The sequence below is a fragment of the Bufo bufo genome, chromosome 8 (assembly GCF_905171765.1).
Source record: "Bufo bufo chromosome 8, aBufBuf1.1, whole genome shotgun sequence".
Taxonomy (NCBI): domain Eukaryota; kingdom Metazoa; phylum Chordata; class Amphibia; order Anura; family Bufonidae; genus Bufo; species Bufo bufo.
In genome coordinates this window covers 49,921,624-49,993,712 of record NC_053396.1, presented here as the reverse complement: position 1 = coordinate 49,993,712, position 72,089 = coordinate 49,921,624, and the positions used below count along the sequence as shown (strand labels likewise).

General features: G+C 45.9%; 1 protein-coding gene across 5 annotated transcripts; it reads right to left on the bottom strand.

Moving 5' to 3' along the window:
* Positions 1–17,070: 17,070 nt before the first annotated feature.
* On the bottom strand, positions 17,071–65,561 carry XKRX (XK related X-linked). 5 transcript variants are annotated; one of them, XM_040442251.1, is made up of 4 exons: positions 65,240–65,561; positions 64,473–64,926; positions 36,915–37,177; positions 17,071–18,644 (listed from the first exon to the last, which is right to left on the bottom strand). In XM_040442251.1, the coding sequence occupies exons 2-4, from the start codon at positions 64,784–64,786 to the stop codon at positions 17,920–17,922; spliced, it is 1,302 nt and encodes a 433-aa protein (XP_040298185.1). In that variant the 5' UTR covers positions 64,787–64,926; positions 65,240–65,561; the 3' UTR covers positions 17,071–17,919. The 5 variants fall into 5 exon arrangements, with proteins under 5 accessions (XP_040298185.1, XP_040298187.1, XP_040298186.1 ...); XM_040442253.1 differs by having other exon boundaries at positions 65,263–65,561; XM_040442252.1 differs by lacking the exon at positions 65,240–65,561 and adding an exon at positions 65,009–65,207.
* Positions 65,562–72,089: the final 6,528 nt, after the last annotated feature.

Sequence of the window (72,089 nt, the reverse complement as noted above, 5' to 3'; positions counted from 1 at the left end):
ACCAGAAGCAGCAGCAGTCTTAGAAGCATGTGAACACAGGAGGACCAAGCAAGGAACTGAAGCCACAGAACTCCTATATATATGAGCTAGGCATCCAGCTCCTCCCAGTGGGAAGGAGGAGCCGCAGGGTGGAAGGCTACAAGAAACCCAGAAACCAAGATGGCCGCCAGCACATGTCAAACGAAGGAGAACAGCAAGAAGGTAAGACCATGACAGTACCTCCCCCTCAAGGGCCCCTCCTCCGCGGAGCAAAAAACGGTTTCTGAGGGAAGCGTGCGTGGAAGGCTCGGAGCAAGGCAGGAGCATGGACATCTGTGGAGGGAACCCAGGAACGCTCCTCTGGACCATAACCACGCCAATGGACCAAAAACTGCACCCGACCGCGGACCAGGCGTGAGTCCAGGACATTGCTCACCTCATACTCCTCATGATTGCCCACTCGGACCGGACGAGGCCGAGGAACCTAGGAAGTGAAACGATTACACACCAGTGGCTTCAACAGGGAGACATGAAACACGTTAGAGATCCGCATGCCAGGAGGAAGCGCAAGGGCATAGGCTACCGGGTTTACCCTGCAAAGCACTCGGAAGGGACCAACAAAGCGAGGCGCCAGCTTGGGAGTGGGCACTCGAAGGTTGAGGTTGCGGGTGGACAACCATACACGGTCTGCGACCTGGTAGGAAGGAGCAGGCGCTCGTCTGCGATCAGCCTGGAGTCTCTGGCGCTGCGCAGAGACCTCAAGGGACTTCTGGATCTGTACCCAAGAAGCACGTAGGACGGAAAGGTGATCCTCCACAGCCGGAATATCCTGGGGAGAGAATACCTCCGGTAACACGGCAGGTTGGAACCCATAATTGGCCATGAAGAGAGACGTCCCAGAGGAAGAGTTCACCGCCGTGTTCCTGGCAAACTCAGCCCAAGGCAGAAGGTCAACCCAATTGTCTTGGTGATCGGAGACATAGCAACGAAGGAATTGCTCCAAGGCCTGATTGGATCGTTCTGCGGCCCCATTGGACTGAGGGTGGTAGGCCGAGGAGAAGGAGAGATGAATCCCCAACTGGGAGCAAAAGGCGGGCCAGAACCTGGACACAAACTGACTCCCCCGATCCGACACAATCTCCTTGGGCAAACCGTGCAACCGGAAGACCTCCCTGGCAAAAATCGTGGCCAACTCTTGTGCAGAGGGTAACTTCTTGAGAGGAACACAGTGGCACATTTTGGAAAACCGATCCACAATCATGAGAATGACCGTATGGCCTCGGGATGCAGGGAGGTCCACAATGAAATCCATCCCCAGGTGTGACCATGGGCGCTCCCCAGTGGCTATGGGTTGCAGAAGGCCCAACGGAAGGTGCCGAGGGGACTTACTCTGGGCACAAACGGAGCATGCCGCTACATATGCGGCGATGTCGGAACGTAGGGAAGGCCACCAGAACAGACGTGAAACAGCCCAGGACAGCTGATTCTTTCCAGGATGCCCCGCGGTCTTGGAGTTATGGTAGGTTTGCAACAACCGAGTGCGCAACTCCTCAGGCACAAAACATCTGCCGTTGGGTCTCCCAGGGGGAGCACCAGATTGAGCCGCCAAAATCTGCTCACCCAGGGGAGAGGTCAGGCTGGTGCGAATGGCGGCCAGGATCTGATTCGGAGGTATGACCGAAGTCGGAATCGACTCCTCCCTGGACAGCTCGGAGTACTGCCGTGATAGGGCACCCGCCCTGATGTTCTTGGAACCGGGTAGGTAGGAGACCACGTAATTAAAACGTGACAAGAACAGAGCCCATCTGGCCTGACGTGGTGTCAATCTCTTGGCCTCAGAAAGGTAGGTCAGATTCTTATGGTCCGTCAGGATGAGAACCGGAACCACCGAACCCTCGAGCAAGTGCCTCCATTCTTTAAGGGCCTGCACGATGGCCAATAACTCCCTGTCACCAATCTGATAGTTGCACTCCGCGGAAGACAGTTTCCGGGAGTAAAACCCACAAGGAAGCAGAGGACCCTCTGGTGTTCTACGCTGAGACAGAAGGGCGCCTACTCCCGTCTCAGACGCGTCCACCTCGAGGACAAAGGGCAACCCAGGGTTGGGATGCGACAGAATCGGAGCCGACACAAAAGCGGACTTTAGGGCCTCAAAAGCTCGGATGGCCTCGAGCGGCCAGACCTGGGAATTACTGCCCTTCCTGGTCAGATCCGTGAGAGGCTTGGCCAGCATGGAAAAGTCCCTGATGAACTTCCGATAATAATTGGCGAAGCCCAAAAAGCGCTGCAGGGAACGAAGACCACTGGGCTGGGGCCACTGTAAGACAGCCGAAACCTTCTCAGGATCCATGGAGAATCCCTCAGCGGAAATGATGTAACCTAAGAAGGTTACCTGGGATCGGTGAAATTCGCATTTCTCAAGCTTACCGAACAGCTTGTTCTCTCGTAACCGTTGCAACACTCGTCTGACATCCAGAATGTGGGCCTCCATGGATTCAGAATATACCAAGATGTCATCCAAATAGACCACCACACACTGCTGCAACAGGTCACGGAAAACATCGTTGATGAATTCCTGAAAGACTGCGGGCGCATTGCACAACCCAAAGGGCATAACCAAGGATTCATAATGACCGGTCCTGGTGTTAAACGCGGTCTTCCACTCATCGCCCGCCTTGATCCTTACCAGGTTATATGCCGCCCTCAGGTCGAGTTTGGTAAAGACCGTGGCCCCTTTAAGGCGATCGAACAGCTCGGAAATCAAGGGTATCGGGTAAGCGTTCTTGATCGTGATGCGATTGAGACCCCTGTAATCGATGCAAGGCCTCAACTCACCGCCCTTCTTTTTCACAAAGAAAAATACAGCCCCTGCCGGGGACGAGGATTTGCGAATGTGTCCGCGTGAAAGCGCCTCCCTCACGTACTCCTCCATGGCCTCATTCTCCGCTACTGACAGTGGATAGACTTTGCCACGAGGAGGAACGGCACCAGGTTGTAACTCTATGGCACAATCGTATGGGCGGTGCGGAGGTAGGGCAACCGCGCGCACCTTATCGAATACATCCCGGTACTCCTCGTATTCAGGAGGCAACAGAGAGTCCGAGGAAGTACACAGCAACTTGACAGACCCATGGATGCAACTAGCCCCACACTGCGGTGACCACGAGAGGATCTCGGCCGATCTCCAATCGAAAGTCGGATTATGCTTCTGGAGCCAGGGGTACCCCAAGACCACCGAGTAGTGTGGAGACGAAATAACCTGGAGACAGACCGACTCTCTGTGAACGGCACCAATGGCTATCCCCACTGGAAGGGTCTCATGAGTCACGTGTGACGACAGAAGGGGTCTGCCGTCTATCGCCTCAAGAGCCAGTGGGGAACCTCGAGCCTGCAGAGGAATGGAATTGGCGGCAGCGAACACACTATCAATGAACAAACCACCAGCACCAGAGTCCACCAACGCCTGGGTCGTCACCGAGCCCCCGACCCAGGAGAGGACAACAGTGATCAGTGGTTTGTCAACACGGGAAACCGGGGACGAGGAGACTCCACCCAAGATCTGCCCCCGACAGGATCTCAGGTACGAGCGTTTCCCGGACGGTTCGGACATGCCAACCGAAAATGCCCACCGAGACCACAGTACATGCATCGACCCTCGCGTCTCCGGAGTACCCTCTCCCCCTCGGACAGGCGAGCAAACCCCAGCTGCATGGGTTCACCCCCAGACAAGTCATCCCCAGGAGGCGTGGGAGGAGAGGGAGGCACGGGTGGGACAGCAAACGTAGGCGCCAATCTGTTAGAAGACCTCCGCAGGCTCTCCTTAAAGGAAGGTCTCTCCCTGAGTCTGGTGTCAATCAAAATCAGGAAAGAAATAAGAGACTCGAGCTCCACTGGTAGGTCCTTAGCTGCAACCTCATCCTTCAAGGCATCCGAGAGACCATGAGAGAAAGCAGCGACCAGAGCCTCATTATTCCAGCCCACCTCTGCTGCCAGGGTACGAAACTCAATGGCGTATTCAGCTACGGATCGTGAACCCTGTCTGATGGACATAAGGAGCTTCGCAGCAGAGGCAGCACGAGCCGGCACATCGAATACCTTCCGAAGAGAAGCAACAAAACCGGAAAACTCGGCAACCACCGGATTGTTGTTCTCCCATAAAGGGCTGGCCCAGGCCAAGGCCTTGTCCGAGAGCAGCGAGATCAAGAAGCCCACCTTTGATCTCTCAGTAGGAAAGGCATGTGGCAGCAACTCGAAATAAATGCCCACCTGGTTAAGGAAACCTCGGCACTGAGTTGGCTCTCCCCCAAAGCGCTGTGGAAGAGGGGCAGAACCGGTCATACCCCGAAACACCGCAGGCGCAACAACAGGTGTCGGGGTAGACTCTGGCGCAACAACCGGAGCGGCAGTAGGAGCGACAACCGACCCATCGGCAACGGGAGCGAAATGAGCCGTGCGTTCAAGCAGGGTTTGCAACGCCACAGCGAACCGACCCAACAGGTGATCCTGCTGATCAAGTCTGGCAACCAGCATGGGTAGCGAGGATGGCCCTGTACCGTCAGAACTCATGGCTTGGTCCTAATGTCATGGAACCATGAACCAGACGTACAACAAGAGATAAGTGAAAATAAGAAGGCTTTATTGAACATAAAGCTGTAAAGCAAAAGTCCAAACGAATGGTGAAACCGAAGCAGAGTCTTTGAGAGGCCAGAGATCAGGAACCAGAAGGGTAGTCAGACGAAGCCAGGATCAGGAACCAGCAGGGTAGTCAGACGAAGCCAGGATCAGGAACCAGAAGGGTAGTCAGACGAAGCCAGGATCAGGAACCAGCAGGGTAGTCAGACGAAGCCAGGATCAGGAACCAGCAGGGTAGTCAGACGAAGCCAGGATCAGGAACCAGAAGGAGCAGCAGTCTTAGAAGCATGTGAACACAGGAGGACCAAGCAAGGAACTGAAGCCACAGAACTCCTATATATATGAGCTAGGCATCCAGCTCCTCCCAGTGGGAAGGAGGAGCCGCAGGGTGGAAGGCTACAAGAAACCCAGAAACCAAGATGGCCGCCAGCACATGTCAAACGAAGGAGAACAGTAAGAAGGTAAGACCATGACAGATGGATTATGGATGGGGCAGTTCAGGGGTTAGTGGCAGGGGCAGTGGGATAGGTTATGGATGGCAATGCAGGGGTTATGGGGATGTAAAGAGTTATTGTAGGGGAATATGGTGGCAGTTCAGGGGTTAATGCAGGGGTACTGGGCAAAGCAATAACACTGAAGGGGTTAATGATATTCAGACAGCCAGATGAGGGTTTAATGCTCGTTTCCAGGGGTTGATTCTTGCTTGGGCTGCACGGCTCAACTGCCGAGTTCTCCGCTGACGGATTGCAGGCAGTGCACGTGGGCTGGGGCGGTGATATGACGTCACCGCACCAGCCCGCCACTTCCAGGCGGAGGATCGCTTTGATACCTTTAAAGCCTTTGAAGTGGCCACATACCTCAGATGCTGTAATTGTTATGCCAAACATCACCGGCCCTGCCAGAGGTGTTTAGCAAAAGGCAGAGGATCTGCTTGATCCTTTATCTTTTGATGTGCCTACAGCTAGACACATTTGTCCAGTTATTCGGGCGGCATCTTCCTGGGGGGCACCCGTGATTAGGGGACATTACTGGCGGCTAGCAGTTCCTTTTACAGACAGAGAGCTCTTGTTATAATAATGCTGACTAGAAACTTTTCCTTATAGAGACAGGAGGTACATGTATATATATTCACCCTTCAATATGATGTCACCCAACCTCCTGTCCTTCATACAGATTATACAGCTAATTCTTGTATACCCTTCATATATCTTATATATATAAATGAGTTTCTGTCTGTCTGGACGTTCTTTATGCGCGACCAAACGACTGGACCGATCTTTACCAAATTTGGCACACAGGTACATCAGGTGACCCACATTATCCAATACAAGCCTGCAATTCTTTCTCTTCAAAGCCCAACTGCCATAAACACAGTTTTACTCCAGGTTTCCATAACAACCCAGCCATATTTATTTACTGCTTAAAGGGGCGGTCACAGTGAAAGTCACAGTTAAAGGGGCGGTCACAGTGAAAGTCACAGTTAAAGGGGCGGTCACTGTGAAAGTCACAGTTAAAGGGGCGGTCACTGTGAAAGTCACAGTTAAAGGGGCGGTCACTGTGAAAGTCACAGTTAAAGGGGCGGTCACTTTGAAAGTCACAGTTAAAGGGGCGGTCACTGTGAAAGTCACTGTTAAGGGGGCGGTCACTGTGAAAGTCACAGTTAAAGGGGTGGGCACTGTAGAGGTCACTGTTATGGGGGAAACTGTTGATGTTTTTTTACGACACACGGAAACATAAAATGAAATAGATTAAATATACCCGTGCGAAGCCGGGTCCTTCTGCTAGTATATATATAAAAATGAGTTTCTGTCTGTCTGGACGTTCTTTATGCGCGACCAAACGACTGGACCGATCTTCACCAAATTTGGCACACATGTACATCAGGTGTCCGGAAAGGTTTTAGACCGGGTCTCAGCTCTCTAGAACGTACCGTTCCGGAGATATTCCCCAAAAATGACCCATATTAGCCAATACAAGCCTGCAAGTCTTTCTCTTCAAATCCCAACTGCCGTTAAAGAAGCGGACACTGTGGAGGTCACTGTTAAAGAAGCGGACACTGTGGAGGTCACTGTTAAAGGGGCAGGCACTGTGGAGGTCACTGTTAAAGAGGCGGGCATTGTGGATATCACTGTTAAAGGGGTGGCCATTATGAAAGTCACTGTTAAACGGGCGGGCACTGTGGAGGTAATTGTTAATGGGGCGGGCACTGTGGAAGTCACTGCTAAAGGGGCAGACACTGTGGAGGTCACTGTTAAAGGGGCGTGCACTGTGGATATCAATGTTAAAAGGGCCGCCATTATGAGGGTCACTGTTAAAAGGTGGTCAATGTTAAAGGGGCAGACACTGTGGAGGTCACTGTTAAAGGGGGGGGACTGTGAACGTCATTGTTAATGGGGTGGGCACTGTGGAGGTCACTGTTAAAGGGGCAGGTATTGTGGAGGTCACTGTTAAAAAGGTGGTCAATGGTAAAGGGGCGGGCACTGTGGAGGTAATTGTTAAAGGGGCAGGTACTGTGGAGGTCACTGTTAAAGGGCAGTCACTATTAAAGGGACAGGCAATGTGGAGGTCACTGTTAAAGGGGTGGAAACTGTGGAGGTCACGGTTAAAAAGGCAGGTATTGTAGAGGTCTCTTTTATGAGGGATACTGTTGATATCTTTTTACGACATATGGAAACATAAAATGAAATAGATTCAATATACCCATGGGAAGCCAGGTCCTTCTGCTAGTATATATATAAAAATAAATTTCTGTCTGTATGTATGTTCTTTATGCGCAAACAAACAATTGGACTGATCTTCACCAAATTTGGCACAGAGGTACATCAGGTGAACGGGAAGGTTTTAGACCGGGTCTCAGCTCTCTGGGGCGTACCATTCCTGAAATATTCCCAAAAAAATGACCGGCATTAGCCAATACAAGCCTTGTGAAGTGTTTCTCTTCATATGCCAACTGCCATACACACGGTCACATGTCCATTATCAGCCAATAGAAGCTCGCAGGTTCTACTTCAGGTTTCCAAAACTGATCACAGGTTTTAGCAGTTTACAGGTCCTTAAATATTCAGTCATATGATGAGTCAGGATTAGATACACAGTTTAGCAGGCAGTATCACACAGGATAGGATATTGGATAGATACATAGCTCAGCAGACAGTATCACACAGGATAGGATTAGATACACAGCTCAGCAGACAGTGGGGCGGGGTGCTGTAGAGGTCACTGTTATGGGGGATACTGTCAATATCTTTTAACGACACACAGAAACATTAAATGAAATACAGTCAGGTCCATAAATATTGGGACATGGACACAATTCTAACATTTTTGGCTCTATACACCACCACAATGGATTTAAAATGAAACGAACAAGATGTGCTTTAACTGCAGACTGTCAGCTTAAATTTGAGGGTATTTACATCCAAATCAGGTGAACGGTGTAGGAATTACAACAGTTTGCATATGTGCCTCCCACTTGTTAAGGGACCAAAAGTAATGGGACAGAATAATAATAATCATAAATCAAACTTTCACTTTTTAATACTTGGTTGCAAATCCTTTGCAGTCAATTACAGCCTGAAGTCTGGAACGCATAGACATCACCAGACGCTGGGTTTCATCCCTGGTGATGCTCTGCCAGGCCTCTACTGCAACTGTCTTCAGTTCCTGCTTGTTCTTGGGGCATTTTCCCTTCAGTTTTGTCTTCAGCAAGTGAAATGCATGCTCAATCGGATTCAGGTCAGGTGATTGACTTGGCCATTGCATAACATTCCACTTCTTTCCCTTAAAAAACTCTTTGGTTGCTTTTGCAGTATGCTTTGGGTCATTGTCCATCTGCACTGTGAAGCGCCGTCCAATGAGTTCTGAAGCATTTGGCTGAATATGAGCAGATAATATTGCCCGAAACACTTCAGAATTCATCCTGCTGCTTTTGTCAGCAGTCACAACATCAATAAATACAAGAGAACCAGTTCCATTGGCAGCCATACATGCCCACGCCATGACACTACCATGCTTCACTGATGAGGTGGCATGCTTAGGATCATGAGCAGGTCCTTTCCTTCTCCATACTCTTCTCATCACTCTGGTACAAGTTGATCTTGGTCTCATCTGTCCATAGGATGTTATTCCAGAACTGTGAAGGCTTTTTTAGATGTCGTTTGGCAAACTCTAATCTGGCCTTCCTGTTTTTGAGGCTCACCAATGGTTTACATCTTGTGGTGAACCCTCTGTATTTACCCTGATGAAGTCTTCTCTTGATTGTTGACTTTGACACACATACACCTACCTCCTGGAGAGTGTTCTTGATCTGGCCAACTGTTGTGAAGGGTGTTTTCTTCACCAGGAAAATAATTATTTGGTCATCCACCACAGTTGTTTTCCGTGGTCTTCCGGGTCTTTTGGTGTTGCTGAGCTCACTGGTGCGTTCCTTCTTTTTAATAATGTTCCAAACAGTTGTTTTGGCCACGACTAATGTTTTTGCTATCTCTCTGATGGGTTTGTTTTGTTTTTTCAGCCTAATGATGGCTTGCTTCACTGATAGTGACAGCTCTTTGGATCTCATCTTGAGAGTTGACAGCAACAGATTCCAAATGCAAATAGCACACTTGAAATTAACTCTGGACCTTTTATCTGCTCTTTGTATTCGGGATAATGAGGGAATAACACTCACCTGGCCATGGAACAGCTAGGAAGCCAATTGTCCCATTACTTTTGGTCCCTTAACAAGTGGGAGGCACATATGCAAACTGTTGTAATTCCTACACCATTCCACTGATTTGGATGTAAATACCCTCAAATTAAAGCTGACAGTCTGCAGTTAAAGCACATTTTGTTTGTTTCATTTCAAATCCATTGTGGTGGTGTATAGAGCCAAAAATGTTAGAATGCTAGTGTGCGTGTATATATATATATATATATATATATATATATATATATAAAAAAGAAAAAAGATGGAAGCACCGTCACAGATAACAAAGGGATGAAGGGTGCAAAAAGCCCAATATGGATACAAGTCAATCCAATGATGCAGACGATGAAAAAGGGCAGCACTCCAATAGATTAAAAATCAAAAAACTTTATTTACCCATAGCTACAGCCTTATGGGTAAATAAAGTTTTTTGATTTTTAATCTATTGGAGTGCTGCCCTTTTTCATCGTATATATATATATATATATATATATATATATATATATATATATATATATATATATACACTGCTCAAAAAAATAAAGGGAACACTTAAACAACACAATGTAACTCCAAGTCAATCACACTTCTGTGAAATCAAACTGTCCACTTAGGAAGCAACACTGAGTGACAATCAATTTCACATGCGGTTGTGCAAATGGGATAGACAACAGGTGGAAATTATAGGCAATTAGCAAGACACCCCCAATAAAGGAGTGGTTCTGCAGGTGGTAACCACAGACCACTTCTCAGTTCCTATGCTTCCTGGCTGATGCTTTGGTCACTTTTGAATTCTGGCGGTGCTTTCACTCTAGAGGTAGCATGAGACGGAGTCTACAACCCACACAAGTGGCTCAGGTAGTGCAGCTTATCCAGCATGGCACATCAATGCGAGCTGTGGCAAGAAAGTTTGCTGTGTCTGTCAGCGTAGTGTCCAGAGCGTGGAGGCGCTACCAGGAGACAGGCCAGTACATCAGGAGACGTGGAGGAGGCCGTAGGAGGGCAACAACCCCAGCAGCAGGCCCGATACCTCCGCCTTTGTGCATGGAGGAACAGGAGGAGCACTGCCAGAGCCCTGCAAAATGACCTCCAGCAGGCCACAAATGTGCATGTGTCTGCTCAAACGGTCAGAAACAGACTCCATGAGGGTGATATGAGGGCCCGACGTCCACAGGTGGGGGTTGTGCTTACAGCCCAACACCGTGCAGGACGTTTGGCATTTGCCAGAGAACACCAAGATTGGCAAATTCGCCACTGGCGCCCTGTGCTCTTCACAGATGAAAGCAGGTTCACACTGAGCACATGTGACAGACGTGACAGAGTCTTGAGACGCCGTGGAGAACGTTCTGCTGCCTGCAACATCCTCCAGCATGACCGGTTTGGCATTGGGTCAATAATGGTTTGGGGTGGCATTTCTTTGGAGGGCCGCACAGCCCTCCATGTGCTCGCCAGAGGTAGCCTGACTGCCATTAGGTACCGAGATGAGATCCTCAGGCCCCTTGTGAGACCATATGCTGGTGCGGTTGGCTCTGGGTTCCTCCTAATGCAAGACAATGCTAGACCTCATGTGGCTGGAGTGTGTCAGCAGTTCCTGCAAGACGAAGGCATTGATGCTATGGACTGGCCCGCCCGTTCCCCAGACCTGAATCCAATTGAGCACATCTGGGACATCATGTCTCGCTCTATCCACCAACGTCACGTTGCACCACAGACTGTCCAGGAGTTGGCAGATGCTTTAGTCCAGGTCTGGGAGGAGATCCCTCAGGAGACCGTCCGCCACCTCATCAGGAGCATGCACAGGCGTTGTAGGAAGGTCATACAGGCACGTGGAGGCCACACACACTACTGAGCCTCATTTTGACTTGTTTTAAGGACATTACATCGAAGTTGGATCAGCCTGTAGTGTGTTTTTCCACTTTAATTTTGAGTGTGACTCCAAATCCAGACCTCCATGGGTTGAAAAATTTGATTTCCATTTTTTTTTTTGTGTGATTTTGTTGTCAGCACATTCAACTATGTAAAGAACAAAGTATTTCAGAAGAATATTTAATTAATTCAGATCTAGGATGTGTTATTTTGTGTTCCCTTTATTTTTTTGAGCAGTGTATATATATATATATATATATATATATATATATATATACATATACATATATACACACACACACACACACACACACACACACATACATACATACATACTATTGGAGCATACATATATATATATATTTCAGGGACTGGGGGCATATATATATATATATATATATATATATATATATATATTATATACACATGTCTGGCACTTCCCTCTAAAACAGCCAGTGCCCCCTATATAGTATTTATACAGTCAGGTGCCCCCTATAAAGTATGTATGCAGCATGGTGCCCCTATATAGTATTTATACAGCCAGTGCCCCCTATATAGTAGTTATGCAGTACTGCGGCCTCTATATAGTAGCTATGCAGCCAGTGTCCCTATATAGTATGATATGATGTCCTGTGCCCCCCTATAAAATAGTTCTAATGCAGGTGCCCCCCTATAAAATAGTTCTGATGCCATGTGTCCCATTATAGTATTTATGATGTCCTGTGCCCCCCCCCCCCTCCCCCCTATAAAATAGTTCTGATGCCAGGTGCCCTTTCAAAGGAAGTTAAAAAAATAACTATAAATACTCACCTAGTTACTCAGGATCCTAGCTCCAGCACAGCCCTCCCAGCAGCAGCCCAGTGTACAGTTATGCCTCTTTCACACAGGCGAGATTTCCGCGCGGGTGCAATGCGTGACGTGAACGCATTGCACCCGCACTGAATCCGGACCCATTAATTTCTATAGGGCTGTGCACACGAGCAGTGTTTTTCACGCATCACTTGTGCGTTGTGTGAAAATCACAGCATGTTCTATATTCTGCGTTTTTCACGCAACGCAGGCCCCATAGAAGTGAATGGGGCTGCGTGAAAATCGCAAGCATCCGCAAGCAAGTGCGGATGCGGTGCGATTTTCACGCACGGTTGCTAGGAGATGATCGGGATGAGGACCCGATCATTATTATTTTCCCTTATAACCTGGTTATAAGGGAAAATAATAGCATTCTGAATACAGAATGCTAATTAAATAGGGCTGGAGGGGTTAAAAAAAAAAATAATTTAACTATGGTTTTTTTTGACGGAGAAAATACCACAGCATGCTTCCGGAACACTTGCCGGAATGCTGGCATTATTTTCCATTGAAATGCATTAATGCCGGATCCGGCCCTAAATGTTCCAGAAAAACTGAATGTGAAAAAAATATATATATATCGGATCCGTTTTTTCCAGATGACAACCGGAGAAATGGATCCGGTATTGCAATGCATTTGTGAGACGGATGCGCCTACAAATGGTATCCGTTTGCATACAGATTGATGGACCTGGCAGGCAGTTCCCGCGCTGGAATACAACAACGCAAGTGTGAAAGTAGCCTTACACATCGGGCTGCTGTGTAGGAGGATGAGCGCTCAGCTCCACCAATCCTCCTCCTACACAGACCAGCAGGGCCATGTCTGACACTACATCGAGCTGCTAATAGGGATTGTTGGTTGTGTGAATGGTGGAAAGGGAAGCAGACTGCTTCACCATTAATATCAGCTGTCTCTGCGTCCATAGGACGCAGAGACAGCAGAGCGCTGGACATAAGAACATGGGGGATTAGTTGATGGGGTTAAAGGGAGCTGTATAATGAAATTACAATTATGTTATCTGAGTGCAGTGCCTGTGTAAATTAAACTGAAAATGATTAACACAGGGCAGGCAATAAACAGTGGGAAACTGCAGATGTGAAGGCTGACAACATCGGTGACCAACACGTACCTCCTACTACACTGTGACTGCGCGCTCAGGGCTGTGCGCCTCCTCACAGTGCTCTCCCCATCTCTTGGTTATAATACAGACGCTGTGAGAAGAGGGCTGCAGAATAGGAAAGTAGCACACATTTGTGGTAGTTATCAGGTAAAACTAAAAATCACAAAATTACGTTAGTAATGAGTCTACGCAGGTTAAATGTATAGACTGGGAAAAACCACGGCATATACAGTAAGCTTCTCATTCACCAGACAGAAGCCAAAAGTGTGTCCTATTTATACTTTCATATGTGTCACTACTGATTTTACTTTCATGTTTAATTTTTCTGAATGCAGTTGCTCAGAAATAAACACAAATGCAGATTCAGAGGTAAAAGCATTTTCTCAATTTATCTGAGGCCATAAGGCAATGAGATGGAACCTATGGTAGGTCAGATGTCTACAGCATGAAATATGTGCTGGTTCAGCCACAATACTGATGTCTTTATATATACCACTGCAAGCAAAACCGACGCTGTGACTGCCTGAGGGACACAGAAGGTCTCTGTCACTGCTTAATTAGTCAATGATCATCAAGGAAATTCCCCCCATTTTAGTAATTTTATGCAGCCTTGGACACCTGGTGAGGTAAATTCTGCCATATTTCTAGATAAAAGACCAGATGCACGTGTTTCATATTTTACAGAATTTATTTCATCTTTAAGTCAGATAACAGAAGTACCTTAAGATGCTGTTAGCACCACGTAATAGGTGTAAAGTGTGCAAAGATAGCATTCATTTACTTACAAATAAAACATACAGTAGTAACAAAAACATCTTCAATGATGGAGGAACATTTATGTTTCTAATGTGGCTCATGTGTAGATAAAAAGCACTAGGTACACTGCAGGAGTTTCATTATTGTGTACTTACACAGCATTGGCAGAGGGGTTGTCTGGGAGCTGGGAAAAGAAAAGTAGCTACAAATGTCCTCCTAATATAAGAAAGAAACTGTACTCACCTCTTCAATACCTCAACCATGTCCTATGGTCTGATGAGATCAAGAAAAAACTTATTTGGTTCAGATGGTGTCAAACGTGTGGGGACAACCAGGTGAGGAGTACAAAGACAAGTGCGTCTTGCCTACAGTCAAGCATGGTGGTGGGAGTGTCATGGTTTGGGGCTCCATGAGTGCTGCAGTTCATTGATGGAACCATGAATGCCAACATGCACTGTGACATACTGAAGCAGAGCAAGATCCCCTCCCTTTGGAAACTGGGCTGAAGAGCAGTATTCCAACATGATAATGACCCCAAACACACCTCCAAGACGACCACAGCCTTGCTAAAGAGACTGAGGGTAAAGTGCTGGACTGACCAAGCAGGTCTCCAGACCTAAACCCTGGTGAGCATCTGTGGGGCATCCTCAAACGGAATGTGGAGGAGCGCAAGGTCTCTAACACCAGCTCAGTGATGTCGTCATGGAGGAGTGGAAGAGGATTCCAGTGGCAACCTGTGAAGCTCTAGTGAATTCCATACCCAAGAGCGTTAAAGCAGTGCTGGAAAACAATGGTGTCACAAAAAATACTGCCACTTTTACTTCGGGGTGTATTCACTTTTGTTGCCAGTGGTTTAGACATTAATGGCTGTGTGTTGAGTTATTTTGAGGGCACACCCAATTTTCACTACTTTACATTGTATCAAAGTTATTAACACCTATGAAAAATGAGGGCCAACAAATAGCTCCGGTCAATACCCCACCAAGAAAACCAAAAATAGCAACAGCCGGAAAGTTTATAAATTACCAATCTTTATTATCACATGGTTAAATAAAATCATTGAATATATAAAAATCTAGACAGATGTACAGGTGGTTACAGAGAACATGGGACAGAAAGACGCCCAGGCAGGCACATGGAGCTGGCAGTTTCTTAACTGGGAAACCCTGTCATAATTCATCAATAGCATGCTCCAAGGAACAAAACACACATTATATAATAGTTAGAAAGCCATATTGGTAGCCATACATTCCACAAATTATCAGTCCTGTAGCAGCCATATACACATTAGTAAGACCAATTCATCATGCCATGCCCTCCACGTGGGGCGCAGGAAGCTTCCTGGGCGTCTTTCTGTACCATGTTCTCTGTAACCACCTGTACATCTATCTAGATTTCTAGATGCCAATGTTTTTATCTAATCATGTGATAATAAAGATTGGTCTTTTATAAACTTTCCGGTTGTTGCTATTTTTGGTTTTAAAGTGTCATATCTTCAGTGTTGTCCCGTGAAAAGACAGAATAAAATAGTTACAAAAATGTCAGGGGTGTAGTGACTTTTGTGAGATGGTGTATATGTCATGTCTTCAGAAAGTCCAAGATGGTTAAATAAACTAGAGCAGTGTTATTTGCATTCCAACCAATGATGCAGCAAAGTGACATTAATGAGAAGGAATGGGACAGGCTTAGCTAGTACTATAATTAGAAGATACATGACGTGTGGTGGAACTTCCATCAAGCAACTAATTTCTATTGTCTCATCTGCAGTGAGATCCGATGGCCGCAACCGATTGACAAATATTAGCTTTTCTACAGAAATCTCAGAAATCTGCCAATAACAGCTGAGACTTACAATGAACAGGAGGGGAGGGAATACTCTTTAAATACCAAATGAACAGCACCCCAACCAACTACAGGTTCTGTATTTTATGATAGCCACAACATTATGGGCCAGATTTATCATTAGCTCAGGTCAGAATAATGGAGTGAAAAAGTCCCAAACGCTAAAACTGCGCACAAATTTGCGACTTTTTTCTGCTCTGCACTATGCTCGCCAGTTTTCTGAAAGTGGGCGTGTTTTCTTATGTAAATGAATCTCTAGACAGATTTACTATTGGGACTATTAAAAAAGTCGCAATTTCACTCCAGTGAGGACCATGCTTATCTTATGAGACTTTTTAATAGAACATGCGACTTTTTCATAAAAACGTGCGACTTTTTCGTAAAGATGTGCGACTTTTGTAAAGCTGCTTACTGACGGATAAACTGCTACCGTCAAACCACATTTATTACAGTCTTAAAGGGCCGATCATAAATCTGACTTGGCTAAAACTGACTTTAGCCATATGTTAAAGTGGAGTGAGCTGTCAGAGTCATGATAAATCTGGCCCATTGTGTTTTCTTTCTCACTCTAACCACCATCAGTGTGTCTAACATGTTATCATAGATCTGGATCATTTTATTCACCAACCAACATGTATAATGGTAAGACCAGATGTCTACAGCCGACCACAACGTGGCTTAAAACCAGCACTTGTTTTCTATTAGTCATCAAAAATTGATTGCTGCTAAGAACTTATCACTTACCTATAACATAGCTGATAAGTATTTGATTGGTGGGAGTTCCAACCCGCAGATCAGGAGAAACAGGGCGTCCCTGGAGTATTTGGCGGTCACATACAGATGAATGAAGTGGAGTGCACATGAGTGCCCATACTCTATTTGCTCTGGGACTCCAGAACCTGTTCTTGGGATTGATGGGGGTCCTTCTTATGGCAAGTCAAAGCCTGGCTGTAAAACCAATCTGCCATTCACAACTCATTTTCAAAGAATAATAGAAAACTCTGTCTGCCTGTCGCACTGCAACAGTATCCTCACCGCCCCCTTGCTGCCACGTTTGGTGCTACACTAAAACAGCTAAAATAAGGAAAGTGGTGATGGTGGCCTCTTACTGATCAAAGGATGAAGGCTGAGCTTGGCCCATGAAAGCAATCAATTAGAACTATGGGATAGGAAACATTGAAATTGTAGGGGACAGATGGACACTTGCTTCCCAGAAAAACGATCAGTGGATAAAAGTAAAAATACCCCATACACCCCCAATATCTCATTCACATTATACAAAATACAGTAATAAAATTGTCAAATAAGGCTTCAAGAGTAATGAATACTTCCAGAGAAGGCGATTACAGATCCTTGTGGCTTTACTTTCCAATCTGAATGCTGCAATGATACAATATTTTGGATGCTGTGTAATCAAATTTAAAAGGTAACATAGTGTACCTCATTTATCAAAAAACTGTCCATCAGAAAAACTGGTGTTGTTGCTTAAAACCACCAGTCTGTGCTGTTTAAAGGGTCCTCTGATAAGCTGATCACTCGGTGTCTCGTAAGGAAGACGGTAGAAGTGCTGCAGAGATGCTGAACATTACACTGTACATGTAAAGCTGCCAAAGGCGCTCATGGTATCAGTTTTCTGCTTTGGCTAATAGATGGGGGTCTATCGTCTCAAGAATTCACATGCTCAGGACACCTGCGGATCCGCAACACATCAAACTGCACATCTGCAGCAGAATCCAACAAGTGTGAACATAACCTTAGAGCATTTGAAAATGTGTTTTTGAAATGACAACTTTAGGGTACCTTCACAGTCACTTTTTCTAAGATTCCCTTCATTTGAACAGAACTAGCAGAAATCCATGCAATAATAACCTCATATAGATGTACACAACGGATTTTCAATTGCAGATATTTGCAGGATATGTGGGTCATTCCTTAAACTGCACAGTGCTTTGATGCTCTAGGCAGCAATGCGAATAAATAATGTACTGAAGATGTGACTTATTACAGTAGGTGCTCCAGCCAACATCGCCTGCAAGGAACAACTCTGGTTAAAACGTACAGGTAGGTGCCTGCAGGATTGCACGGAGAACTGTGAATACAGTAAGGTGGTTCTCTTTCACAGTTATAATCAGAATTCAACATAAGAGTGCAAGAGAACACAGTAGGTCGCTCATTTATGTGTCTCCATCACACATCGGTCTCTACTGCTTCAACACGTATGTGTTTTGGGGTTCCTCTTCTTAGGCAAACGCACAAAATAAAGTCTGAAACATTGTGGCTGAAAAGAGATCGGCAAGGATGAAAGTACTGGTAGAAAAGGAGCATGAATGAAACTGAAGCACAGTAGCCGACCAACAGCTGGACCACAAGTAACGGGGAACAAAAATACTCAAACCCGTCCTCTTTGAAAAAATACCATAATAAAATAAGGGCTGCATTCTCAAGCAGTCTGAGGGTATAATGTATGCTCAGTCTTCCCCAGTTCTGAGACTGATCTATTAAGTCCCTCTCACTTAAGTTGAGCTGGACTGCGGACCAGCAAAACATGTTGATTGCAGAGTATAGCAAAGTGACGGTGCCCAAAACAGTCACTGTGCCAAGCCAGCTAAAATTCTTTTCCACATTCTCTGGAAGGCTGGACCCACTCCTCCAAAAGTAGACCCATGGTAACAGGAAGAGGGCAATCAAGTTCACCAATGCCACAGCTGCCACCCAGGCCTTGAGTGCTGAACAGAACAACACCAGCACAGTAACGCGAGTAGCAATCTCCAGACACCTCCACACAATGATGCAGATGAAGGCAGGTACACTCAGAAGCACCTTATAGTCATCATATTTGATCTGGATGGCTAAAACGTTCAGAACCAAGGCACCATAGGTGGTTGACATCAGAGACATGGCCATGAGGACTGCTAAAACAAAACAAGAAAAAAAAAAGTTTAAGTCTATATGTAATTCATAAGCATAATTACCACAATACCATTTAGTTCAGTGTAATGTACTACCAAACAACCACACGTTTAACAACCTCACACTTCCCCAGCAGTGAAGACTGTTAGTGACCTGGCCATGTTAGGCCGCATGCACACGACCGTGGTGTTTTGCGGTCCGCAAATCGCGGATCCGCAAAACACAGATGGCGTCCGTGCGCATTCCGCAATTTGCGGAACGGCACAGACAGCTTTCAATATAAATGCCTATTCTTGTTCGCAAAGCGCGGACAAAAATAGGACATATTATATTTTTTTTGCGGGGCAACGGAACGGAGCAACGGATGCGGACAGCATTGAAGTGAATGGGTCCGCATCCGAGCCGCCAAAACGGCGGCTCGGATGCGGAGCAAAACAACGGCCGTGTCACCAGCCAACTCCCTATTAAACTGTATATAGACAGACAGCTGTAGTTCACCTGATTAAAACGTTTTTTCTTTTGTCGATCCACAGCTCAAATGCAGAGTTGTGATACTTTTTCTTTATATGCAAATTACGCCTTTGGCGCAATGAGGGTGTCACGATTGCTCTTGTTCCACACAAGCTCCACTCATTTCTGTGACCAGCCCCTCCCTTGCTGCTTTGTCACTGCCTGGCACGGTCAATAAAAGCACAGAGAGAGAGAGAGGGCCTGGCCACAGAAAGGAGTGGAGCTGGAGTGCAACAAGAGCAATGGAGACACCCTGATTGCACCAAAGACCTAACTTGCATATTAAGAAAAAGGAAGGGAACCTCAGAAAAGAAAAACAGCACTTTAATGAGGTCTATGCAAACAGTTGGATAGGGGGGGTCGCAACAGGATATAAGCTTATAAAGTAAGAACTTATTAGTGATGTAAATTACTACACATACGTACAGTACAAACAAGAAGGCAATTTAACCCCTTTACACACATTGACGTACATATAAATCACAGAAGCCATTTACCATACAAAAATGTAATAAAAAGCTTAATTAGTTTTGGCCATCATAAAATTTTTTATGTCACACTGTTTATTCCAGAACTTCTGTGTTTTTGGTTACTTTGCCTCTCCAAAAATTTTTTATAGAAAGGGATCAAAAACAATAACAACTACAGTTCATCCTGCAAAACACAAGAACCCACAAGGCTCCATTAATAGAATAAATATAGAATAATAAAAATAAAGTCATAGGTGTTAAAGTCAAAGCAAACTTTTTTTAAGGCTTTGTTCACATCACTGTTCAGCCTTTCCGTTCTCCTGCTCCGTTTAGCAATTTTGCGGAAGGGGTGTGGACCCACTGATTTTCAATAGGGCCGCACAAGATGTGGACAGCACACCATGTGCTGTCCGCATCCACACTATCGTTCCGCGGCCCCGCAAAAAAATAGAACATGTCCTATTCTTGTCCGCAGCCACGGACAAGAAAAGGCATTTCTATCATAGTCCCGGCCATATGTGGTCCGCAAAACAGTTGCGGACGTGTGAATGGACCCTAAAACGAGGAATGAGTGCCCTGCTCGCAAGAGCTTACTCTCTATGAGAAGATAGGTGTGACACATAAGGTCAAAATTTTGGGTAGTAGCGCTAAAGCTGAATGAGCCAGTCACCAGCCAATATCTATAGTGCTTCTTAGTAAATTAGATGTGGTGGATACATTTGGATGATGGATCAGCCTCTGAAAGATAAGGTTTGTAAGAGGGGGTGAATGGAGAATAGTTAGATTAGGGAATGTGATAGACCACCCTAAAAAGATGGAGTTTTTAGGGAGAGTCTTAAACTGTGAACGTTGGGAATTGCTTGGGGGCAGAGCATTCCAGAGAACTGGTGAACCTCTAGAGAAGTCTTGGAGACAGGAGTGAGACAGAGTAGAGGTAGGGTGGTAGATGAGATGTAGGAGGGGAGCAGCACCATGGAGGGCATTGTGGAAGAGAATGAGGAGTTAAAATGGAATCCTATACTGTATGGGCAACCACTGAAATGACTGACACACGGTGGATGCATCGGAGTAGCGGTTAGAAAAATAGATAAGCCTGGCTACTGCATTCATGCTAGATTGGAGAGATTGAGCTTAGTGAGGGGAACCAATTAATGAGTTACAGTAATCAAGACGAGAGTGAATTCTACAGATGTTTTTGAGGTACAAACAGCGTAAGCAGGTGAGTGATTGAATATAGGTGATACAGGAAAGATCAGTGTTGAACATGACACCGAGGCAGCGAGCATGCTGCCCAGTAGTTAGGGTGTCACAAAGAGAGATATCAGATTTAGGTAGATTAGTAGATGGAGAAAACACAATGAGTTCAGTTTTTGAAAGATTCAGAGAGAAGACATTAGGTTAGAGACAGCGGGCAAACAATCACTAATGTTTTGTAGTAGAGCAGGGGTGATGTCATGTATAGCTTGGTGTCAGCATAGAGATGATACTGAAAACCAAATCTACAGACTGTTAGGTCAATGAGGGAGTTAAAGATAGTGGATAAGGGAACAGTAGACCAGGCATTTCAGAAGTTTAGAGATGAAGGGGAGATTAGAGACAAGTCAGCAGTTTAGTTTTGCATGATGGGTCAAGAGATATTTTGATGGGGTTATGAAGATGTTTGACAAAAGAAGGGTAAGATCCCAGGAGAGAGAGAAGTTGAAGATTTTATTAAGTAAGTAGTGACAGCTTGGGGAGAGACTGGAGGAGGTGTGAGGGAATAGGGTCAGTAGTGCACATGGTAGGTCGAGAAGAGGAGAAAAGCCTTCTTTTGTGACTGTGTCAAATGTAGAAAGTGAACCAGAGGAGGTACAGGAGGAAAGGGGATCAATGATGCTTGGAGGCCAGAGCAATAATGTCATGCTGGATGTTTTCAATTCTCTCTTTGAAATAGGTGGCCAGATATTCAGCACAGAAGTCATGGATGTGCACCTGCACTATAAAACTGAGGAGGGAGTGGATTACTGGATAGTGAGGAGATGAGAGAGGTGAAATAGGTTTGTTTCGCAAGGTGAAGGGCAAAGTTATAGGTTCTTTGCATAAACTTCTAAGAGGGGAAATATTTTGGTGTATGAAATTTTCTCCATAAGTGTTACGTACTGCTATGGTTGCTTTCTTCCGTGTTGGGAGGCTCTGCATGTAGGGGAAACTAATTTATCCAGGGTGCTTCTGAGGGTATCATTGTAGTATTTTGCAACCAGATCAGGACTGGAGAGGAAAGAGATTGGGGACAATGACAACTGTGATGTCCATAAGTTTCTTAGGGTCAATGGCATATAAATTTTTAAGTGTGCGATAAGTAGGAGTGTGCGGGGATGAATGAGGATTTAGGACAGTGAAGGAGAGAACGTTTTGGTCATAGAGTGAGAAGAGGAGAGTTAGTGAAGTCAGAAACAGAGCAGAAGGTATGAAGGCCAAGTCAAATGTGACAGCATCTTTATGTGCCCAAGAATTAGAAAATTGTGAAAGGCCGAAAAAGGAGGTTAGAAATAGAAACTGGGAGCCAGCTGGGGAGATAGGTCTGTCTGTCTATGGGGATTTTAAAATCCTGCAAAATTAGAGATGGAAATTCACAAGATAGGAAATAGGGAAGCCGAGCAGCAAAGTGATCTTGAAACTCGTTAGGTGAGTCAGGGGGTCGGTAGCTAACCACCACTCTCAGGGAAAGTGGGTTGAAGATTTTGAGGTTGTGAATCTCAAAAGATGGGAATGCGTGTGTTGGTACTGGGGCAAACACCTAGATCAGGGATCAGCAACCTCCGGCACTCCAAATGTTCTGAAACTACAACTCCCAGAATGCTCCATTTACTTATAAAAGAGTTGTGAGAACAGCCGAGAATGTTTGCATGCTGGGAGTTGTAGTTTCACAGCAGCTGGAGTGCCGAAGATTGCTGATCCCTGACCTAGATGGTGCATTGTGGGGAAAGAAGTATGCCGATCCCACCACCATACCTATTTTCAGGTCTAGGGTATTAGAAAAATGTAAGTCACCATAAGATAGAGCAGAAAGGGAAGCAGTGTCAGATTGTTGAATCCAAGTTTTGTCGAGGGCCAGCAGGTTTAGAAAGGTAGAAAGAAAATAGTCATAAATAAAGGGGAGTTTGTTGCATACCGTGGGAATCAGAGCAAACTGTTAAAAGATAGAAGAGAAAACAAGGCATGTTAATGAGGTTAGCAGGATTTCTATGTGTGATGGAAAAGGGGTGGGTTAAAATTAGCAGAAACAGGGTCATGTGAAATGCTAAAGTCACGTGGGTTTGGAGCAGCCATAATCATAACTAACCATAATCATGCTGTTTACAGTGAGTTGCATGATGAATTTGGGATTGAGGCTTCGAAAGATACATGATCCTGTGATGTCACAAGGTCCTTATAGTGCATAGGATTTAGACACTGAGTTGAGTGAGACAGATCTCCAGGAGAGAAACCGAAGAGACTACTGCAGCTAAATAGGAAGTTTATATTTAATCCCTAGTGCTTTATTTACAACCATATAGGTGAGTAACAGTTTGTAAGGATGCAAAAAAAAAGACATCCGTCCATCCAGTTATCCTGCAAGTTGATCCAGAGGAAGTAAAACACCCCTCCCCATGAGGTAGAAGCCAATTTTCCTCATTTTAGGGGGAAAAAATCCTTCCCGACTCCAGTCAGGCAATCTGAATAACTTCCTGGGTCAACAACCCTTTCCCTGAAATCTAATAACTATAACCCGTACTATTATTAGGGAACTTTCACACTTGCGTTAAAGTTTTCCGGTATTGAGTCCTGTCCTAGGGGCTCAATACTGGAAAAAACTGATTTATCCTAATGCATTCTAATTGGAGAGCAATCCATTCAGTATGCATCAGGATGTCTTCAGTTCAGTCACTGTACGGTTTTTGGACGGAGAAAATACTGCAGTATGCTGCGGTATTTTCTCCGTCCAAAATTCTGGAACACTTCCGGACCCGGCCTTATTTTACATTGAAATGCATTAATGCTGGATCCGGCCCCAAAAACAGATCTGGTTTTGCGGTCTGCGCATGCGCAGACCTTTAGAAATGTGAAAAAGATAAATACCGGATCCGTTTTACCGGATGACAACCGGAGAGACGGAATGCATCCGGATCTGTCTACAAATGGTAACCGTTTGCATACAGATTGTCGAATCCGGCAGGCAGTTCCGTCGCCGGTACTGCCTGCCAGAATCCAGCAACGCAAGTGTGAAAGTACCCTTACAGTTCAGAAATACATCCAGTTCCCTCTTGTACTCTGTTAGTGAGTTCACCATAGTCACCTCCTCTGGCTGAGAATGCTATACTCCATACTCTTCAATGTTTGTGTAGATGCCTTCTTTCCTCTAGATGTAGAGAATGTCCCCTCGTCACAGTCCTGGGTATAAATAGATGTTGGGAGAGATCTCTGTACTGACCCCTGATATATTTATACAAAGTTATTAGATCTCCCCTGAGTCATCTTTTTTCTGCTCAGCTGCTTGCTGAGTGAGTAAGAGAAGGTTAGCAAACAGGGCCTCCTCCGCTTTCTTTGTGTAGTGGATGGGAGACAGTCTCCACCCAGCTGCAAACTGCAACTAGAGAACTGCCAACTAGACATTCAGCATTCACAGGGCAAAACCGGTAAAAAAAAATGGACGATACAAGTCTTATAGTGGCCAGAACGTGTTATTCTTCATGTACTATCGATTAATGCAAAGTTTTTAAAAAGTTTGGTAGGCTTTAACACCAGAGAAGCAAATGCTAAGCAGAGACAAACAAGCATATTGGCCCAGCTGTAACATGAAAATCAAAGGATCAAACACTTTGGCAAGAAAATATAACAGCAGCCACGAGAACTGCAGGTCATATGTACCATGAATGTTTACATTTGCAGGGATGACGGAGGATGTTCACAAGTATGTGACTTGAAGCTGGCCTTGGTCCAGATAATATAAGCTTCTTCATTGGCTGCATGTGAAGGACACATCTCTTATGTCTATCTTGTAACCCGCCATTTATCGAGGGCTAATAGTTGTATGAATAAGATACATAAACTTTACCCTAAAGTCCTCCTTAACGCCTCAAAGTGGTCATGCTATGACTGATGTAAAAATGAAAATCAGATCTTATATAGTACATGACAAGGGCTCATGCCCACAAAGTTATTTTTTGTCCGTTCCGTTTTTTTTTTTTGCAGCTCCTATGCGGAACCATAGGGGGCCACAAAAAAACGGAAATGACTCCGTGTGCATTCCGTACCTGTGCATATGCAAGTCCGTTACGCAAAAAAATAGAACGTCATATTCATAGTCTGTTTTGCGGACAAGGACAGGCATTGTTACAATGGATCCACAATTTTTTTTTATTAAAAAAACTGATGTAAGACTGACATCATCCGATTTTTGGGGGTCAGAAAATACATTCGTCAGGAGCATGAGTCCTAACAAAGCTAGAACCAGTCCTATACCTAACGTGGAACCAGAGATATTCCCATTCATTACTCCAATTGTTCTGCTAGATTCTTTCTAGCTGGAAACTCAGGGGGTGTGTCCTTTCTGCTACAGCTCACTCCCTGAAACTGCCTCAGCTTCTAAAAGAAGATATTGCTGGTGGCAGTTGAGGATTTAACCTAAGCATGTGCAACCACCTCAGTGAGGGTGAGAAAATGAGGAATATTCAGTTCCAGGTGCTGGCTTGAAATATTTAGAATAAGGCCTCATGCACACGACCGTTGTGTGCATCCGCGGCCGTTGTGCCTTTTTCCGGGTTTTTTTTCGCGGACCCACTGACTTTCAATGAGTCAGTGGAAAAATCGGAAAATGCACCGTTTTGCAGCCGCATTTGTGATCAGTGTTTCCTGTCCGTCAAAAAAATATGACCTGTCCTATTTTTTTGACGGACAACGGTTCACGGACCCATTCAAGTCAATGGGTCCGTGAAAAAACACGGATGCACACAAGATTGGCATCCGCGTCCGTGGCCGTAGGCTACTTTCACACAGACGGATCCGCAGATCTGTCTGCATAAAAGCTTTTTCAGAGCTGAGTTTTCACGAAGGAGCCCCAGCGATTAAACTGGGACTCCGATCGGTACTCTCTGCTGCCACCAAAGATAGGGGGGGAGATTTTAATTATGAGGGGGAGGGAGGGGAGGGGGGCCCACTGGCCACCAATGAATCTACAGTACTACAGGGGAGGGGGGGCCGGCCGCACTGGCCACCAATGTGTTAAATACAGGGGAGGGAGGGAGGGGGGGCCGCACTAGCCACCAATGAGTTAAATACAGGGGGGTGGTCTGCCCCCTGCTGCCTGGCAGCACCTGCCAGGCAGCAGGGGGCAGTCATGTACACAGTTCTTTTAGTATATTCTAACCTGAAGCGTCCCCATCACCATGGGAACGCCTCTGTGTTAGAATATACTGTCGGATCTGAGTTTCACGATCTAACTCAAATCCGATGGTATATTCTAACATAGAGGCGTTTCCATGGTGATGGGGACGCTTCAAGTTAAAATATACCATCGGATTGGAGAAAACTCCGATCCGATGGTATAAAAGGGACTCCTGACTTTACATTGAAAGTCAATGGGGGACGGATCCGTTTGCAATTGCACCATATTGTGTCAACGTCAAACGGATCCGTCCCCATTGACTTGCATTGTAATTCAGGACGGATCCGTTTGGCTCCGCACAGCCAGGCGGACACCAAAACGACTTTTTTTTCATGTCCGTGGATCCTCCAAAAATCAAGACCCACGGAAGAAAAAACGGTCACGGATCACGGACCAACGGAACCCCGTTTTTGCGGACCTTAAAAAAAAACGGTCGTGTGCATGAGGCCTAACCCTGGGTTTCATAGAAGTTATTAACATTAGGCAGTGAAAATAGTTTTTTTCCAATAGTATGTTACGCTAGCCCTATTCTGCCAACTTTATTTTGCGGTTTGATACAAATATGGCGATACTAAATATATATTTTTTTATGTTTTACTACTTTTACATAATAAAATCCCTTTTTTTAAACTTTTTTTTTTTTTGCGCCATAAGTCCACTTTTTCATTTTTCGTCAAGGCAGCTTGGATGGGCTGTATTTTATTCTGGTACCATTTTGAGATACATATCACTTTTCGATCCCTTTTTATCATCTTTTGGAACGGCAATTCTGTCATTCTTTAAAAAAATATATTTTATAAAGGTGCTCACTGTGGGGGGAAATTAATGTTATTTCATTTAATTTTTTTATGTAGATTAGGTTGTTACAGATGTGACGATACCAATTACACGTATGTTTATTAGATTTTTTTTTATTACTTTTTCCCACTAAGTCCCACCAGACTGCTGGTGAAATACACTGCAATAGTGATCTAACAGTGTATTGCACTTGTTAGTACTGAATGAAGATAATTTCTATCTTCATTCAGCAGGACCTGCGCCGACGTCACCACGTGGTGAGCGCGATTACGTCAAAGGTCTGAAAGAAGACAATGCCGGCTGCGCGAACAACAGGATGAGGAGAGTTAATTTTGTTTTTCTTTTTTACCCCTAAAGCCACATTTTAGTAAGCATTCTGTATTAAGAATGCTATTATTTTCCTTTATAACCATGTTAGGCTACTTTCACACTTGCGTTCGAGGTTCCGCAGCTTGCAGCGTTCGGGTGTCCGCCTGGCCGTGGGGAGCTAAACGGATCCGTCCAGACTTACAATGTAAGTCAATGGGGACGGATCCGTTTGAAGTTGACACAATATGGTGCAATTGCAAACGGATCCGTCCCCATTGACTTTCAATGTAAAGTCTGGACGGATCCGTCTGACTAACTTTTTGTTCTGAACAGATACCATCGTTTGCATTATAGGAGCGGATCTGTCTGTACAGACATCAGACGGATCCGCTCCGAACGCAAGTGTTAAAGTAGCCTTATAAGGGAAAATAATAAAATATACAGAACACCTAACCCAAACTTCAGTGCAGAAGTCCGGGTTCGGGTATGGGTACCAGTCAGTTTTTTATCACGCGAGTGCAAAATGCATTGCATCCGCGCGATAAAAACTGAACATCGGAACGCAATCACAGTCAAAACTGACTGCAATTGCATACCTACTCGCACGATTTTCCCTGATCGCAGATGCAACGCATCCGGACCTACAACGGACACGCTCGTCTGCAAGGTGCCTTAGTTCATCAGATCCTTAGATACAATGGTTGCTACTGACTGACTTCTAAACAGCAGGGATCGGCGCTAGCACCAATATCGGCTGTTGCTGCTGATGGCACCGACATGGTGCAGGAATGTAATACTTCCCATGCTGTTTATTCGCGGATTGGTGTGGGAAGGGGTTAATTAGATCTCAGTTTCTTTCAAATTAAGCAAATATAAGCTCAGCAGTCAAATGCCATTGTTTACAGGTCACCACAGAGGCCGTCAGCAGTGACATGCACATGGATGGTAGGGTTGTTGCGATACCAAAATTTTGATTCGATTTCAATGCCATAGAAAAGTATTGTGATACTCGATACCACACGAAAAAAATAAAATACCAAAAAAAAGCTGCGTGCATTTCACATTTAAAAAAATGGCGAATCGCACAGTTTTTTTTTTATGTTCCGGCGTTCACCGCATATTTTTTAAAAATATTTTAATAGTTTGGACTTTTTGGACATGGCGATATGTGATATGTTTATTTATTTATTGTTTATATATTTTATATGCAAAATTGGGAAAGGGGGTGATTTATACTTAATATATATTATTTTTTTTTTTATAACTATTTTCCCCCTTAGGGGCTAGAACCTGGGATCTTTTAATCCCTTGTCCTATTCACCCTAATAGAGCTCTATTAGGGTGAATAGGACTTCACACTCTCCCTGCTGCCCTGTGCACACAGAAGCAGGGAGGTTACCATGGCAGCCAGGGCTTCAGTAGCGTCCTGGCCATAGGCATGCGCACAGGGCACACCCCTAATCAAGCCTGCTGGCCGGCGAATACTTATAAAGCACTTCCATTTTGGAAGCGCTCATTAGTACCGGAGGACCAGGAAGCGGTGAACGCTCTGTACTTACCACTTCCTGGTCCTCGGCTGTGCACAGCGTGAAGCGCTTTGTGACGTCACGCTGTGCGAGCAAGTTCAGAGCGCACAGCAGAGAGCAGACATCAGGAGGAAGAAAATCGCGGGCGGTGAGGAACGGCGGCGTCCAGGAGCAGAGACGTAGGTGGTTTTTTATTTTATAAAAAATGAGGCTGTTAGGGGCATAATGGGGGCTAATGGCATATAGGCTATACATGAAAAACTGCAGAACTTCCAATGTAGTGAAAAGAAAATTAAGTCCTTTATTCGCCCATGCAACGTTTCAGTCCGCTTACTGGGACCGTTATGCTTGATAATGGTCCCAGTAAGTGGACTGAAACGTCGCACACGTGAATAAAGGACCTCATTTTCTTTTCACTACATTGGAAGTGCTGCAGTTTTTCTTTTTCCATTTATTTGACGATTGGTTGCGTCTGTACTAGGGCTGAAACGATTACTCGATTAAATCGAGTAATTCGACACAAAAAAATCCTCGATGCAAATTTTTTGCATCGAAGATTCGTTTGTGTCATGTGACCACGGATCGGGAGTGAAGCGCTTCCTATTACTCCCGCTCCGTGGTCTCCTGCGGCGCTTGGAATACTTACCTTTCCAGCAGGCGGCCTCCGGACACTCCACAGTACGTCCATGGTCCCGCGCTGCTCTGACCTCCTGACGTACGCACGCCGTGACCTGACGCACTGTGTGACGTCAGGAGCAGAGCAGCGCAGAACGATGGAGTGTCGGCAGCGCCCCTGCTGGAAAGGTAAGTGGATGAAACCGAGGGGGTGGGGGCGCAACTAAGGCCAGGCGCCTGGAGTGCACAGAGTCATAGAAACCAGTGACGTTGTGCACTACGGGTGTCAGGAGGAGCATGGCAACAGAGCTGATGGCACAATGGGGGCAGAGCTGATGGCACAATGGGGGCAGAGCTGATGGCACAATGGGGGCAGAGCTGATGGCACAATGGGGGCAGAGCTGATGGCACAATGGGTCAGAGCTAATGGGGCAGAGCTGATGGCACAAGGGGGCAGATCTGTTGGCACAAGGGGGCAGAGCTGCTGATGGCACAAGGGGGCAGAGCTGCTGATGGCACAAGGGGGCAGAGCTGCTGCTGGCACAAGGGGGCAGAGCTGATGGCACAAGGGGGCAGAGCTGATGGAACAAGGGGGCAGAGCTGATGGAACAAGGGGGCAGAGCTGATGGAACAAGGGGGCAGAGCTGATGGAACAAGGGGGCAGAGCTGATGGAACAAGGGGGCAGAGCTGATGGAACAAGGGGGCAGAGCTGATCGCACAAGGGGGCAGAGCTGATGGCACTGGGGTGAGGGATTGCTGATGGCACAAGGGGCAGAGCTGATGGCACTGGGGTGAGGGAGAGCATATGGCACTGGGGTGAGGGAGAGCTGATGGCACGGGTGAGGGAGAGCTGATGGCACTGGGGGATAGTGGAGCTGATGACACTGGGGGGAACTGATGCACTTGGGCTGATAGCACAGTGGGGAACAAAGGGTGTTGGGGGCTAATGGCAGGGCGTCTGAGTTTTTATAAAGGAAAACAGTATTATTTTTTTCTTATTAGATTACTCGATTAATCGTAAAAAATAATCGATAGAATACTCGATTACTAAAATAATCGTTTACTGCAGCCCTAGTCTGTACTGCTGGCACTCCAGACTTTAAGTACGGTTAGTGCTGCCTTGGATTTTTTATATATATATATATATATATATATATATATATACACATACACACACTGCTCAAAAAAATAAAGGGAACACAAAAATAACACATCCTAGATCTGAATTAATTAAATATTCTTCTGAAATACTTTGTTCTTTACATAGTTGAATGTGCTGACAACAAAATCACACAAAAATAAAAAAACGTAAATCAAATTTTTCAACCCATGGAGGTCTGGATTTGGAGTCACACTCAAAATTAAAGTGGAAAACCACACTACAGGCTGATCCAACTTTGATATAATGTCCTTAAAACAAGTCAAAATGAGGCTCAGTAGTGTGTGTGGCCTCCACGTGCCTGTATGACCTCCCTACAACGCCTGTGCATGCTCCTGATGAGGTGGCGGACGGTCTCCTGAGGGATCTCCTCCCAGACCTGGACTAAAGCATCTGCCAACTCCTGGACAGTCTGTGGTGCAACGTGACGTTGGTGGACAGAGCGAGACATGATGTCCCAGATGTGCTCAATTGGATTCAGGTCTGGGGAACGGGCGGGCCAGTCCATAGCATCAATGCCTTCATCTTGCAGGAACTGCTGACACACTCCAGCCACATGAGGTCTAGCATTGTCTTGCATTAGGAGGAACCCAGGGCCAACCGCACCAGCATATGGTCTCACAAGGGGTCTGAGGATCTCATCTCGGTATCTCATGGCAGTCAGGCTACCTCTGGCGAGCACATGGAGGGCTGTGCGGCCCTCCAAAGAAATGCCACCCCACACCATTACTGACCCAATACCAAACCGGTCATGCTGGAGGATGTTGCAGGCAGCAGAACGTTCTCCACGGCGTCTCAAGACTCTGTCACATCTGTCACATGTGCTCAGTGTGAACCTGCTTTCATCTGTGAAGAGCACAGGGCGCCAGTGGCGAATTTGCCAATATTGGTGTTCTCTGGAAAATGCCAAACGTCCTGCACGGTGTTGGGCTGTAAGCACAACCCCCACCTGTGGACGTCGGGCCCTCATATCACCCTCATGGAGTCTGTTTCTGACCGTTTGAGCAGACACATGCACATTTGTGGCCAGCTGGAGGTCATTTTGCAGGGCTCTGGCAGTGCTCCTCCTGTTCCTCCTTGCACAAAGGCGGAGGTAGCGGTCCTGCTGCTGGGTTGTTGCCCTCCTACGGCCTCCTCCACGTCTCCTGATGTACTGGCCTGTCTCCTGGTAGAGCCTCCATGCTCTGGACACTACGCTGACAGACACAGCAAACCTTCTTGCCACAGCTCGCATTGATGTGCCATCCTGGATAAGCTGCACTACCTGAGCCACTTGTGTGGGTTGTAGACTCCGTCTCATGCTACCACTAGAGTGAAAGCACTGCCAGCATTCAAAAGTGACCAAAACATCAGCCAGGAAGCATAGGAACTGAGAAGTGGTCTGTGGTGACCACCTGCAGAACCACTCCTTTATTGGGGGTGTCTTGCTTATTGCCTATAATTTCCACCTGTTGTCTATCCCATTTGCACAACAGCATGTGAAATTGATTGTCACTCAGTGTTGCATCCTAAGTGGACAGTTTGATTTCACAGTGTGATTGACTTGGAGTTACATTGTGTTGTTTAAGTGTTCCCTTTATTTTTTTGAGCAGTGTATATGTATATATATATATATATATATATATATATATATATACACACACACACACACATACATATATACACACACTCACCTAAAGAATTATTAGGAACACCATACTAATACTGTGTTGGACCCCCTTTTGCCTTAAGAACTGCCTTAATTCTACGTGGCATTGATTCCACAAGGTATCAGCACTTTAGAAATGTTGGCCCATATTGATAGGATAGCATCTTGCAGTTGATGGAGATTTGAGGGATGCACATCCAGGGCACGAAGCTCCCGTTCCACCACATCCCAAAGATGCTCTATTGGGTTGAGATCTGGTGACTGTGGGGGCCATTTTAGTACAGTGAACTCATTGTCATGTTTAAGAAACCAATTTGAAATGATTCGAGCTTTGTGACATGGTGCATTATCCTGCTAGCCATCAGAGGATGGATACATGTTCTCATTCTGTTTATGCCAAATTCGGACTCTACCATTTGAATGTCTCAACAGAAAATCGAGACTCATCAGACCAGGCAACATTTTTCCAGTCTTCAACAGTCCAATTTTGGTGAGCTCATGCAAATTGTAGCCTCTTTTTCCTATTTGTAGTGGAGATGAGTGGTACCCGGTGGGGTCTTCTGCTGTTGTAGCCCATCCGCCTCAAGGTTGTGCGTGTTGTGGCTTCACAAATGCTTTGCTGCATACCTCGGTTGTAATGAGTGGTTATTTCAGTCAACGTTGCTCTTCTATCAGCTTGAATCAGTCGGCCCATTCTCCTCTGACCTCTAGCATCCACAAGGCATTTTTGCCCACAGGACTGCCACATACTAGATGTTTTTCCCTTTTCACACCATTCTTTGTAAACCCTAGAAATGGTGTGTGCGTGCGTGAAAATCCCAGTAACTGAGCAGATTGTGAAATACTCAGACCGGCCCGTCTGGCACCAACAACCATGCCACGCTCAAAATTGCTTAAATCACCTTTTCTTTCCCATTCTGACATCCAGTTTGGAGTTCAGGAGATTGTCTTGATCAGGACCACCCCCCTAAATGCATTGAAGCAACTGCCATGTGATTGGTTGACTAGATAATCGCATTAATGAGAAATAGAACAGGTGTTCCTAATAATTCTTTAGGTGAGTGTATATACGCGTCGCACAGTGTGTGTGCTTTAGGGTGCACACCCTAATGCAATAGGCTGCATACGCCGATGGTCCTGGCTGCCATGGTAACTGATCGGAGCACCAGAATTACACTGCCAGGGCTCCGATCAGAAGCTGCCACTGCCACCAATGAGAAGGGGAGGGGACCCTGTGGCCACTGCCAACAATGTTTTTAATACTGGGAAGGGGGGAGCAATGCGCCACTAATGATAATTAACCTTTAATACAGGAGGCGGGAGCCGGCAGCAGATCAGCGGCAGTTAACCCCTCAGGTGCCGCACCTGAGGGGTAGAGGCAGGGTGCCGGCTATGTGATTCTGGTGCCAGCACCCGTCTCCTGTATTAAAGGTTAAAGAGGACCTTTCATGGGTCCAAACATTTGTAAACTATCAGGATATGTAAAGCGGCACCCAGGGATCTAACTGAACTTACTGTTATTCCTGGGAGCGCTCCGTTCGCCCGCTGTGGCCCCGGTATATTCTGCAGCTCTGTATGCTAATCGCTAGCATCGGAGCAAAGAGGAGGAGACTGCTCTTTTTCTCAATGGGCGTTCCTTCTGCCTGTCCGTGACGCTCTGCGCTTTGAATGGACAGTGCTACAGCCAGTGAGAAGGAACGCCCATTGAGAAAAAGGGCAGTCTCCTACCCATTGCTCCAATGCTATCAATTAGCATACAGAGCTGGAGAATATACCGGGGGCCACAGCAGGCGAACGGAACAGCGCCCAGGAATAATAGAAAGTTCAGTGAGACCCCTGGGCACCACTCTATATATCCTGTTAGTTTACAATGTTTGGACCCATGAAAGGTCCTCTACGATCATTGGTGGCGCAGTGCACCCACCCTTCCACCTCTCGTCTCTCTTCTTATTGGCAGCAGCGGCAGCATAGGGGGGAGGGAGAGAGTGGCTCCTTCTCCCCTGTGCTGCTGAGGGAACATGAGCATGTTGAGAGCAGCGCGATCATGTCCTGTGATGCTAGGCTGTGCAGTAGCGCAGCCTAGTATCGATAAAAGGCAAATACCGGTATCGGGACAAAAGCAGGCATGTCTTCAGTTTTTTTTGCCGGTACGCATGCTACGGTTTTATCTTTTGCCTGATCAGTCAAAATGACTGAACTAAAGACATCCTAATGCATCCTGAACGGATTGCTCTCCTTTCAGAATGCATTGGGATAAAACTGATCAGTTATTTTCCGGTATAGAGCCCCTAGGACGGAACTCTATGCCGGAAAAGAAAAACGCTAGTGTGAAAGTACCCTTAGCTGAATGACAGCAGTTTTTCAAATGGTTTACAGCTTCAGTCTTGAACTATTGACTATCCATTCCCTTCACTTATACAAGTGTCTCTAGTCCTGCAAAAAAACATATTTACTTAATCAGTTATCAGTGAGAGGCTAGGTTAACCATGGGCGTTGCGTTCCCTGTCACAGCGGAACATAACACAATGGAAAGTATAAGTATTGCTGCTCCATAACTGTGCGTTGCGTGCCATATAGTGAAGCATATGAAAAGCATGCTTCTTCACGGTCACTTAACGTGTTCGTTTTGCGGTAACGTGACGCACTGCATGCATTGGCCTTTATTCTTACAGTAGAGAAGTAATTAATTATAACTTTTTGTGAATTGGGACATTTAAACTTGCTTTTTTTATTACCTAAAATTGCCTCCGACTCCCCAGCCCTGGACAAAAGTATTGATATTTTGATACCCGCAACAACCCTACGTGGATGGCACATCATACTTCTGGCATCGGCATGATGAGAGGTGGACTGGTAACGCTTGTGACCCGCTGATCATGGTCTCCCATTCTTGGAGAACTCCTTTAATACAGACAGAAGGAAACACATACACACAAACACTACGGCCCACTTCAACTCAGATTTTATTCATTGATACCTCACAACAAACATGCAGGCAATTCTGTCATCAGTGTTCATGCAGAAGGATCCATTTTTAAGGTTTCCTTGGATAAAGTATGAATGACACTGGTATTGTGGTTTGAATGGAGGATAAATCTCTCAAAATCAGTCAGAATGAGGATTGACGATCTTGAGCTACAAGAATCCCAAGATTAAACTTGTTGTCCACGTTGGAAATATCATTGAGGCAACCTACAAAAGTACGTTTTTCACTTGGCATCCTATTGGTGGGACCCCCAATAATCAGCTCTAGGCTGTGGGGGAACCTAGCAAATAGGGTCATATGGGAAAGGGGGCATTATGTTGTACCCACTGAAATACACATGTAGCAGTTCTAAACATCTCATCGTGAAATAATTGCACAGAAGCCACTGAAAAATGTCAATTCATGGTTTCTTGCCATTCTTTACTTAACGCATGAATCAACATGAGGATTGCTACATCTGTACAAGGGCAGTCTATGTATTGCATGGACATTCCAGATCCTCCAGAGTAAGTGCTAGTTCACATGGTAGATTTTGCAAAGGCAAATATCCGCCAAATATTGTGCAGCAGAGACTGCTGTGGTCTCTGCTTCAATTTTTCAATCTGAATGCTGTAGATTCACTCATGGTTTCCCCTACTGAATGGAGCTATACCACGAGCAGACACCCATAGCGATTTCCATCTGCACCTGTCTGGACACCAGGCCAAGAGAGGACATGTCCTTCGTTGGCAGTCGTGGCTATAAACTAAATAAGTGCAGCGCAGGCTCCTACTGAGAACAATGGTAGACAGATTTAGCTCTGCTGCAGGCAGCTTTTTAGCGTGGGTTCTATACCAAATTCCAACGGCTATCCTCTGCTCTGGTTAGAGGAGTTATTCTGGGACTTTATTATTAATGACCTATACTTAGGCCTTAATCACACGTCAGTGTTCGGTCAGTGATTTCCATCAGTGATTGTGAGCCAAAACCAGGTGCGGCTCTAAACACAGAACAGGTGCAGATCTCTCCATTATACCTTATGTCTGTGGAGGCTCCAGTCCTGGTTTTGGCTCACAATCACTGATGGAAATCACTGACCAAACATTGATGTGTGAGTAAGGCCTTAGGAGAGGTCATCAATATTAGACCGGTGAAGATCTGACTCCCAGCATTCCTACTCATCAGCGGTTTACTTGAATGGGAGCAAGGTAGCAGTAAAACAGTATGGCCTCTTCAGTGTGTGGAGCTGTGCATTTCCAATGCCTGGTTCTGGCACACCATGGTCCTTCAAACAGCATGGGTGGTGGGAACTGGACCTCTACTGAACTTATATTGATGACCGGATATTTCCAAAGAACTGCTTTAAGAGATCGTGAACTCATGAACTAGGATCTCTCTATTTAAAAAGGGTTGTCCAAGACATCCATCTATATGACTACATGCTAGCATTATAGCATTACCACTACAGCCAGTCACATGGATCTGCAGCACCACCAGAGCCTATGCTGGAGCAGCAGGGAATGAAGGTGCTTTTACTATTATTTACGCTGCAGTTTTTTATGGGAAATAACGGAAGGATTTCATTCATTCACTTCTGTCCACCAGCTCATCAGGTTGGATAAAAAGACTGCAGGCAGAATTGCATATGTGAATCTAACTTAGAATTTTCTGTTTTAGTTAAAATATGGTTTGATTTAAAAAAAAACAATAATTGCAAAAATTGCTTTGTCTAAACTTGCATCCCTACCCTTTAACTCAATCGCCAGGCTGTCATTGCATGTTGGGGGTTGCAGTTTTTCCACAGCTGGGGCGTCATGGATTGGCGACCACTGTTACAAAGCAATTATCAATTAAGGGTTGTACCTTACCTCGTGCTACTGGGACATGTCTCTGCAAGACACAGACGTAGAGCTGAAGTGTCAGCTGTGGGGTCGAGCCAAGGAAAGCCTGAATTACAGCTGTGCGCTTAAAAGCATTACGATGTGTAGCCAATCTTCTCAATGAATGTCCTACTTCTCGTTCTTCTTCTGCGGACTCCCCCCAGCCACGTAAATGTTTTTTGCGAGAGATGCTTACATATGGCTCTTCCTCACGGCCCACCCGGCAGTATATTATTAGGGCTTCCACGCATCTATGGGACAGTGTAGTTGGACATTTTAGGAGTTTAAATGGTTTTCCACATTAACAGACATACAAACTATAGATATATGCTGAATACATGTACATTGCAATTTTTTTTACCAAACGCGTGCTGTCAAAGTGTAAGCTACGTGACCAAGCTGGCGGGATTGGTCCAATATCGTTATACTGGGCAGCATTCTGGCACCAGAACTGCTTCAGAGCCCTAAGCATCTAACAGACATGAAAATGTATTTTGGCAAGGACATACCACCCGGCAGCGAAAGGTTATCGTGCATTGCTGTCCTCGCTGATGTGACGGCATGACCGGAAATCAGCAGGCTGGTCACTACAGCGCAGCGGACAGCTAGTTCCCCTTCTTTTTAATTTAAAGATGTATTTTAGTCTTAGGCTGTATTCAGACAAGCATGTATGGTCACCTCACCTGAACTCATAGCATCATGGGAGATCCATGGCTCTACTGCCCACTACTCACAATCATCTCAGTACAGGGCTAGAGATTGAGCTAATCAATTTTACACTAATTGAATTTCTTACAAATCTTCCAAAAGAACCATTTCACAGAAGAAAGCATCTGCCATCAAAAAGTGGGATAATTTTTAATTAAATTGTGTTAGTAAACAGGCTGTTTTCTACCACTGGCTACTATCCGTTTACCCATAGCTATATATATTGCTGTCACTTTGTCATTACTAATGCTGTCTTGGCATTAAAGAGGTTCTCCGCTTATGTGAAGTAATCCTGATGGAATGTATACACAAAGCATGTTCTATATAAAGCTGCTGGTTTTTCTTCTTATGGTAGAAAATACACATTGGAAAAACCTGATGTGCGTTATCCACAAGAGAGATCAGAGGCAGACTCCGATTTGTATTTTGAATGATGCGCACCCCTATTCAAAAGGTCCAATCTGCGTGTGTGTCCCACACAAGATGGGACAGGTCCTTTCCATGTGAAAAAGTCCAAGGCTGTATGAGCGGCAGAGCGGATTTCCACTAAGGAACAAGAGGAGGAGGAGGAACACATGTAGTTTTCCTGCTCATTTTAGTGTGGAATATGTGGAACCTGTCCTGAACATATGAATTATCCTGGCCTGTATTACATGGGATCTGTCTGCATCCGCACTTTCGTTCCGCGGCCCCGCAAAATATATGGAGCATGTCCTATTCTTGTCCGCAGCCACAGACAAGAATCGGCATTTCTATCACAGGGCCGGCTATTTACACTTGTGGACGTGTGAATGACCCCTAAATCAAATACAAAAAGACGATGTATTAGAAACATTTTTATGGATCATATTATTCATATTTAGGATATTCTGATTTACCAGGAAAATCAATGAAAATATAAATGGGAGCAACGCCTCAAACGTAATGGAGTTATTCATTTGGGAGTTGTAAAACCTCTCTAGATGGATATTCCTCTTATGCAGCGGCCTAGCAACAGCAGGAAACAACATTCCTGTTAGACCGGTTCGGGCACCTGCATTTATAACGTGTTGGAATTTTTAAACAGTGTGTCACTCCTGTGATGGCATGCGGTACTAAGGCTAGCTGCACGCTAGCGCTATACTGTACACCCAGCAGGGATGTCATTACACTCCAGCATCTCGGTCTGGCCCTATTAACTATAATGGGGACTGGCAGAGAGCCAGCTACATCCGGCAAATATCCTGAGAATCGGCTGGACGAAATGGACTATATATTTGACTCCAGAAAAAGCGACAATGTTGTTAATGTGACCAGTTGTTTACTTAAATGTTTGACATATCTTTCATTGTATACTCAAGAGGTCTTGTTATCTTGACTGGTAACCCATATTTCTCATTTACCCTCTTCCCTTTTATCCTTTCCTTTTCCTTACTCCCTCCCCTATTCTTTCCTTGTTTGTCTTATTTTATTTGTTCTTGTATCAATTACCTTTTTGATTTGCATATTTAAATATATATATTTAAATAAATATATATATATATATATATATATATTTTTTTTTTTTTCTTTTATGTAACGAATTGGCTAGAATTTGTCCTATTTGGAGTGATGTAATATATATCCTTGAAAAACCTTTAAAAATAATAATAATAAATTAATATATATATATATATATATATATATATATATATATATATATATATATAATTTCTCATAGGCTTGAGAAAGGCTTCACGTTGGAGCCGAAACGTCGCATCACCAATGGGTGAATAAAAATATCACTTTACCTTTGGAGTGCTGCTCTATTATATATATATATATATATATATATATATATACATATATACACATATACACACACAGTACAGACCAAAAGTTTGGACACACCTTCTCAAAGAGTTTTCTTTATTTTCATGACTATGAAGGCATCAAAACTATGAATTAACACATGTGGAATTATATACATAACAAACAAGTGTGAAACAACTGAAAATATGTCATATTCTAGGTTCTTCAAAGTAGCCACCTTTTGCTTTGATTACTGCTTTGCACACTCTTGGCATTCCCATGATGAGCTTCAAGAGGTAGTCCCCTGAAATGGTTTTCACTTCACAGGTGTGCCCTGTCAGGTTTAATAAGTGGGATTTCTTGACTTATAAATGGGGTTGGGACCATCAGTTGCGTTGAGGAGAAGTCCGGTGGATACACAGCTGATAGTCCTACTGAATAGACTGTTAGAATTTGTATTATGGCAAGAAAAAAGCAGCTAAGTAAAGAAAAACGAGTGACCATCATTACTTTAAGAAATGAAGGTCAGTCAGTCAGCCGAAAAATTGGGAAAACTTTGAAAGTAAGGGCTATTTGACCATGAAGGAGAGTGATTGGGTGCTGCGCCAGATGACCTGGCCTCCACAGTCACCGGACCTGAACCCAATCGAGATGGTTTGGGGTGAGCTGGACCGCAGAGTGAAGGCAAAAGGGCCAACAAGTGCTAAGCATCTCTGGGAACTCCTTCAAGACTGTTGGAAGACCATTTCAGGGGACTACCTCTTGAAGCTCATCAAGAGAATGCCAAGAGTGTGCAAAGCAGTAATCAAAGCAAAAGGTGGCTACTATGAAGAACCTAGAATATGACAAAATTTCAGTTGTTTCACACTTGTTTGTTATGTATATAATTCCACATGTGTTAATTCATAGTTTTGGTGCCTTCATAGTCATGAAAATAAAGAAAACTCTTTGAATGAGAAGGTGTGTCCAAACTTTTGGTCTGTACTGTATATATATTTACACATACATACTTTATATTTGTGCAGGAAGAGGGGAAGGTAATACTGAGTTTTGCTATGGGGCCCCATGATTTCTATGTATGCCCCTGCTATCTGTGTATTTAAAAACAATTTAAAATAATAGGAATCTGAAGTGGGCTTTGGTACTGCGGTACCAGTCATTACCAAAGCCCACTTCGGATTCCTATTTTTAAATACGCAGATAGGAATACTGAAGTCATTCCCCGAAGTCTCATGCAACTTCAAGCTTGATTCGCTCAAGCCCAATGGTGTTTGAGGCAGATCTGTGGATAGATAGCAATGTACACAAGTGCTCTATCCCACGTACCATACTGATCCCCGATAACCCCGTACACATACTGCCTCATGTCTGTTAGGACGGACACCCCTCTTATTTATAACTGACACAATAAGGATTTCTTGTTTTATTTTAGCAGCGATACATACTATGTGAATGTCACCTAAGGTTAATAATTGTACAGAGGATTTAAAACCATTCTCCTCTATTTAACCAGCGAGAAGACTAATGTGGAAAAAGCTTCATCTTATGTCCTGCTGACAGAAATGTTCATATTGGGAAATACTGACTTCTCCAGTATCTGCATATTACAGCTGAGCAAACACCACGAAAAACATCCAGCAGGACGAAGGGGTCAGCGCAGGCTGAAAACTCCCACAGACAGCTGGCCTCAGGACAATTTATTTTAACTGCTTCATTACCAGAATCTTTCTCACCAGGCCAATTTTTTCATTTCAGCTCTTTTTCGGTCCTATCTACATAACTGCAAGTAACAAAAAATTCACACAAAAAATTTCAAGACAAACCTTTCTAAAACCATTACCGTATGTCTATACTGTATGAATGGATGCTCCTTGTGTAATGTATCTACTGGCTGGGCCCACCGCAAGACTTTAAAGGACTATTTTTTATTGGTGGCTCTATAGCACAGTACTGCTGGAATAGATGTTGTACAGCGCCAAAACATTAGCTTTCTGGTAATTTTAACAACAAGAATGGTGCAGTCTGAAGTACTATAATGAGAACCAGGGACAGGTTTGGATCCCACCATGTGAGACGTGTAAAGCCTTTCCACTGCAGATATAATTTGGAATATTTTAATGCAAATAAAGTAATCCACTTGCCTGTGCAAAGCCGGCCATACTCTGAGAACAGTCGGCTGAACATTTGTTTGGCTGACATCTAAGGGCTCTTACAGTTCTGGAATGCACTGAATGACACAGACAGCATTATGTCAGTGTTATACAATATATTCCAGACCTCTAAGGGTTACATAGCATCATAAATCAATATAATGCTATATGATTTTGTCAGTGCCGGGAGCTGTCACATACTCACCCTGCAAGTCCTATGCGTGAGACTCGATCGTCTGAACAGGGCCTAAGTGTATATTTGCTGAACGTGTTGCTCTCGGTTCGGCCAACAATTTAATGTGTATAGGGAGCTCCCAACTCTCCCCCGACAGATGATGATGGGGGAGAGAAGGATTGAGTGAAATGAATGAATAATTGTGCCTGATGTGTATGGGGGAGACGGGATGGAGTTGGGAGAGATGGCTGATCGTTCGGCCAAAAGCTGCTCAATGTGTATGGCCACCCTAACACTTTGGTCATGTCTGCAAATTTAGTAAAACCTGCTACTGCCCCAGGAGCCCATTCATGTAGGAAAGATCTTAGAATCTGTTTTGGAAGTGACCCTGTGTGTAGTCTGTTGGATGTGACAGCTCTCCTGCATTTCTGCCTCTCATCTCCCTCCATGTGTCGTCTAAAAGACACACTGCTCGTTGCCCATAGCAACCAATCACAGCACAGCTCTCCTTTTACTGCAGAGAACCTCCCAATTGCCCTGCTAGATGCAGGACTGCCCCGGATTTCGGCAGTTGCTCCGTGTCTACACCATGTGCTCTCCCCAGCCTCAGATGCGATGTGGTGACACATTATACACAGCCCAGCAGGCACAAAGAGCAGTCCGTCCTCGCATCCCACCTGCTAGAATAGAATATTCTCCGATCAGAGGAATAGGGCTTGGTGACCATTAGTCTTTTTAATTATTAACAGTACAGGGGGGCCACTATGGGGGCATAAATACCGTGGAGGGGCACTATGGGGGTGCTGCTGCAATTGTCCCTCTTTAGCCTTTTTAAAAGTTGGGAGGTATGCTACAACGCTTCTTACAAAACTGTAGATCTAAGTTTACCAACCTGTGGCACTACAGGTGTTGCAAAATGACAACTCCCATCATGACCAGACAGCCTGCAGCCATCAGCGCATGATGGGAGTTGTAGTTTTACAACATCTGGAGAGCCACAGGTCCGGGAACATAGGTGTACAGTACTGTAAGCACCAATGTAGTAAAATGAAAGCTGTGCTGTGATTGGTTACTATGAGAAGAGAGTGAAAAGCCTCGGGAGTTAGTTACATTAGCGTATACATTTTAACGCACACCGAATTATTATATCTAATTAACCTTTTGCCTCCCATCACACGACTTTATACGTCATGGTGCTGGGCTCTCAACTGTAACCTGACGTATTCATTGGGTTAAGATCGCTGCGATCGTGCTGTCATTAGACAGCTGCAGTAACAGTAAGTATGCCCAAGACCAGTAGGTGCGGTCTCTCTTCGCAAAAGTATAAGCAAAACAAAAAGGAGGCATCGCCTTATGTGTGTTGCCGTATAGAATCAGTTAGCCTATGAGATAAGTTGCGCTTACCTTCTTGAGTTGTGAGTAGTCATAACTGCTTTATGCACTTTGCTGGTATTTTCCCGTCCAGCCAACGGGATGCCTGCGCTGCTGCCTAGGTTCTTGCCTGTGCCGCAGACACGGTCCTCAGGATGCAAAGATTCGTAGATGAGTAGGTAAAAGATTAGAACCGCTAAGTCGGCGCTGTCAGCAGGAACGTGATCTCAGATAAGTATAGATAAAAGTTTTATTTATTAATTGTACAGGTCAATGCGTTTTAAGGGCGAACTGCCCCCTTCATCAGGACAATAGTACATATGCCCTTGAAACACGTTGACCTGTAAAATTAATAAAGAAAACTTATCTATACTTATCTGAGATCACGTTCCTGCTGACAGCGCCGACTTAGCGGTTCAAATCTTACCTACTCATCTACAAATCTTAGCAATAGTATAAGGGACTTTGTGTGTGTAAAATAAACAAAAAGGTACATGTTTTTCAGTTCTTAAAAAAAAATGCATAAATTTTTAAGTGTATTGTCTTGAAATCTTTTGTAACAAAAAAAAGAAAAATATACCTAAATTTTTCCTTAAATATATAAAAAAAAAAAAAAATTTGATCTGTCATCTAATGGCACAAAGAAAAGGTCTAAGATGTCCTGTGAAAAATATCAAATACCTGTAGGCTGGCTCAGAAATAAGGTATTTGCAGTTAGATAGGCATATTGCCAAAACTGACACATTTTTCCTGGTAAGGAAGGGGGTAAAAACTCTGGTAATTAAGTGGTTTAAGAAAAAGGTGTCTTATCTGCCTTTATCAGACTGCTTTGTTCTTTTCTGCTTTCAACATTAAGGTCTATGTAGAGAAGAGGGGGAGGAGGAGGCTGCTAGATGAGGAACAGAGCAGTGAGGCTGGAGACGCAGACTCTGCTATTAGGGTACGGCCACACCGTCAGGTTTCCAGATGGGGTTTTGGAAGTCAAAACCAGGAGGGAATAAAAAAAAAAAAAAAAAAAAAAAAGATGTATTAGTCTTTAATACTTTCTATCCTTTTATGATCCACTTCAGATTTTGGCTTTCAAAACTGCATGCGGAAACCTGACCCTGTGGCCGTACCCTTAGAGTTAAGATGCTGAGTGAAGGGAAGAAAGCAGCCCGAGGAGCCCATTTGCTGGCATAATTCTTTCATTTACCTTTACTATTCATTTATGAAGTCTTGTTTATAACTGAAGGTACACTTTAACAATCAAACTACGGCCCTTCTACGTCTTACATGTTCGGCAGTGGGGTACCTTCCAAGGGAGGCAGTCCACATGACTGTTATGGGGCTCACATTGAACTCATTCTTTGGTTCCACACAGGAACACACTACATTTGTATGCAGCCACCTCTAGGGGAGCTCAGTGCAAAGAAACAGTCCACGGTAACTGTATAAATTCTGAAGCCCTGCAGTTTTATAATACACTACGTGGGAGGCTGCAGTCGGACGGAGGAGATTTATCAGTGTATTTATACCAGTTGTACGCTGCTCAGAACGAGCGCCATATTGATGAAGCACCTGTTCCACTTTGTCAGATATAGAAGTCACAAAGTGTGACATATTAAGAGACTTATTGTCATTACAATTTTTGTATTATATAAAATTTTTGTTCTGTGTAGCTCAGGAGCAGGTGACACCTGAAAGCTTGGTGGTGGGCTCCTACTAAGTTTTGCTATGGGGCCCTGTCAGATCTGTGGACACACCCAATGGTGGGCCATTTCATTGAATGGTCAACATGTAATGCTAAGCTTCCTCTGCAGTGGCTGCTTTAAGAAGGACTGGCCTTACATGATGGTGCCCTGTGCGATTCCTAGACAGCTCTTGCCCTGAATATGGAGCACTGCCATACAGTGTATCAATTACTATAACATACGGTGCCCATGCTGTTACCCAATGTGAATGCTATGCTACACTGCAAATAAAACATACTGTACAGAGCCCAAGTAGCACTACCACACAATGCCTAAGTATACAGTTGCCAAACACCAACAGTTAATACAAGACTACACAATGTCTTCAGCAGTCATGCACCCTGTGCCCTAATCGCTAAGGATGGGACATTTTATACAGCGGAAAATTCTGCAAGGAAGAGTTTACAAACTTAGGATATAAAACTTGTATTACATTATAAAAAATTATTTGTGTGGACTTCCAAAGAAAAATCACAAATTAGCCACAGTGCATTAACAATGGCCAATACAAGTGCGGACCCACTGGCATCCCTGGATTCTTTGAAAAATGCACAACAGATTTTCCATAGTCAAATAAAACCTGTAAATTTAACCCAACCCTTGATTGAAGGAGAAGTGTACAGCTGGTCTCATTCAGGGTTTGGGACGTCTGGCCTGAGGTTGTCAGGTGCCACCTGCTTTAAATGTTTGGCAATAACACCATCTATTCCAAACAACTAAATGATTGACGATTATAAAAACGTGGTCATCTACAGGAAAGCCGGTGAGAAGCATCTATGTCAAACAGTTCTTCACATACACACACAATTATTGGTACCTGTCCGTGAAAGAAAAACCCACAATGATCACTACAACAACCTGAAATGGAGGAATTATGAAATAATAATTTAATTCTCATTAGGTGATTTTCAGCAGACATTGTTTTTGAATTGTGGTTTAACTGAATAATTAAAACAAGGGTGAAAAGTTGCTGTTTGGTGTCATGGTAAGTACCACACTGAACATGAACCAAAGAGTTGTCTCAGGAGATTAGAAATAAAATTAGACAAACAAGTTAAAGGAAAAGGCTATAAGACCATCTCCGAACAGCTTGATGTTTGTGTTACTACAGTTGCACATATTATTCAGTAGGTTAAGTCCTACGGGACTGTAGCCAATTTCCCTGGACCTGGATGCAAAAGGAAAAATTGATGACAGATTGAAGAGACAGATAATACAAATGGTAACCAAAGAGATTAGAGGTGAACTCCAATGTCAAGGTACATCAGTGTCACATCGCACTATCTGTTGCCGTCTTAGTCAAAGGGGACTTAATGGAAGACGACCAAGGAGAAAACCACTGTTGAAAGCAAAATCATAAAAAAGGGGGACTGGAATTTGCCAACATGCATATTGACAAGTCACAAAGCTTCTGGGAGAATGTCCTTTGGTCACATCAGCTTTATGTTCACAGACCCAAAAATGAAGCATACAAAGAAAAGAACATTGGGGAGATTTATCAAAATGGTGTAAAGTAGAACTGGCTTAGTTGTGCATAGCAACCAATCAGATCCCACCTTTCATTTTCCAAAGGAGCTGTGAAAAATAAAAGGTGGAATCTGACTGGTTGCTATGGGCAAATAAGCCAGTTCTACTTTACACCAGTTTGATAACCCCCTCCCCCATTGTACCTACTGTGAAACATGGAGGAGGCTCAGTTATGTTTTTGGGCTGCTATGCTACATCTGGCACAGGGTACCTTGAATCTGTACAGAGTACAATGAAATCTCATGACTATCAAGGCATTCTGGAGCGAAATGCGCGTCCCAGTGTCAGAAAGTTTGGTCTCAGTGGCAGGTCCTAGGCCTTCCAGCAGGATAATGACCCAAAACACACATCTGAAAACATACAAGAATGCTAGGAGAAAAGCATTGGACTATTTTGAAGTGGCCTTCTATGAGCTGTGATCTAAATCTTATTGAACAGCTGTGGAAGGAGATGAAACATGGAGAAGGCACTGTTAAAACCCGAAACAGCTGGAGCAGTTTGCTCACAAAGAGTGAGCCAAAATACCTGTGGACAGAAGCAAAAGTCTCAGAGTTACAGAAATTGCTTGATTCCAGTGATTGCCTCAAAAGGATGTTCAACTAAATTTTAAAGTTAAGAGTACCATCATTTTTGTCCAGGCCAGTTTCATCAGTTTTTATTTTTAAATGACTTTTCAAAAGCAATGTCTAATTTTCATAAATTGATTTTCAGTAAAAAAAAATATTACTCATGTCAGTTTCAAGTTATTTCAGTGACCACTGTGGGATTTTCCTTTCTTTAAAGGAAGGGTACCAGCATTATGTCCACGTGTGTAGATGCAGGATGAGAAGTCAAAGATATTCAAAGTCCTTTGGTGCAAGGAGGCATCAATTGAGATGGGACGTAATATTCTAATACAGGGAAACCTTTTTCTACAACTTGTAGGAGCTCTTTCAAATTTAGCATTTCATCACATTTCTTTTTTAATCAATGGAGGCCCCTCCAATACTACTGCCCTTGTGTTGTGTAACACTACAGTTGCCAACTGTACCAGCAGTATATTTAGTGCCAAGTGTTAATATCTGGATCCATCACGTCAGACAAAGCAAGTAGGGGAAATGTTTCTCAAACAAAACCCTTGGGAATGGTTTCCCTCCTTTGTTCTGACCAGATCCAGTTATGTTCTTGGCTCTGGATATAAGGCTTCTGTAAAAAGCCACATTTCTGCCATTTGAATGCAGCACCAGAATGTTACTGTTCATTTATCTACTACAAAAACCAGGGTAGCTGTAATAGGGATTAGGAAACACTCCTGTCTACACTGACCCATGCCAGCATGTATCCACAATCCAGTGGGACCCTGATACATTAATCTGTCGGGCAAAAAGTGTTGGGTAAGTTATAGAGCCACAGAACATTTCACCTTCTGTGGTTGGAGAAGCTGTTCAGTCTCATTACAGGTTGATGAAATTAAAGGGCATCTGTCAGCAGATTTGTCCCCATGAATATGGCTGACCTGTTGTATGTGCGCTTTTGGCAGCTGAAGGCATCTGTGTTAGTTCCATGTTCATATGTGCCTGCATTGCTGAGAAATCTAAAATTACTTACCAGTAATCACTTTTCCATGAGCCCATGACAGCACCCTGAGAGACCTCCTCTCATCCAGGACAGGAAACAGGAACTTCTATGGAGAGTTTAAGAGGAGGAGCACCTCCACATCACACCAGTTAATAGCAAGAAGCCTGACCTAATGTCACTATACAGTACAGACCAAAAGTTTGGATACACCTTCTCATTCAAAGAGTTTTCTTTATTTTCATGACTATGAAAATTGTAGATTCACACTGAAGGCATCAAAACTATGAATTAACACATGTGGAATTATATACATATCAAACAAGTGTGAAACAACTTAAAATATGTCATTCTAGGTTCTTCAAAGTAGCCACCTTTTGCTTTGATTACTGCTTTGCACACTCTTGGCATTCTCATGATGAGCTTCAAGAGGTAGTCCCCTGAAATGGTTTTCACTTCACAGGTGTGCCCTGTCAGGTTTAATAAGTGGGATTTCTTGCCTTACAAATGGGGTTGGGACCATCAGTTGCGTTGAGGAGAAGTCAGGTGGATACACAGCTGATAGTCCTACTGAATAGACTGTTAGAATTTGTATTATGGCAAGAAAAAAGCTGCTAAGTAAAGAAAAACGAGTGGCCATCATTACTTTAAGAAATGAAGGTCAGTCAGTCAGCCGAAAAATTGGGAAAACTTTGAAAGTAAGGACTATTTGACCATGAAGGAGAGTGATGGGGTGCTGCGCCAGATGACCTGGCCTCCACAGTCACCGGACCTGAACCCGATCGAGATGGTTTGGGGTGAGCTGGACCGCAGAGTGAAGGCAAAAGGGCCAACAAGTGCTAAGCATCTCTGGGAACTCCTTCAAGACTGTTGGAAGACCATTTCAGGGGACTACCTCTTGAAACTCATCAAGAGAATGCCAAGAGTGTGCAAAGCAGTAATCAAAGCAAAAGGTGGCTACTTTGAAGAACCTAGAATATGACATATTTTCAGTTGTTTCACACCTGTTTGTTATGTATATAATTCCACGTGTTAATTCATAGTTTTGATGCCTTCATAGTCATGAAAATAAAGAAAACTCTTTGAATGAGAAGGTGTCCAAACTTTTGGTCTGTACTGTATATTCCACTATAAATATTTGTATTTATTTATATGTATATACATATGTACAGGAAAGCACAAAACCTTAAAGGTGGGAATAAATACAGGTGCTGTCATGGGCTCATGGATAAGTGATTACCGGTAAGCAATCTTAAAATTTCCCGTGCTGCTTCTGGATAGCGCTCAGCAACTGCTGCACGCTGGACCCCCGCCTAGGACCAGGGACCGCCGGAACACGGCTACAGCGGTCACTCCAGAGGCCAGGAGGGAAGCAGTCTTCAGCAGTTGCTCCCCCAGGAGACTTACACTGCCCGGGATGCGTCCATTGCGGTGCACGGACCTGGACCTCCCCAGCCCCTGGTATGTAAACTTGGTAAGGATCCTCAGGAGCTCCCATCCGGAGGACAGGAAACCTGAACTGAGGTGTGGTGGGGGTGTGAACATTTTTATATCCTTAAGTTTTCTGTCCCGGATTCGAGGTCCTCCTTGCATGGGTGCCATCATGGGGAGGGGAAATTTCCTGATCTAATGACAAAGATGGAGACCTGGTGCCTACCTGCCTGTTCAGCTATCCAACCTCTGTGGAATTGTCCGAGAAATCTTGACGTTTCGACCCCTGAGCCTTGTCAAGACATGGGTCCAAATAATATGAACTTAGTAGCAGGCTACATAGAGCGGTGCCCAGGGATCTAAGTGCACTTACTATTATTCCTGGGCGCCGCACCGTTCGCCCGCTGTGGCCCCCGGTATTTTCAACATTCAGAGCAAGGAGGAGGAGACGCCAGTGTCTCTCCGTCTCCATGACAGCAGCGCTGTCCAATCAGAGCTCAGAGCGAGGGAGTTTTTTTTCTCTGAGCTCTGCGCTGTGATTGGACAGCACTGCTGTCAGGGAGAAGGCGTCTCCTGCTCCTTGCTCTGAATGTTGAAAATACCGGGGGCCACAGCGGGCAAATGGAGCGGCGCCCAGGAATAATAGTAGGTGCACTTAGATTTCTGGGCGCCGCTCTATGCAGCCTGCTACTAAGTTCATATTATTTGGACCCATGAAAGGTCCCCTTTAATTATATTCATTGGTGGCGCAGTGCACCCCGCCCCCCTAGTATTAGTATCATTGTTGGTGCAGTGCGCCCCTCCCTACTATTAGTATCATTGGTGGTGCAGTGCGCCCCCCCTGGCCACAGGGTCCCCTCCCCTCCATTGGTGGCAGATTACACTGCTGGGGCTCCCATCGGTTACCATGGCAGCCAGGACGCTACTGAAGCCCTGGCTGCCATGGTAATCTCCCTGCTGCTGTGTGTACTATGCACAGGGCAGCAGGGAGTGTGAAGTCCTAGTCACCCCAATACAGCTCTATCAGGGTGAATAGGACAAGGGATGAAAAGATCCAGGTTATAGCCCCTAAGGGGGAGGGGGGGGGGGTATGGTTATAAAATAAAAAACATACAAAAAGTCTAAATCGCCCCCTTTCCCAATTTTACATCTGTTTATTTTTTATTGTTTGTAAATGTTATATTACATATCGCAACATCTGTAAAAGTGTGAGCCATCAAAATATTAAAAAAATATTTCCGCTCTGGTGAAGGCCGTAACAGAAAAAAAATAAAAACCACTCAATTCGCCATTTTTAGTCACCTTGTCCCCCAAAAGATGTCACTGGATGTGAGAGGTATGTGGTGCTGTATTCTCCTATATGTAGTGCTGGCTCACTACTGGGACCTGCGTCTCATCTTCTCCCTCAAGTCCTTTTTTTTTTTTTTATTATATGCATTTTAAATTTGGCGACTAGAAAATTTTATTTGGCTCCTAAATTTTTTAGTTTAGGAGCCAATGGCTCCTGGTTATTTTTTTTTAGTCTGGAGCACTGCATTGTGTGTCAGAACGGATCCGTTTGGCTCAGTTTCGTCAGACGGACACCAAAACACTGCAGACAACGTTTTAGTGTCCGCCTCCAAAGCGGAATGGAGACGGAACGGAGGAAAACTGATGCCTTCTGAGCGGATCCATTAGCATTCAGAATGCATTAGGGCCAAACTGATCCGTTTTGGACCGCTTGTGAGATCCCTGAACGGATCTCACAAATGGAAAGCCAAAACGCCAGTGTGAAAGTATCCTAACAGGTCAGCCAGTTTCATAGGTACAAATCTGCTGACAGATGCCCTTTAAAAGCTATCGACCTTGGGATTGTTTTTTCATTATTGCTTTGCACTTATTTTGAGCTACTAACATTTTCAGCGGCTTGTCCTCTACACAGTATTCAGGTTTCACTGCAGACTGGTCTGTCCCCTTCTCACCAAAATCCATCAGGTTCAATGAGTAGCTCTCATGTCTACTTTCCTGGCAGCTCATGTAAATGGGACAATGCACAGGCAATTATTAGGAATGAACCGCCTGCCTGATCATTGATCCGATGGGAGAATATTTTTACATACAGCAACCATCCAGCTGTATGGGGATGAACAATCACTGCTGTGATCGCTTGGCCCTCATGCAGATTTGTTCCCAGCAGCAAATCCCTATTTATAGAGTACCATCTGCTCCCGGAGAATGATATTACATGCCGCATAAAAAAATGCAAATCACTAACAAATAAGCTTTTGCCCGTTCCTTGGATACAGATGAATGGCAGTACCATTTAGACAGTGCGACTCCCCTGAACCTCAGCCAGTGCAAAAGGACCTTTAGCTGAACTGTTATTGGACTAATAAGGCTTCAGCTTGAGGGGGTTGTCTGACATATCCCCTTCTACACCCCGGCAGAACCCTCTGAGTGGAGCATTTCATGCCCTTGCCCTGTAGAGGAGGAGGCTTCTGCCTAGCAGTGTTCCCGGTGACATCACTAGCACTATTGGGCGGGCTTTAGGGCTGCCCTAGCCGGATTTCAAGAAAAAGCCCTTGCCTGCATGATTCAGCGCAGGGCAATGGAGAGCAGAGCATAAAATGCTCCAATGTTCAACTCAGATACTGCCAGGGTGAAGAAGGGAAAATGTCCAGGTTCAGCTCTTACCTGGACAACCCCTTTAAAGCTACATGCTACAAAATGTAAGGTTATGCACATGGGAAGGAATAATGCAAGTCATCCGTACATACTAAATGGTAATACACTGGGTAACACTGACATTGAAAAGGACCTAGGAATTTTAATAAACTGCATACTAAGCTGTAAGAACCAGTGTCAGGCAGCTGCTGCCAAGGCCAATAAGATTAGGGATAGACCGATTATCGGTTTTACCGATATTATCGGCCGATATTGAGGATTTTGACTGTTATCGGTATCGGCATCTATTTTGCCGATATACCGATAACGTATTGGGAACACAGAACGCATTGGTGGCAGTTAAAAACATTGGTGGCAGTGGCCACAGGGTCCCCTCTCCCCTGCTCCTCCGATCGGAGCCCCAGCTGTGTAATCCTGGGGCTCCGATCGGTTACCATGGCAGCCAGGACGCTATTGAAGCCCTGGCTGCCATGTTCAGCTCCCTGCTGCTGTGTGCACAGAGCACAGAGCAGCAGGGACAGTGTGAGCTCCTATTCACCCTGATAGAGATCTATCAGGGTGAATGGGACAAGGGTTCTAGTCCCTAAGGGGGCTAAAAGTTAGTAAAAACACACAAAAATATTAAGTATAAATGAAAAAGATTTACAAAAAAAAAAAATACACGTTAATAAACATATTAAATTTCAGCAGATTTGTGTAGGAAATTTTTTTTTTTCTCAAAAATAAAAATACCCAGAATATCGGTATAAATTATCGGCCTGAAAGTTCACAAATTATCGGTACCGGCCCTAAAAAGTCAATATCGGTCGATCCCTAAATAAGATAATGGGTTGCATCAAAATGGGCATAGATGCCCGTGATGAGAACATAGTCCTACCACTTTACAAATCGCTAATCAGACCACACATGGAGTACTGTGTACAGTTCTGGTCTCCTGTGAACAAGGCAGACATAGCAGAGCTGGAGAGGGTCCAGAGGAGGGCAACTTAAGTAATAACTGGAATGGGGCAACTACAGTACCCTGAAAGATGATCAAAATTAGGGTTATTCAGTTTAGGCTACTTTCACACTAGCGTTCGGGGCTCCGCTTGTGAGTTCCGTTTGAAGGGTCTCACAAGCGGCCCCGAACGGATCCGTCCAGCCCTAATGCATTCTGAGTGGATGCGGATCCGCTCAGACTGCATCAGTTTGGCACCGTTTGTCCTCCGCTCAGCAGGCGGACCCCTGAACGCAGCTTGCAGCGTTCGGGTGTCCGCCTGGCCGTGCGGAGGCAAACGGATGCGTCCAGACTTACAATGTAAGTCAATGGGGACGGATCCGTTTGAAGTTGACACAATATGGCTCAATTTTCAAACGGATCCGTCCCCCATTGACTTTCAATGTAAAGTCAAAACGGATCCGTTTGCATTATCATGAACAAAAAAACAACATTGCTTACCGGTAATCGTTTTTCTCGATACCCATGACGGCACCCTGTGCGACTCAGGACCTCCCATCAGGACAGGAAACCTGAGAAGATAAAAAGGACACACCTCCACACAACACCAGTAGAAGAAATAAATTGTTCTCCGGAGAGAAGTGACAAAGGGTTAAAAACCCCCTTTTTTTTTTTTTATCTATATTACGTCATATAGACCTGGCAAAAAGCCATCAACAAATATATATATATCTGCTTGGGAAGGGAAATATCGGGTGCCGTCATGGGTATCGAGAAAAACGATTACCGGTAAGCAATGTTGTTTTCCCCTCACCCATGACGGCACCCTGTGCGAGATAAACTATAAGTAGAACCTAGGGGGGGGCCACAGCCTGAAGGACTTTCTCTCCAAAGGAAGCATCAGAATGGAGCTGTAATCTGTAATGTTTAAGAAAAGTATGCGGGGAGCTCCAGGTAGCCGCCCTGCAAATCTGGGCTAACGATACATCAGCTTTCTCAGCCCACGAAGTAGACACCGCCCTCGTAGAATGGGCCCCAAAACCTGAAGGGGGGGGGGGAGACCCAGGGAAATATAAGCTCTAGCTATGGCCTTCTTCACCCATCTAGCAATAACCCCTCGGGATGCTTTTTTCCCCCTATTTCCTCCTAAAAACTGAATCAGGAGGTTCTCGTCCTTTCTCCAAGGAGCCGTAACATCTAAGTAGACTAACAAGCATCTCTTGACATCCAAGCAATGAAACTTTTCCTCCAAGCTATTGGAGGGGTTAGGAAAAAAGGAAGGCAACACAATGTCTTGGCTCCTATGAAAATCGGAGACAACCTTGGGAAGAAAAGAAGGCAAGGGCCTAATAACTATCTGGTCATCCTGGATGATCGTATAGGGCGGAAATGCCGAGAAGGCCTGGATCTCCGATATCCTCCTAGCCGAGGTAATAGCCAGGAGGAAAGCCATCTTAATGGATAAGATGTCAATGGGAACCTCTAGTAAGGGTTCAAAGGGTCTATCGGTTAGGGCCGTCAAGACCCTATTTAGGTCCCAAGGAGGGGAAAGAGGTCTAACGGAAGGACAGATTCTGGCAGCGGCAGAAAGGAAACGCTTGACCCACGGGTGGTTTGCTAATTGGAAGTCAAAAAAGTAGCTCAAGGCCGACACCTGAACTTTTAAGGTGGAGGCCTTGAGCCCTTTGTCTAACCCTGCTTGTAGAAAGTCCAAAACCTTAGGGATTTCAGGAGGACTAAATGGATCAGGGCTAGAACCCAAAAAGGAAGAAAAGACATTCCACACCCTATTATACTTCCTAGCTGTTGACGCTTTTTTGCTACCTAGAAGGGTGGAAACAACTTTGCTAGAAAGCCCTCTCTTCAACCAGATGTCCCTGTCAATCTCCATACTGCCAACTGAAGAATCCCCGGATTGGGATGCCATACAGGCCCCTGGGAGAGTAGATCCTCCCTCGGAGGGATCACCCAGGGAGGGCCCCTGGCTAGACTTAAGAGGGTGGGGTACCAGATTCTCTTGGGCCACTTTGGGGCTATCATGATTATGGTGGCTCCCTCCGTCCGTACTTTTTTCAGAACCTGCGGGATTAGGGAAATAGGTGGGAAGGCATAGCCGAGTTCCTGGCTCCAATCCTGAGCCAGACTGTCTACCGCTGTAGGATTCTCTGTGTAATCTAGGGAGAAGAACCTCTTTGTCTTCCTGTTCTTCCGGGTGGCAAAGAGATCTATAGTTGGGGTCCCAAACATTGTTACAATCTGGGAAAAAACTTCCTCGTTCAGACTCCACTCTGCCTGCCTGAGTTCTACTCGACTTAGAAAATCGGCCACCGTGTTCTCTTTCCCTTTCAAGTGTATTGCGGATAAGACCAGGTTCCTGTCTTCCGCTATTTTGAAAATTTCCTGGCAGAGGAAGATTAGGGATGGTACTTTTGTCCCGCCTTGATGATTTATATAGGCCACTGTTGTTGAATTGTCCGAGTAAAATACCAACTTTCTGTTGGAGACCTCTGGAACTGCCACCTTTAGTACTCTTTCTACCGCCTTGAGCTCCTTGTAATTTGACGTGCAGACCCGGGTTTTTAAATCCCATCTTCCCTGCCAGTATTTTCCTTCTGAATGAGCTCCCCAGCCCCACGGACTGGCGTCTGTCGTTATCAGCATGGGTTCTATGAAGGACCAAGGCATTCCTATCGAGAGGTTCTTCTCGGACGTCCACCACAGAAGGGAGTACCTTGCTCTGGAGGAAAGATGAAATTTTCTCTCTAGTGTTTGTGGAAGACCATTCCAAATCTTCAAGATATCTGACTGTAACGGTCTCGTGTGGATCTGAGCGAATGGTACGGCTGGAATTGTAGCCGTCAGGTGCCCCAGTACTGCCATCGCTTCCCTGATGGAACATTGGAAGGACCGGAAAAGGAACCAAACATGCTCTATTGTCGAGGACACTTTCTTCTGAGGGAGGAATGTCTTCTGAGCCGTAGAATCTAGCTGCATTCCTAAAAAGGTGCAAACTTGAGAAGGGGTTAGACAAGATTTTTCTTGATTCATTTTCCACCCCAGATCCTTCAACAGAGAGCACACCAGGGCGAGCTCTGCTTGTAACTGCTCCCTTGTTTGGGCTATGAACAAAAAGTCGTCCAGATATGGTACTACTACTATCCCAGATGATCGAAGGAATGCCACCATCTCCGACACGACCTTGGTGAAAATTCTCGGGGCTTGAGAGACCCCAAACGGCAGTGCCCTGTATTGTAGGTGCAGAAGTTGGCCCCGTACTTGGACAGCCGTCCTTAAATACTTTTGGGAGGAAGAGTGAATTGGGACGTGATAATAGGCATCCTCTAGGTCTATACTTGCCATCCAGCAACCCTGGTATAACAGGTCTAAAGTTGTCTTTATAGTTTCCATCCGGAATTTTTTGTATCTCAGGAATTTGTTTAGACGCTTTAGGTTCAGAATCATACGAAAGGAACCATTGGGTTTCTTTATTAAAAAGAGTGGGGAGTAAAACCCCCTGCCCTCCTCCCTCCCCGGGACCTGGCAAACCACTCCTTTGTCCAACAATAACTGAACCTCTCTCTCCAGAACTGTGGATTTTAGAGGATCCTTTGGAGTTGGAGTGTGGGTGAAAAAGACTTGGGGATAGGAGCGGAACTCCAACCTGAATCCCTCCGCTATCCCCCCCAAAACCCACTTGTTTTGGGTGACGTTCGCCCAAGCCGGGAGAAAGGCAGAGAGTCTCCCCCCAACCTGGAGTCTGGCGTCATTGCTTGTCTTTTGGTTTGTTATCCTGGGATTTAAACAGGAAACCGCTAGTTTTTCTTGGAAATCTATCCCTTTCCTTCCTATCATAGGGCTTACCCCTCTGTTTTCTAAAGCCCTGCTGGGGTTTACGAAAAAAGGGGGGTTTTTGAGGGACAGGAAACCCTTTTTTCTTGTCAGATGCCTTCTCCAAGATGTCATCCAGGGAGGATCCAAACAATCTATCACCCTCACACGGAAGGGCACACAGCCTGGCCTTAGACCCCTGGTCACCCTTCCATGACCTAAGCCAAATGGCTCTTCTAGCCGCATTTGTCATAGCTGAGGACTTGGCAGCAAAGCGCATAACATCCGTAGAAGCATCCGTTAAAAAATCTGCCGCTTTAGCAAAGGTGGGAAGAGAAGCTAAGATTTCCTCCCTGGGCTTTTTTTTCCCTCAGATGTTTCTCTAGCTGTTCAATCCACAATCTTAAGGACCGGGATACCCAAGTGGCTGCCACTGCGGGTCTAAGACAAGTAGCGGAAGTTTCCCATGCCCGTTTAAGGTATATATCTGCTTTCTTATCTAATGGGTCCGACAGGCAACCCAGATCATCAAAGGGGAGGGCAGATCTCTTAGCTATCTTAGCGACTGGAGCATCTACCGTAGGAGCCCTATCCCAGCTGGAGGAAACTTTCTCTTCATAAGGATATTTCCTTTTCACCGAGGAGGGTAAGAAAAACTTTCTATCAGGATTCTTCCATTCTCTATTGATGATCGCTTGCATGTTATCATGAATAGGGAAGACCCGATGTTTTTTAGGGCCTAATGCCTGAAAGGCCTGGTCCGCAACTGATCTGGTCTGCTTAACTTCTTCTAATTGCATGGTTGCTCTGACCGCTTTTAATAACGGCTGCGTGTCCTCTGGGGAAAAGAAGGATCTCCCTGAATAATCTTCATCCGAGGAGTCCGAATCACTAGACAATAGTTGTCCGGATGCTCCGCCATCTTCGGAAGAGTCCAACTCAATACTGTCGTACTCTGTATCCTTTCCTGGTTTATCTGGGGACCTGGCACGGCTCTTACTGAATGCTTTAAAGGACGCCTTAATAATAGATTTCATGGATTTAGTAAGGGTCTGGGATTGCTCTGCTACCAGATTATCTATACACGCTGAGCATAACGCCTTCTGATAAGATGCAGATAGGGGCACTTTACACTCCGCACATTCCTTGTGTCTTGTCTTAGAAGATGATTTTTTAGGTGGTTTAGGGATCTAAAAAACAATCATAAGAAACACCATATTAGAATAAAAAGGAACGCTCTCACCCTGAAGCTTTTCCTTTTTTCCCCATCCTCAGACCGGTACCGGACTTGCAGGCCTCAAGGGTTCCTGGGGTTCAGCGCGTCCTTCTGTAGGCTCCGACATGATTGCCCAGGATCGCTACGTGGCACATCCAAATTGTGCCCCAGCTGGCTGCCTGAACCTGCCGCCGTATTTGTATTTTAAAGGACGCGCTCCGGCCTCTACTTCCGGGTCCTGCACGGGCTAAGCCCCGCCCCCCCCGACGTCATCTCCAGGAGACGGCCCCGCGCATGCGCATAAGCGCACGGACGCGCGGGCGCCATCTTGGAACTGGGCAGAGCGAGGAAGAGCATGGGGAGCCGCCTGGACACGGCCACAGCGGCTCCCCGCAGGGCCGGAGAGAGGGCAAGCGCAGGCAGACTTATGGGGAGCGGCTTCCGGCACGGCCACAGAACTACCGCTCCCCAGGGATAGGACTTCCCACGGCACTCAGCCACAGACCTTCCCCAGCTCCGGTGTCTTGGAGGTACGTCTTCAGCAGTGCTGCTTCTCAGGATCTCCCATCCGGAGGACAGGAAACCTGAACTGGTGTTGTGTGGAGGTGTGTCCTTTTTATCTTCTCAGGTTTCCTGTCCTGATGGGAGGTCCTGAGTCGCACAGGGTGCCGTCATGGGTGAGGGGAAAAATATATATTTTTTTTTTTTTTTTTTTGTTCATGGTAATGCAAACGGATCCGTTCTGAACAGATCTAAGCGTTTGCATTATAGGTGCGGATCCGTCTGTGCAGATACCAGACGGATCCGCTCTGAACGCAGGTGTGAAAGTAGCCTAAGAAAAAAGACGACTGAGGGGAGATCTAATTACTATGTATAAATATATCAGGGCTCAGTACAGAGATCTCTCCCATCATCTATTTATCCCCAGGACTGTGACTGTGACGAGGGGACATCCTCTGCGTCTGGAGGAAAGAAGGGTTGTACACAAACATAGAAGAGGATTCTTTACGGTAAGAGCAGTGAGACTATGGAACTCTCTGCCTGAGGAGGTGGTGATGGTGAGTACAATAAAGGAATTCAAGAGGGGCCTGGATGTATTTCTGGAGTGTAATAATATTACAGGCTATAGCTACTAGAGAGGGGTCGTTGGTCCAGGGAGTTATTCTGATTGCCTGATTGGAGTTGGGAAGATTGGCTTCTACCTCAGTTTTTGTTTTTTTTGCCTTACTCTGGATCAACTTGCAGGTTAACAGGCTGAACTGGATGGACAGATGTCTTTTCTCGGCCTTGTATACCATGTTACTCCCACACCCGCGTAAGCATTCTGTTACTGTGTTCCAGCGGAGTACCAGAGTTGCTGTATCCTGCATAGCTGAAAGCATAATATATATATTTTTTGGCACAGAGTCAGCATTCTGGCCGGACACTGTACGGATCCCATTATAATGAATTGCGATCCGGCGGGCCCCTGCTACGCTGCATACAGCAATTCTGGCGCTCTGCATCTCTGCTGTAACAGCTCCTAAAATCTTAAATGCAGATGTGGATACAGCATCAATCTCACATTGGAAAAACCCACACTTTTTTTTGTAGATTTTTAATACGTGTTTGAAGTAAATCTTGCTGGCACACAACTTAGTGACATAATAATTTTAGCCTTAGGCCAGTATTGCACCAGATTATCTGACAGATTTTCTGATTAATTATCGGTCACATGGCCATTGACACTCACAAATCTTTTGTTATACACACCGACTATTGGTCTGATTGGACAGGCCTTGATGTAATACAGGCCTTAACACCAGTAATATTTCCCCCTCTGTGCTCAGTCAAGACTGTTACATTTTTTTATTAATTTTCTTTTTATTCCATCCCCCTCTCCCTGTAAACAATACCAGAATCACAGCATTATCTCTACCACATCAGAAGATATAGCTGTTAGAAGTCGGGTTGGCAGTGATTGCAGCTGAAAGTGAATGAAAAAGCAGGTCCTCCCGACTAATTCTAAGGGCCCTTTCACACAAGAGAGTTTTCCGCGGGGGTGCAATGCGTGACGTGAATGCACAGCACCCGCACTGAATCCTGACCTATTCATTTCAATGGGTCTGTGTACATGAGCATTTTTTTTCATGCATCACTTCTGCGTTGCATGAAAAACGCAGCATGTTCTATATTCTGTGTTTTTCACACAGCCCTGGCCCCATAGAAGTGAATGGGGCTTTAGTGAAAAACGCATTGCATCCGCAAGCAAGTGCGGGTACAATGCGTTTTTCACTGAAGGTTGCTAGGAGATGTTGTTTGTAAACCTTCAGTTTTTTTATCACGTGTGTGAAAAACGCATCAAAACGCATTGCACCCGCGCGGAAAAAACTGAACACAATCGCAGACAAAACTGACTGAACTTGCTTGCAAAATGGTGCGCGTTTCCCTGAACGCATCCGGACCTAATGCGTCAAGCATACCACCTCATCAGTGAAGCATGGTGGTGGTAGTGTCAAGGCGTGGGCATGTATGGCTGCTAATGGAACTGGTTCTCTTGTATTTATTGATGATGTGACTGCTGACAAAAGCAGCAGGATGAATTCTGAAGTGTTTCGTTCAATATTATCTACTCATATTCAGCCAAATGCTTCAGAACTCTCTGGATGGCGCTTCACAGTGCAGATGGACAATGACCCAAAGCATACTGCAAAAGCAACCAAAGAGTTTTTTAAGGGAAAGAAGTGGAATGTTATGCAATGGCCAAGTCAATCACCTGACCTGAATCCGATTGAGCATGCATTTCACTTGCTGAAGACAAAACTGAAGGGAAAATGCCCCAAGAACAAGCAGGAACTGAAGACAGTTGCAGTAGAGGCCTGGCAGAGCATCACCAGAGATGAAACCCAGCGTCTGGTGATGTCTATGCCTTCCAGACTTCAGGCTGTAATTGACTGCAAAGGATTTGCAACCAAGTATTAAAAAGTGAAAGTTTGATTTATGATTATTATTCTGTCCCATTACTTTTGGTCCCTTAACAAGTGGGAGGCACATATGTAAACTGTTGTAATTTCTACACCGTTCACCTGACTTGGATGTAAATACCCTCAAATTAAAGCTGACAGTCTGCAGTTAAAGCACATCTTGTTTGTTTCATTTCAAATCCATTGTGGTGGTGTGTAGGGCCAAAAATGTTAGAATTGTGTAAATGTCCCAATATTTATGGACCTGACTGTATACCTCTTAATGTGGTGGAGCTAATGCTGTTGGGGCTGAACTGTTAGGTGCTTACATTTTCCAAGATTTTTAATACTGATGACCTATAGCTCGGTGGGGGTCTGACTCTCGAGCCCCGACACCCCCGCTGATCAGCTGTATGAAGAGGCCTAAATGCTTAGTGAGCACTTACGCCTCTACCTAGGCCAGTGACGTAGCTTTTATTGGTCACATGGCCAAGGCACATCTGTGTCTCATTCAATTACATGGGGCTGAGCTACTTACCAAGAACAGCCGCTATCCAATGCATTAGGGTCCATTCACACGTCCGTTTTTTCTTTCCTGATCTGTTCCGTTTTTTCTGGAACAGATCTGGACCCATTCATTTTCAATGGGTCCTGGAAAAAAAACGGACAGCACAATGTGTGCTGTCCGTTTCCGTTGTTCCGTTCCGCATGTCCGTTTAAATATAAAACATGTCCTATTCTTTTCCTGAAAAATCGGATCCTGGTACAATACAAAGTCAATGGATCCGCAAAAAACGGAAGACATTCGGATGTCATCCGTTTTATACGGAATCCGTTCCTGGAAATTACATTTTAATTTTTATTTTATTTTTATTTTTTAAAGAAATCCAAACAACTTTATTTGCTTATTTAAATTTATACATGTTTCCGTTTTTTGCGGATCCGCAAAAAAACGGATGACATACGGAAACATTTTCAGGAACAACGGATCCACAAAAAACGGACAGAAAATCGGATTATAGAAAAATACTGACGTGTGAATGTAGCCTAACTCTGTGCTTGCAAGCAGAGCTCCGGTGAGTGCTGCAGCTTTGTCAAACAGCTGAGCAGAGGGGGTGCCCAGAGTTGGACCCCCACCAATCTGATATTGATGATCTATTCTGAGGATAGGCCATCAATATGAACATCCTGGGAAACCCCTTTAATGAGTAATTATGAGCCGTCAGGGAGGTAGGAATAAGGGCTACAAATCGAGCTGGAAGGGGACAGAACAGCACTGTTAGTAAAAACCTGAAGGATGTAGAAGACCATGGTAGAAGGTTTTTAGCAAGGACCTAGGAGTACCTCCAATAGAGGCTGACCAAGCCCAGTAAGCGATGAAATGGCCCGCACTTCAATTAGAAATACAAGGGCTCCCAAGTCCCTGCTTAGAGCTCGGGCCCTGCCTTTGAGCTCCCTACTGACTGCTTCCCCTGTGCCTATGCAGGCCCCACCCCACGCAAGTCCAACGAGCGCTCTATGCTGGGCTCTAGGCCAGCCAATCAACATCAGCAGTGCTGGCAGAGCCTAGCTTAGTGCCCAGCATAGAAACTTTACTGAGCCACACTGCCAATGGCACCCATGGAACTTCATTTTGTCCCTGCCTGTGCCCTGACCGGGAACCAGCATCCCCAGAGTAGCTCCACGCCCCACCACAGTGAAGATCTGCCCCAACCACTCTGGCATAGTGCCAGGAAGCTCTACACAGCAATGGCACACTAAGTTTAAAGGGTTGGGGCTGGGAGCCTGCTTGGGGTCCCGGAGGCTGTGGATGGGACAAGACAATAAAAAAAAAAAACATCCGTGGCATGTCCCAACCTCCATGAACTGTTGCTGCCACTTATTATACAGTGTACCATGACCATACCCCCCATGAAATGTGCCTACTGACATTACTGTAGTATACCACTGCCATACCCCCTCATGAACTGTGCCTGCTCATTATATAGTGCACCACCGCCATATCCCCCATGAACTGTGGCTGCTGCCGCTTATTACATAACACCACCATATCCCCCATGAACTGTGCCTGCTGCTTTTTATATAGCACAACACCACCATATCCATCTATGAACTGTGCCTGCTGACGTTTATTATATAGTGTGCCACCGCCACCCCCCCATAAACTGAGCATGCTGCATATTACATAGTGTCCCACTTATTTTCACATGCTTCTCACATGTTATTGTGTCACTTCAGAAGTTTTGATCTGTGGGGGGTCTGGGCGCCAAAAGCACGGATCAGTAAAGCAAGTGGGCAGAAGTGCCAGAGCGCTGTGCTCCTTCGTTTGTTTGGCTGTCCAACCGAAGAAGAGAAAGGATGCTTTCCGTAAATCCATACAAGGTTTACTCCTGTCTCCAACGAAAGCAGAGCAGAGCTGAACAGAAATGAAGGGCACAGCAGTTGGCAGACATTGTGAGGGTCTCATCACCCGGTCTCCCACCCGGCATGCGGCCCCCCCGCCAGCCAGAGCCACGTACAGGCACGCGGCCCCCCCCGCCAGCCAGAGCCACGTACAGGCACGCGGCCCCCCCGCCAGCCAGAGCCACGTACAGGCACGCGGCCCCCCCCGCCAGCCAGAGCCACGTACAGGCACGCGGCCCCCCCCGCCAGCCAGAGCCACGTACAGGCACGCGGCCCCCCCCGCCAGCCAGAGCCACGTACAGGCACGCGGCCCCCCCGCCAGCCAGAGCCACGTACAGGCACGCGGCCCCCCCCGCCAGCCAGAGCCACGTACAGGCACGCGGCCCCCCCCGCCAGCCAGAGCCACGTACAGGCACGCGGCCCCCCCGCCAGCCAGAGCCACGTACAGGCACGCGGCCCCCCCGCCAGCCAGAGCCACGTACAGGCACGCGGCCCCCCCGCCAGCCAGAGCCACGTACAGGCACGCGGCCCCCCCGCCAGCCAGAGCCACGTACAGGCACGCGGCCCCCCCCGCCAGCCAGAGCCACGTACAGGCACGCGGCCCCCCCGCCAGCCAGAGCCACGTACAGGCACGCGGCCCCCCCGCCAGCCAGAGCCACGTACAGGCACGCGGCCCCCCCGCCAGCCAGAGCCACGTACAGGCACGCGGCCCCCCCGCCAGCCAGAGCCACGTACAGGCACGCGGCCCCCCCGCCAGCCAGAGCCACGTACAGGCACGCGGCCCCCCCGCCAGCCAGAGCCACGTACAGGCACGCGGCCCCCCCGCCAGCCAGAGCCACGTACAGGCACGCGGCCCCCCCGCCAGCCAGAGCCACGTACAGGCACGCGGCCCCCCCGCCAGCCAGAGCCACGTACAGGCACGCGGCCCCCGCCAGCCAGAGCCACGTACGGCACACGCCCCCACCCCAGCCAGAGCCACGTACGGCACACGCCCCCACCCCAGCGAGAGCCACGTACGGCACGCGCCCCTCCCCAGGGCCGTACATGCAGCTCCCTAGTCTTGTGTAGCTGGAGCTTGTGTGAATGTGCCATCATTGCCAGTGCTGACGTGTGCACCCTCCCACACAGTCCCCGTACCTGATGATCGGCCCGAGCTGCAGCAAGTGCATGAGAAGGATGAGGGGTCGGTCTCTACCTAGGTCCCGGTGGATGAAGGTCAGGGTCAGCTGGACCATGATGGACGGAACCAGCATGAAGACGATGGTGAGCGCCATCCACACGGTGTCCTGCGTGCGCTTGTACTCCGCGGCCAGGACGCAGGCGGCCACCGACTCGGCGCAGAAGAGCAGCGTGGACGTCAGGATGCTGAGCGGCGGGTGAGTGCGGGACCGCACCGACACGTAACCTCCATTTTCTGGTGCGGGGTTCGGAGCCTCGGAGAAAGCCTCCATTGCGGCCGGCCGTCAGGATGAAAAGTGATGGGGAACTCTGCCCTCGTCCGTCAGACGTCCGCGGCTCCTCCGTTAGAACTCTGCTGGCGGCCACAAGTGTCTCGGCTGGGCTCATCACACACACGAGACGGAGAAGCCTTCTGTGGAAGATAGTGGAGTCGGGTGAGACGCCTGCCCAGACCCTCCCTCATCACCTGACCTGACCCGCGGGCTCTCCCTCACACACGGCCCGGGCGCTGCCGCTCGTCTACTTTCTGCGTTTCCCTGATAATATGATATGTAGCAGCAGGTGTGTCTCCCACTCCGCTGGGTCCTAGAGCCCTCCCTGTAGACTTGCCTGTGTTCTCTGTTCACATGTGGAGACGTTACTTTCTGTCTCATGCGCTGAGGCTGTGCTTTCACACACATTTTTATGAGACTGCTGCCCAGACCCGCCCGTCCCTTCACACTCACCCGACCCGCGGACTCTCACTCACCCGTCGTCTCGGGCGCTGCCACTCGTCTACTTTCTGCGTTTCCCTGATCTGTAGCAGCAGGTGTGTCTCCCACTCCGCTGGGTCCTAGAGGCCTCCCTGTTCTCTGTTCACATTCTATCTCATGCGCTGAGGCTGCTTTCACACACATTTTTATGGCGATTTTAGTGCGGTTTTTGTAGTGAAAACGTCAGCTCCAGATATCAGCTGAAGGTCTATGAGAAATTAGAATGCAGGCTTTTTTTTGCTACTGGCCTTTTTGTTAATTAGGTGGTTTTATTGTCTTTATGCCTCCTTTTAGAACAGCATTCTAAAGATTTTGGGGTTGTTTTCAGGTGACCTTCTCTGTAGGGTGAAAACCTTCATGATAAGAGACTGTGACAAAATATGTCTCTAAAAAGGCTGGTGCCATAAAAAAGCCAGAGACAATTCATGTGTGAGAACCGCTAGAGGCCGTTGCCCCAGAACATGGGCAGTGGGGAGTGCTTACAGTGGGCTAGCTCCTGCTTGGTCTATTCATGGGCAAACAGGGAACAACCGCAGCAGAAACCGCCACAGTGTGTGCCGTGGCATGCCCGGGAGGGAATGAAAAATAAGGAAGAACTCCTGCTTCCTGCAGGATCCACACGGCTCCGAAACTGACACAAAAAGCTGTGGGGGACACCAGCCATCAGCCAGTGGTGGATCCAGAGCCTGGTCTCGGGAGGGGCACTGCCAGATTATTTTCTGTCCGCCTCCACAAAACAATGGTGCTTATAGAACAGACTACACAGTGTAGAGGTATACTGTACATTGTGTGGCACAGTATAGAGGTATACTGTACATTGTGTGGCACAGTATAGAGGTATACTGTATATTGTGGGGCACAGTGTAGAGGTATACTGTATAGAGGTATACTGTATATTGTGTGGCACAGTGTAGAGATATACTGTATATTGTGGGGCACAGTGTAGAGGTATACTGTATATTGTGTGGCACAGTGTAGAGGTATACTGTATATTGTGTGGCACAGTGTAGAGGTATACTGTATATTGTGTGGCACAGTGTAGAGGTATACTGTACATTGTGTGGCTCGTTCGGCGCTCCTCGCTGAAGTTTCGTTTCTGTGTGTTATTTGTGCTTTTGTATGGGTTAACTCCCCTGTGTTCCTATTAGGAGTTAATCCTCTCTGTCTGCTCCATGGGTGTGGCCTCTCTGCTGCACCCATGGAACCTGTATATAAGGCTGAGGTTTCCTCAGTTCTGTGTCAGCTCTCCTGGTGTGTGTTGTTCTGGCCTGGCCTGGCCTGGCCTACTCCTGGTTTGTACTCAGTCTCCCATGCTGCTGACACATGGGATCCGTGTCTGTCTGTGCTCTGTGGGTTTCCCTACTTGTTCATTGATGTCCTCTTTCCTGTGTTTATCTGTTCTGTCAGTTATGTTTTAGTTACCTTGTGTGTATTCATGTCTCTGTTCAGCAAGCCCTTGCTGCACCTTTCTTTGCAGCAGAGTGCAATGCGCAAGGCCATGCAGTTTACCACTGGTGGAGCAAGTCCTTCTCTGCTCATTGTCACTCCTGTTTCCTTGCTATGTATTTCTGCTTGTGTTATTAGTTGCCCTGTTTTGTATTTGCCTGTCTGTTATGTTTGCCTATGTGCCGTCGGTACCTTCTGGTACCTGTTGTCCATTCGTTCCTGCTGTCACTGTCTAGTTCACGCTCCAGAGTGGACCCTGGCAACTTCCTGTGGCAAAGCCTAACCCTACCTTCTGGGGCCCTAGTGAATACCAGGAGTTGCTTAGTCATGCCCCTCTGGCGTATTACTAGACAGTGGCGCAGTGGGGGTTTTCTCCCACTGTGCTGACGGTACATAGAGCTCATATTATGTCTGTGCTGCCTTCCCTGGTTTTTGTTTGTGCAATAAACTCTTATGTGTCTGTACCTGATTTCCGTTTGTTTATTGCTTGACGACGCGGTGGTCTCTCCTGGGACCTCCAACTCGTGATAGCAAAGCTGTTAAAAAAAAATTTTCTCCAGTGTATTCACTGAGGAAAATAAACTGTCAGATGACATGCAGAATGTAAAAATAAATTCCCCATTAAAAGTGTCTTGTCTGACCCAGGAAGAAGTACATCAGCGACTTAAAAAGATTAAAATAGACAAATCGCTAGGACCGGATGTGCCAGTATCAAGTGCCCCCCGCTCCCCCCATGGCAGTAACAGTCGGGTATTAAAAAATAATAATAAACACTTCTACTTGCCTCCATGTCAGCGATGCGATGCAGCCTCTTCCTGTGTCCCGCCCTGTATGTCCATATATGGAGTCAGTGCTTGTATTTCAGAAAAGTTTCTGCTGGGATTCGAACCCACGACCTTCTGGATCAAAGGCAAAGCTTTTAACCACAAGACCATAACAGCTGCCTTGCTGCTGACTGAAAAAATGAGACTTCTACTGTTATAGCTGGCTAAGTGTACATCTATACACATGATATATAGCAGAGCTGAGTGTGCTGGGACAGCTGTCATATCGAGATATAGCAGTGCTGGGTGTGTTGGGGCAGCTGTCATGTGTATAGATGTACACTTAGCCAGCTATAACAGTAGAAGTCTCATATTTTTTTCATTCAGTTGTATTGCATCCTTTATGGTTGTGAGGGTAAATTCTTTGCCTCTGATACACTGATACATTGGAGGTTGTGGGTTCGAATCCCAGACACATTAGGAGACAGTAAGATTAGATCACATTAGCGAGGGGGCCTGGTCAGCCGCTGCTGTGAAGGGGCCCTGAACATTAAGACATCGATATTTAACTAACTTGAAAATAAACTGTCACACACGGCGCCGGGCCCCGAAGCAGCTGCTTCCCCGGTAGTTACGCCACTGATCAAAGGTTTCTCCTGCCTGTCAGGTGGCGCGGCCCCGACGCACTCGTCCGGGGACGCGTGGGCTGGCGCAGTGACGTCATCTCACTGCGCCAGCCCACATGTCCCTGATGGTGGCGTGCGCAGTGCGGGCCCCCGGATATAAATAACCGGCGGCCCCTGCACTAAGGGGGAAGAGCCGAGCCGCCCGCCCTGTAGAGGCTTCCCCCCTGGACAACGAGCATACCTGGAGGGTTGAATACCACTATCCCACCAACGATTAACCCTTATTTCATCCTATTCCACCAACGATTAACCCTTATTTTATTCTATTCCCCAGACCACTATCCCACCAACGATTCTTACCACATATCCCTACCTATACCCACTACCTGCCCATATTCCTATCATTAACCCCCACCATTCCCCTATCACCCCTACCTCTGCCCACACTCTCTGATTAACCCCTACTATTCCCCTGCCTGCTGCACCCCTACCATTTACCCCTGGATTACCAACACCCTACCCTAATCCTATAGGAACATATCTGCTCCCTATACTGGGTTAACCCCTGTAACCCTGTGTCTGTGGCCTGCATTTACCCTTGCAGCGCCACCGCAAACCCTTCGTTCATAGGGATAGTTTTTAGTCCAGGTTGGGTGGACTGCTAATGTGTGTGTGTGTGTACTGTATAGTTAGTTTGTGGGTGGAATTTGGTATTGTGTAGTGTAGTTTAGTACTGTATTTTTAGTACTGTATTGTTAGTGCATTCCGTGCGTTGTGTACTGTAGGTGTTAATAAATACTGTGTGTTATTTGTACCTACTGTGTAACGTGTGGTTACTAGCGGTAGTTAGTAAGGCGCATGCAGCTAGTTTAGTGATTAGCGTAAGGCAAAATGAAAGTATTATTCTTTAAATAAAGGTATAAATAGGCGGAGTCATCGGTAGACGGCTCCTCCTATTTATGAATATTAATTATTGATATCTGCAAATATTGGTAATTAATATTCTCCCTTTACAATAACATTCCACTTCTTTCCCTTAAAAAACTCTTTGGTTGCTTTTGCAGTATGCTTTGGGTCATTGTCCATCTGCACTGTGATGCGCCGTCCAATGAGTTCTGAAGCATTTGGCTGAATATGAGTAGATAATATTGCCCGAAACACTTCAGAATTCATCCTGATGCTTTTGTCAGCAGTCACATCATCAATAAATAAGAGAAAACCTGTTCCATTGGCAGCCATACATGCCCACGCCATGACACTACCACCACCATGCTTCACTGTTGAGGTGGTATGCTTAGGATCATGAGTAGTTCCTTTCCTTCTCCATACTCTTCTCTTCCCATGACTCTGGTACAAGTTGATCTTGGTCTCATCTGTCCATAGGATGTTGTTCCAGAACTGTGAAGGCTTTTTTAGATGTCGTTTGGCAAACTCTAATCTGGCCTTCCTGTGTTTGAGGCTCATCAATGGTTTACATCTTGTGATGAACACTCTGTATTCACTCTGGTGAAGTCTTCTCTTTATTGTTGACTTTGACACACATACACCTACCTCCTGAAGAGTGTTCTTGATCTGGCCAACTGTTGTGAAGGGTGTTTTCTTCACCAGGGAAAGAATTCTTCGGTCATCCACCACAGTTGTTCTTCGTGGTCTTCCGGGTCTTTTGGTGTCGCTGAGCTCACCGGTGCGTTCCTCCTTTTTAAGAATGTTCCAAACCATTGTTTTGGCCACGCCTAATGATTTTGCTATCTCTCTGATGGGTTTGTTTTTTTCAGCCTAATGATGGCTTGCTTCACTGATAGTGACAGCTCTTTGGATCTCATCTCTAAAGTTGACAGCAACAGATTCCAAATGCAAATAGCACACTTGAAATGAACTCTGGACCTTTTATCTGCTCATTGTAATTGGTATAATGAGGGAATAACACACACCTGGCCATAGAACAGCTGAGAAGCCAATTGTCCCATTACTTTTGGTCCCTTAACAAGTGGGAGGCACATATGCAAACTGTTGTAATTCCTACACCGTTCACCTGATTTGGATGTAATGAACCCTCAAATTAAAGCTGACAGTTTGCAGTTAAAGCACATCTTGTTCGTTTCATTTCAAATCCATTGTGGTGGTGTATAGAGCCAAAAATGTTAGAATTGTGTCCGTGTCCCAATATTTATGGACCTGACATTAGTTCAGGGATGCCCTTCTGGGAAAAATATTTCCTTTCGCGGACCTTCCATTGTGGTGTGCCAATGGCCACAAATTTTCTAAAGGCCTCCAAGTCCACCAATTTATATGGCAGTAGTTGGCGGGCTAGCAGTTCCGACAAGCCAGAGGTCAGCCGTTGGGCAAGAGGATTATCCAGCATCATCATTTTTTTAAGCTCGAACATTTGGGCCACGGAAGCCTGCCTTGTGCCAGATGAATGCAATGACGGCACGGTGGAAGGTGGTGTGCAGGACAAATGAGAGGAGAAGAGGCAGGACGTGGAGTGCCGGGAGTGTGGCTTTGCGGGTTCTGATGGTGTTGCTCCCACTAGGCTCGGTGATGGGAGGCCAGGTGCATTGTTGAGGCGGTCGTCCCTCTGTGAGTGTTGGACTTACCGCGACTTATGCGTTGACAGCACAGGCTGCAGATGGCAACACTATTATCAGCAGCTGACATTTAAAAAAAAAGCCCACACTGTGGAGCCATGTGCCGGCATCCTGGTAGCGCAAGATGTGACCGTGCATGGTGCATGGCTCGCTCCAGATACATTTGCAGTCTTCTTTTTGCCTCCTATGCACTGCGAGTTCTGCCTGCTTCTTCTCCCTATCTGCTGCTCCGTCTCTCCCTCTGAACTCCTCTCCTCATCCTCTCTTGTGGGCACCCACCTGACGTCCATCAACACATCATCACCTTCACTACCACTGACATTAGAGATCTCGGAGTAGGCAGCAACAGCCGGGACCACCCTCCTTGGGCTGATCTGGGTACTGTCGTCAGACCGCTGGGTGGCAGTCGTTGCTACCTCCTCTTCCTCATCCAATGCCAAGAATGTCTGCGCATCGGTAAGTTCTGGGAATGGATGGGAAAATAATTCCTCTGACTTGAGTGGAGGGGCTATGGTGGTGGTGGTGGTGTCTTTGGGGGTGCACACAGCAGAGAGTGAGGAGGGTGCAGATACAGAGGATGAGGAGGGTGCAGAAGCGGAAGGCTGAGTGAGCCACTCAACCAACTCTTTGAAGTTATCGCACGTGCCTTCTCCAACTTCCCACTTAGGCTCCGGTCTGGTGCACCTGCCCGACCCCTACCATCCCTGCGGAACGGTCTGCCTCTTCCTCTGCCTGTCATTTTCTAAATGACCCTGTGCCGTAGAGAAGAGCAGTTTTTGTGGAAGAAGGTATATCGCAGCCCTCTATCAATATTTAGTGGAAGAAGGTATATAGCAATAGCACCCCTCAATCAGTATTTTGTGGAAGAAGGTATATGGCACCCCTTAATCAGTATTTGGCAGAAACAGGTATATGGCACCCCTCAATCAGTATTTTTTGGAAGCAGTTGTATCGCAGCCCTCAATTAGTATTTAGTGGAAGAAGGTATATGGCACCCCTCAATCAGTATTTGGCAGAAACAGGTCTATAGCACCCCTCAATCATTATTTGTCGGAAACAGGTATATGGCATCCCTCAATCAGTATTTTGTGGAAGCAGGTGTATCGCAGCCCTCAATCAGTATTTTGTGGAAGAAGGTATATAACAATAGCACCCCTCAATCAGTATTTTGTGGAAGAAGGTATATGGCACCCCTCAATCAGTATTTTGTGGAAGAAGGTATATGGCACCCCTCAATCAGTATTTGGCGGAAACAGGTATATGGCACCCCTCAATCAGTATTTGGCAGAAACAGTTATATAGCACCCCTCAATCAGTATTTGTCGGAAACAGGTATATGGCAGCCCTCAATCAGTATTTTGTGGAAGAAGGTATATAGCAATAGCACCCTTCAATCAGT

Coding starts and splice junctions, on each gene's coding strand:
- XKRX (XM_040442251.1), bottom strand. CDS start 64,786: ATGGAGGCTTTCTCCGAGGCTCCGAACCCCGCACCAGAAAATGGAGGT. Junction 37,178..64,472: donor CAGCTCGGGCCGATCATCAG/GTACGGGGACTG, acceptor ACTGTCCCATAG/ATGCGTGGAAGCCCTAATAA. Junction 18,645..36,914: donor ACATGTCCCAGTAGCACGAG/GTAAGGTACAAC, acceptor GTTTTGTTTTAG/CAGTCCTCATGGCCATGTCT.